At 43.8% G+C, this 72,089-nt stretch overlaps 1 protein-coding gene across 1 annotated transcript; it reads right to left on the bottom strand.

Moving 5' to 3' along the window:
- Positions 1–30,117: 30,117 nt before the first annotated feature.
- On the bottom strand, positions 30,118–70,925 carry PIWIL4 (piwi like RNA-mediated gene silencing 4). Its single transcript, XM_058663741.1, has 20 exons — positions 70,724–70,925; positions 69,753–69,831; positions 67,050–67,166; positions 61,154–61,368; positions 56,619–56,740; positions 54,724–54,804; positions 53,138–53,335; positions 51,748–51,859; positions 47,254–47,377; positions 46,169–46,286; positions 44,799–44,910; positions 41,806–41,990; positions 39,540–39,612; positions 36,501–36,701; positions 35,273–35,376; positions 34,108–34,178; positions 32,661–32,814; positions 31,341–31,460; positions 31,088–31,235; positions 30,118–30,639 (listed from the first exon to the last, which is right to left on the bottom strand). The coding sequence occupies exons 1-20, from the start codon at positions 70,817–70,819 to the stop codon at positions 30,523–30,525; spliced, it is 2,547 nt and encodes an 848-aa protein (XP_058519724.1). The 5' UTR covers positions 70,820–70,925; the 3' UTR covers positions 30,118–30,522.
- Between the last annotated feature and the right edge of the window lie 1,164 nt (positions 70,926–72,089).

Here is a 72,089-nt window from a genome sequence, read left to right as displayed (position 1 = left end):
GTAATAGCTACAGTGGAGACCCAATGAGGAAGGGATTGATTCTGCTTCCATGATCCGTGTGGAAGATGCTTGAATGTATCTTAAGAAATGAGGGAGGGCTGCAGAAAAGACAAGCACCTGGGATCAGAAAACTAAGGGTTAGAGTTGATTGTATATAGATAGTGTGGACAGTACTGCCACTCAAAAGTACAGGTCTGGGCCCGGCAGCGTGGTCTAGCGGCTAAAGTCCTCGCCTTGAAAGCCCCCGGGCCCCATATGGGCGCCGGTTCTAATCCCGGCAGCTCCACTTCCCATCCAGCTCCCTGCTTGTGGCCTGGGAAAGCAGTTGAGGACGGCCCAATGCATTGGGACCCTGCACCCGGTGGGAGACCTGGAAGAGGTTCCTGGTTCCTGGCATCGGATCGGGGCGCACCGGCCCGTTGCAGCTCACTTGGGGAGTGAAACATCGGATGGAGGATCTTCCTCTCTGTCTCTCCTCCTCTCTCTCTCTATGTCCGGGTTTCCAATAATAATAAAAATCTTTTAAAAAAAAGTACAGGTCTAAAACAAAATAAGGAATTTGACTCAGCACTACTTTCCATTAAAACTTCTCCATCAACTAAACTGTGTTGATGACCTTTGGTTTACATTGTTGCAAGGGCTCCGTGGAATCACTAACAAATGGTTTATGGGTGGGCAGCTGGTCTCTATCCATTCATCACGTTACAGTTTACCAAATACATTCACTGACATTCAAGCTCTAGATTTCAGAAAACTTCTGTGAAGACAGGTATTATAATCCTCATTTTATAGGATGGACATTGTAGCTCAGAGTAGTTAGTCTTTGTGTCACCAAGCTGGTAAACTGTGAGGCTCAGATCAAAGTCAGGAGTTTTTTTCCCAGCATATCACCCCTTTTGTGCTTCAAGGGTCTGTGGAGGACTAGGCTGAGTGGGAAAGCACCGTTGTGGGCAACATGTCCCCAGCAACAAATGTCAGGAACGAGTCTTGCATAAGTGGGTCATGTATGTGACCTCCCATGGCATTTCTCATGTTCCATCATGTCAGTCATTATTGTTAGATTATAAATAGAGCCAGGATGACTCTTCATTTCCACTCACACTCTCTGGAGTCACCCCTGCGGCCATCCCAGGAGAGCTCAGCATTCTGCTTGACATTTTACTACATAAAAGGACTTGGCTTTGGCTGTTTCAAGATTATTGCCACAGGCATTCATAGATAAAACTGACATCTACTCAAAATAGGCTTAATTTTCCACAGACGCCAATCTGGGTTGTGTTGATGACACCCTGGCCAGGTGGGTCTGTGATGCTGTGCTGAGCTGTCCATTCGTTTGGAGCACAACGCTCAGGGCATGATGTTTTTACTTTCAGGTGTAGAGACCAAGGGCAAGTGGAGATAGCTATGTGGGAGACTCATGGGGCCTGGGTCTGATTCTCACAGTCATTTGACTGTGGGAACATTCCATGAAACTACAGAGTGGCAGATAGCCAATGACTGTAACACCTGGTCTCCTGGAATGCGGCTATGCTGCCCATCCACAGTGGGGAGGAGGGTGTGGGGAGGAGAATTCTGCTTGGATTTTTGCTCAGGCAGACCCTGCACAACAGCACGCCCTCATTAGGGATGTATTCTGAATCTCCAGCGTTTTAGAAACTGAGTCAGGTAGACTCACCATGCTAGGGAAGGTCTGCAAAACCATTGTGAGATTCTTACCATACAGATCTTTCCCCCATATGGACCTGGGGTTCCTTATTCAGAAAGAGAACCATAATGCAGAAGAGATATGAGCACTGAATTGCAGTTGGGATGGCTATCCAAGCTCTAGTAGGAACTTTCCTTTGACCCAGGGAAAATCCCTTCACCTCTCTAAGCCTCTCTTTCTGCCACATAAAAATGAGGTAGTGTTGAGCTGTCATTACTGTCCCTGAATAGAAGACGATCCCCATTAATGTCCAAGGGCTCTGAGATCGCATCAGACTCCAGTTGACCATGCCCCTGGCTACAATGCCTGCCAAAGTGTTTACTTTTCTGTTGACCTATTAACCTCTATTAGCCCCTTCCTCTCCTTCTTTTCTGGAGAGCAATAAGTGATACCTTTCATTTTTCAGAAATGTCTGTCTCTATCCAACTGTGAGCATCTTGCAGCTGTGTTTTCCTGTTCCCATTCATGTCTATTGAATGAATACTAGCCCCACCTAAACTCCCATGACACTAAAATATTTGCTTTGCACTTCACATATGTTTATATTAAGCTCACTATCAACCAGACATTATTCTAAGCATCCATTTATTTAGCAGGTACTATTGATATGCATGCTTTATGTACTAAAGTCTATGTCTATAATTCCAGTACTTGAATCTCCTATTGGTTTATTTATTTTTCTCTCAGTTTTGATCTTTGGATCTTAATTCCCAGTATGGCTGATGATTTGGGATTGAATGCCAGTACTTGTGTGCGAAAAATGATAACAACATTTCAAGGCTGTGGGTTCCATTATCTTTCCCAAAGTGGGTTTACATCTGTTTCTGAAGACAGTTAGGATAGAAGCAGATCAGGTTAATTGATCCTGGAATTTAGCTGATTCAAAGCAGTACTGCAGTCTGGCCTATTTCTGATTCATCTTTACTTCTGGAGGTTGCCTTTCAATGTGCTTATTCATGTGCCTCCACCCTGTAGGTTTTCGTGCCCATTCTTAACTCCCCATAAATCAGTGACTACTGAATACACTGTTGAGTCTGTTGAGTTTCTCAGCTCCTTAGCCACCGTTTGTTGATTCACTTCTCCTTTTCTTGGCTGCTGCTTCAAAGTCAGAAAATGTCTTCAAGGGCTCCAAATATTGCGGTGATCTATTTTCTTCCTCTTTGGAATTTTTACCACTCAAGCCCTTACCACCTTGTAAATAGACAGGTAATAATATGCACATACATGGTGTTTAAAGGCATATATGTATTTGCTCAGGTGTACACATACACACATACATGGGCACTTCAAAATCTTCATGAACAGAGGCTTAGGGCACAATGGATTAGACTGCTGCCTGTGATACTGGCATCCAAGATGGGTGCCAGTTCTAGTCCCAGCTGCTCCACTTCTGATCTAGATCCCTGTTAATGCATATGGAAAAGAAGTGGAAAGTGGCCAAAGTACTATGGCCTCTGCCACCCATGTGGGGGACCCAGCTGGAGCTCCAAGCTCCAGGCTTTGGCCTGACCCAAAACCAAGGGTTGGTGACCAGTTGGAGAGTGAACTAGTAGATGGAAGATCTTTGTCTCTCTGTCTTTCCTGCTCTCTCTCTCTAACTCTCCCTTTCAAATAAAAAAAGAATCTTTAAAAAGCATTTTTGAAGATGCAATTAAAGGATAAGTTTATTTTGATACAAATGATTTTGAAACCCATGTATATGATTCTCATGTGTATTTCCATGAACGTTTTGAATACTTTGTATGCCTAATTAAAATTTTTCAGCACTAAGGTAAAATTATATTTTAATAACATTTCCAGGAATGTTTAGAGTATGTTATATATGTATATACACTTTTATAATGTTTTTATAGTTCTCAACAGTTATTGTAGTACAAGATAGTCAGCATGAGTCAAATAAAAATAAAATGCTTATTTCTATTTTATAGCTATAGAAACTAAGGTATAGGGATCTTATATAGTTTGACTAGTTATTGTGTTTAGTTTTTAAAAGAATGTATTTATTTGAAAGCACAATGGCAATGGGAAAGCAGTATCTTCCATCCTCTGGTTCACTTTCCAAATGCCTGCAACAGTCCTCAGGGCTAGGCAAAGCCAAAGCCAAAGCTAAGAGTCAAGAATCAAGAATTTCATCTGGTCTCCCATGTGATTGGCAGGACCCAATACTGGAGCCACCAACTGCTTTCTTCTCAGGTGTGCTAAGCAGGAAACTGGATCAGAAGCACAGTAACCATGACACAAACCAGCCCTCCACTGTAGAATCTAGGTATACCCACTACATAGTAATTCCCACCTCAATTACTGTGTTTAAATGAAACATAAACTCATTTATGTATTATTTACTAAGCACCATCTACACATTAGACATTTCCTTGGATATTGTTGACACATGAATTACTAAGCTATCCTTTGTCTTCCAATACCTCAGTGTTCAGTGGAGGCCACGAACAGGTCAGTAGTACTACGCACAATTATTGGAGTCATAAGGTGCTCTAGGTGCTCAGTGGAGCAGATCATCCTGGCTTTGCCACACTGACTTGTGTATTTTTTCCTCTACCGAAATGTCTTTCCTAGGATATAGTCAACTTCTTGAGGTCAGAGTCAGTGATTCAATCACTTGTCTATCCCCAGTGCCAACACAGTGCTTAGAATAAGGCAGGTGCTCCCTAAATGACTACTGAATTGAGTTGAAATAATCCCTAAACAGAAAACAAGAAAATTGGATAGGATTAAGATAATAAGGTGGTGGAGAGCACCTTGGTTGCCACTCACAATGCCTGATGCACCTGCCTTTCCAGTAACCTGCTGAGTGAATGCAGCTCATGACCACACATGTGGGACCTCAGGTGTCTCACCTTTTCTCACCTGCAGGTGGGGCTGGTGTTGAACTGGGTAAAAACTAAGACCCCAAATCAAAGATGGACTCCCAGTGAAACTGTTGGACATATCTAGACAATGGGATGCTGGACTGTCTGACATTGTACCAGCAATTTGGGGGCACAAATAACAGACTAATGGAATCATGACTCCTTATGAAGGATTATACTATTTAATAATATGGGGAAAATCAGTAGGGGGTGGTAATTTGGAAGGGGCGAATTCCAGACCCTATGGAATTGTACCATAAAGTTAAAAAAAAAAATAAGGTCACATCCAACTCCATGTCCCTGTAACTGAGAGTGAGCCCACAGAGGATGAATGACCACAACCCACCCCAGTGTGTCCCCATGTGCTCCTCCAGGCTGCATTCCATATTAGATATCAGCACGGCTCTTTCTAAGCATGCAAAACAATAGGTAAAGAGATTCCCTTGAGCTCACCAGAAGAATGTCAGAAGTGTCTTTGTTGAGGACAAGCCTGCTTGAGTCAGGAGCCCCATAAGGTGCCTCCTCTCCTGAAATTGCCTCCAGCCAGCTTGCTCTGTCTCTCCCTTTTCCTGACAGATTTTTCTTACCTTCTTGATAAAAATCAGATTGTCTGTATGGCAAGCATAATGCCGAGGATGCAAGCAGACTCTCTCTCCTGATTTGGCTCAATGGCATCTCTGCCATTCTTACAATGGCACCCACAGAGTAGACCAAGATTCTATCAAACTGGTTGGTAGAAGAGAGAGGGTACCTGCCTCCAGAGGGCTCTGTGGAATTGGTCATGTTGGCACCAGGACAGCGAGGGGTGACAGAGATCCAGCCACCTCACCCCCTTTTGTGGAAGAGCAACAGGACTCTGAGAGGGCCAAGGGCTCTCCTGAGGACACACAATTAATTTGCAGGACGCAGAATGGAGTTGAAGGTCACAATAAGAAAATTGAGCTGACTCCTTGGGCTGGGAACCTGGCTTGGTTTAATTTTTGAATCACAAAATCCAATTTTCAGTCCCTGTCTCATCCCAGGTTCCACCCAGCACCCAGCATTTCCAGACCCCAGTTCTCAGCTCAAACATTGAAGTCTACTTGGGCAATTGTCTGGGCCATTCATGTATCCCAAACAGCCAACTCCAGAGGTGGCAGGGGGAAGGAGGCTGCCGGAGTTGTTTTTGTGGATTATGTAGTTACTGATCTAAATTTATACTGGGCAGGAAAAAAATAGGAAAAGAAAAAAATTGCCGCAGGTAACACTGACATGTTGGAGAAAGTGCTGAGGAGCTGAAATGCTCAACTGGGGTCTTTGAAATACTGTCTGCTTTAATTGGATGTTTAAACTGGCTGCTAGCAGGCCCACCACTGGTTCCTTTTAATCAGCAGAATTTACATTTTTCCCACTCAGCTGTGCACAGCAGAGAGAGGGGCAGGGGCCAAGGGTGAGAAGATGGGATTCCAATTTGAGATATGGTAATTTGGGAGGAGATTTTTATTGCAGATGGAATTGCCGGGCTCCTTCTGCTTAGTGCCTCAGTGAGATTTTTCTGAAGGAGAAAGGACCTATTCTTTTGGCACAAGCACGCGTGGTAATCTTCTGGCACATTTTCTGTAGAAAGCATGTGGGTGTCACCTTCCAAAGTGCCTCAACTATAGAATTCACTCTTCCCCTGCCCAGGAGAAGAGACAGACAGGAGTTGCATGGGTGTATGTGACCGAGGGCGGGGAGGAAGAGTGGCAGGAGGGACCAGGCATGAGCTGCAGCAGCCGTAGTCCTGGGAGACTGTGCACCAGGGATCAGGCGAGAGAGTCTCTAGGCAGGGTGAGGCTGAGAATCTGCATGCTTCCTCACTCACCCAACAAAGATTTCTTGGGCAAAGTTACTTTCTCTTAAGCACTGGAACTCTGTGTTATAAACTGTAAGGGTTCGATTGCTGGTGATAGTCAGGGATGTCTGTCCAAAGTTCTTCTTGGGAGCACCATCCTGGAGCATTTATAAGCCCTTGGGAAAGTCTCAGGACCAACAGTGCCTGATGCACACAAACATCCCAACCACAGGGTAACATCAAAACCCTAGGGAGCACACTGGGCAGATTCTAGTCTAGACCCACTGTCTCAGTTCACTCAGACCACTCTAACAGGATGACATTGATTTATGGCTATGGTTCTAGCAGTGGGAACTCTGCGGTGAGGGTGCCTGCTTGGTCAGATCCTGGTCAAGACGCCTTTCCAGGTGACAGACTGTTGACTTCTTGCTGTGTCTTCATATGGTGGGAAGCCGTGAAAGAGCTCCCAGGAGCCCATTTATGAGAGCGTCAGCTTCATGACCTAAGCAGCTTTCAAAGGCCTTCCCAACAACTGTAACCACAACAGGGATTAGGATGACCACACAGGAATTTGGGGGAAGGTGGACGTTCAATCTACAGTCCCCACTTCCTGAAGACATCTTCAGAGAATATTGAAATTGATGGGCAGAGGTGGGAGAAGTGAAAAGGGAGAGAACTGGGGGATAGTTTGTTATGCAATGACAAATCTTCACAACAGATGAGAAGCCCAAAGAGCAGGGTGAGTACACTTTTTCTATTAAAAACCAGGTAGTAAAGCTTTGGTATTGCAGACCACACTGTCTCTATGAGAACTCCTCAGTCTGTTACTATGATGCAAAAGCAGCCACAAACAGGAAACAAACAAATGGGCAGGGCTGGGTGCCTGTAAGACATCATTTCCAACCCACCAGTGGTAGCTTGCCAGGCTGCAAGCAAAGATTTTAAGCAGCCATGTCAGGCCCTCATTTAGATCTAGAAAGTTCCTTTGGACGGAAGCTGGTGTGAGGCTGTTATCAGGAGAGCAGCGATAGCTACGTGTGAAGGTTGGGTTCTGACTGCGGCAATGCTGAGGATGGGCTGGGACACAGATCTTTCTAAAGCTCACTTTCCATGTGAATGAAACAGTGCTGGTAACTCCACTGACTGCTGGGAGGACCACATGCGGAGACTCATGTTGAAATGCTCAGCAAAATGCCTTAGAAATGCCAGAGCTTGTCAGGCTGACAATGCCAAGATTAAAAGTTAGCATCCTGACTCTTGTTCTCTCATCATACAACACCCACAACCCCTTTTTCCAGTGGATCTTTGGTGTTGTAATATAATCCCTTAGTACAATCTTTAGAGGTTCTACAGGAATAGGGTCACCCCTGTCCTGTTGGGAAGAAAGCCGTTTGGATTTTTTTGTTATTGTTGCTGTTGTTTCTGTTTTGTTTTGTTTTCACTTCCCCAAGATGCCCAGAAACCAGCTTGAGTATTTACCAAGTGGCTCTCAACATGGCCTCGAAGGAACTGCACTTGGAGTCTTCCTCACCTGAGAGCTTGCTTGCTAATAGTTTCTCCAGCTTCGCTTTCAGAGAACACATTTTCCTTTGAGATGAAGTGACCTTGAACGCTCTGCAGAGCTTTCCATCAAGCTCCCTCCACTTGTTGTATTTCACTCATGGTGTTTCAAAGATCACTGGGAAGGACTGGGTGTGGGTGGCATTACATTTCCATGGCTCATTTTATAGTATGACTCTGCTGCCCACAGAAACAATTTAACCCCTGTCAGTGTTCTATGTTTTAGTAATGCTATAGAGGAACTAGATTCGGGGGGGAGGGATTTGGGGAGGGGATAAGGGAAATGCCAGGAGCCTAAGGAACTGTATCATAAAATGATAATAATAATAATAGTAATAAAATATTTTTTAAAAGTCACAAGGTGGGGCTCGGCAGCGTGGCCTAGTGGCTAAGGTCCTCGCCTTGATCCCATATGGCCGCTGGTTCTGATCCCGGCAGCTCCACTTCCTCTGTATCTCTCCTCCTCTCAGTATATCTGACTTTGTAATAAAAATAAAGTAAATCTTTAAAAAAAAAAGTCACAAGGTGAAAAGAGAGTGATGAGATAAAAAAAACATGAAAATGGGAGTATAAGACCCTCTCATTTCTGTACTTGTAGTTAACTGTGAAAGTCAGCTGTTACGTAAACCGAAGGTATCATCCTGCTCACTCAGGAACAGATATGTGTAGAACACTCTCCTCAGAGTATTCGTTTCAAGGTTATGTTCTTCTGTCAGCCCTGTGGACTCGGGTGCTTCTTGGTCACTCCTCAACAAGCAAGGTGAGGCCTGCCTTATGTGGATCCATGGTATAACTAACTGACTTTATTATGTGCCATGACAGAGTGCCACAAAGTAAGTTTAAATTCGTTCTTACACCACTGGAACTCAGAAATCTAAAACCAAGGTTCTTCTAGGGCTGTACTCTCCATGAAGCCCCCTGAGAGAAATTGCTCCTTGCCAGTCTGTTTCCAGCAACACCTGACACCCCTAGGCTTGTAGATAACCCTCCAATCTCTGCCTCTGTCCTTGATGCCTCTTTGTTTATGTTTATGTCTCTTCCCTTTTTAATAAAGCATCAGTCATGTTGGAGTAGGGCCCACCATATTGAAACTTGATTAGAACGGCAGACTGGGTTTCCTAATTAGGTCACATTCCTAAGTACTGAAGGTTAGCATGTCAAAAGACTTTTAGGGGTAACTTGAATTCAATCCATAACACTTTGAACACATCACAAAATCATCATTCTATTATTGGCTTGAAAATCCAGAGACAAACTTACAAAGCTAAATGTTGAATCACAATTTCAGTTTTTGTAATTGAAATGATGATGAGAAAACAAAGTTGGGGCTGGCACACAGATACAGTGGGTAGTCACTGCCTTCAAAACCATTATCTCATATGGGCACTTGTTTGTATCCCAGTTACTCCACTTGGGATCCAGTTCCCTGTCAATATGCCTAGGGGAACACTGGAAGAGGAGCCAAGTGCTTGGGTCACGCTTGGCCCCCTGCCACTTATGTGGGGAACCTGAAAGAGTGAGCTCCTGGCTTTAGTCTGGATCAACCCTGGACATTGTGACCTTTGGGGGAGTGAACAAATTAATGGAAGACCTCTCTCTAGCCTCCCCTGTGTCTCTGTAACTCAGACTTTCAAACAAATATTTTTAAAGAACTACAAGATATAGTAACAATAATCTTACCTGGTTTAATAAGTGAAAGTTCATGAGGTGAATGGATTATGGGAGCATGATTTTTATTATAGGAGAGTACTTAGATTCATGGAAATGTTTTAGTATTGCGGCCCAGTGCAGTAGCCTAGATGCCATGTTGAATGCCTTCTGCTCAACAGCCCCGCATCTTCTAAGCAATACCTGCCTGTCAGTAGAGACTCCTAACAAGAGTAAAGTTATGAATGCACAGATACTGAAACATCTGAGTGCTGGGTTGTATAGGAACGGTCTTTCAATTTTAGCCAGTTCCTATAGCACAAGTGGGGCAGGCTCCCCAGAACGTTGCGCCTTGGAGTTTGAAAAGCATAATCATCTTGAGATAATTCTGTCCAGCAGAATTCTCAGATAATTCTGCTGCGAAGAGCAGCAGCTTTGGCATGGAGGATGTACCCACTCAAAGGGCATGCCCCACATTCTGGCACCATCTTCTGATCCTAAAAGGAAGCAAAGCTGTTCTTGTCAGGCTTTTCTTGTTGCATCTTCCCCAGCATACCAAAATAATGAGACACTGACCCTGGGTCACCATACAGGTACTTCTCAAAGTTTGTGGAAAATTGAATGAAAAGATATGTATATGTTGGTACAAAAAATTTAAATCCATGCATGCAAGAGGTTTCCAAAAGCACGAATCATGAAAAAAAAAAAAGCTGCGTGAGTTTCAGATCTTTTCATTAAAATGAACTTACCTTTTAATTCTACTTCTCATGAACTTTGGAAATATCCTCTGAAATAATGTTCTTGGAATCTATTGAAGGTTGGTCAGCTCATTTTAACACTCCCATGTTCCTCTTGTCAAATCTCATACTTACACGGATTCAAATGCATGCCCATTTCTAGAGATGCCAACAGCCTGTTTATAGTCTCTTTTTTTTAAAAAAAAGATTTATTTTATTTTTATTACAAAGTCAGATATACAGAAAGGAGGAGAGACAGAGAGGAAGATCTTCCGTCCGGTGATTCACTCCCCAAGTGAGCCGCAACGGCCAGTGCTGCGCCGATCTGAAGCCGGGAACCTGGAACCTCTTCCAGATCTCCCACGCGGGTGCAGGGTTCCAAAGCTTTGGGCCATCCTCGACTGCCTTTCCAGGCCACAAGCAGGGAGCTGGGTGGGAACTGGAGCTGCTAGGATTAGAACCGGCGCCCATATGCGATTCTGGCACGTTCAAGGCGAGGACTTCAGCCGTTAGGCCACGGCGCCAGGCCCTAGTCTCTTTTCTAAGCAGTTCCCTGAAGCTGGCAACATTGCCAACGGCCCCTTCTCAAACGGGGCTAGGCTTGCTGAGACCTGGACTTCCTGAGGCTTCTAGCGCTCAAGAATTTTAGTGTTTGCTTTCCACTGGACATCTTGTGAAGTGCTACCTCGATTACCTGCGTTTTCAGCCCCCAGAACCGTAGATAACAACGTACTGTACTAGGATCCCTGGACTGAGTTCTAGAGGACCTTCTGTTTTTGCTCCTGGGCAGGAAAGAAAAGCACAAAGTGTTTGTCCAGGAACAACAGCACCCAGTAACTGGCAAAACACAAAATGTGTATTTGCATGGCTGGAGAAATGACTTAGAAACACATGGATAACAGAAGCCAGTAATAGAGGCAGGCATGCAATCTCCGGGAACCACAGGAGGGCTGAGAGCACAGTTTGTATGTTCCCAAGTAAGTTTAGCTAAAAGGCTTTTTCTTGGAAAAGGATACTAAATGCAGCCTTTTTCTTTGTCTCAGAAAGCTGTAGCTATGAAGAAGAGATGACAGTTGAAGGTCAACTTCGGGCTAATATTAAGATTAGCTGTTTCATCTCGGTATTTGCCAAAGATGCTTACTAACATAGCTTAGAAAAACAAAATGTAATTGACAATGAAGACAGCAGTCAGCATCATTAAGTACCAACAGATTTAGACATCTTCCAGCATGTAAATGATTCGTAGATGTCCTTATTGTGCAATAGTTTTCAAACTAATGAGTGTGAGGACTCAGGAAGAGGAGCCAGAACAAAATGGAGATCTTAGACAGTCTTGGTCTTTAAATAAATAAAAAAACTTCTCTCAATACAGCACGTCAAATTCATCCTCATTCAAGATAAATGAAGAGCAGCGAGATAAAATATGTATCTGTTTTTGAAAAAGGATCAAAATCAAAGAAGAGCTAAAAGTAGAGTCACAGAATACTGGTGAGGAGGTATTTGGGACAAGGGCTTGTGCTCTGTACGTCAGAAAGCAGGAAGGGTTCTGTACCTGTGAGTGAGTCGAGGCGAGGCCGCTGGGTCCCACCTACTTAGGATGCCGGGGACACTTCACACTCCCATGATTCCCCAGATCTCTGGTGAATCCTGTTTTCCCTTCAAATCTAGTCTAGACATGCCTGTGCTGATCTGCTGGCCTGCTTAACCAGTCAGCCCCCATCTATGTGACCTTGGAACCTGGAGCACCTCTCCACTGCTATACTCCACAGGCTGTTTCACTTATCTGTTCACAGATCCATCCCCTCCACTAGCCTGTGGGACCTTCAATTGCAGCTTTGTAGAGAGTAGATGATCAGAAAATACTGCTGATCTTGACCAGGATTGAAAATTGCTGGGAGCTCTCCAATATCTGAGTGGACTTATTCAGGCTGAGTTTCTCTAGCTGCTGTTGCTAAAGCTCATATTTGTTGTTGAAACACAACGACTCACTTGTTTTAGCTATAAGAGGAGTGGCTCCTGCTTCATAGGTTCAGGTCAGAACAGTTACCTCACATATGTGGAAGGTGCCATATTTAATTTGGGTCCATTTCAAGACAATTCAGTTGCTCTAAAAAAAACAGTTTTTTGTTTTTCTGAACTGGCTTGTAGGGACTGCATTTAGACAAAGGACAAGTGAGTCGATTGTCAAAGCCACTGACCTTGGCCTGCCACCCCTGCCGGCAAGTCTCACACATGAGAGGCACAGCCTCCCTTGCAGCTTAGCTGGCCCCGGTATCGTGGGCTTCCTGCAGAGCTTTTTCCTTTGTCTCTGTCTGTCTGCACATTTGCGTCTGATGCCCTTTTAGGTCTCAAGTTGGAAAGTGAGTTTTTAAATCATTAGTACTAGTACAGAATCAATCATTGTTTCTTGATTTTTTTTTTTGAAAATCAAGATGTTTTTATGAGTTTTCAATTTCAAATGGAAAGGCTCTCCTCCATGACTGCTGATGAGTGGTTACCAGAATAAATGAAGTAGGAGAAGACAGTCTGTGTTTTGGGTATGAGCATACGGAAAATATTGTCAGTCACCTCTAACAGAGCTTTACTCAGGCATTCGGCTGATGTTGAGTGTATTGTGTCAGTTGCATAATAACCTGTGAAATTCAGTTTTGAAAATTAGTTTTGATGGCCATCTGTGATAACAAAAAAGGGCCTGAGATACTCAGTTTGTTGCAGCTAACAAATAAGAAGTAAAGGAGGTGGAACTGGAACCTGGCTCAAGGCGTCCTTCTTGGATCACAGCAAAAAATCTCTAAGTAAAACCTTGAAAAGCATTGCAGTCTGGCCCCTGCCTGCCTCTCTAGCCTCATCTTGCCCACTCTCCCTTTTTTGCCCTACAGCCATATTAACATACTTCTGATTTCCACAAAGGTGCTGAGCTGCACCTTGCATCTGGAATGCACTCTTGCTGCCAACATCCTGCCTGACATCCTGGCTTCTACGCATGTCGTTGGCTCATCACAGACTCTCCCAGCTTTCCAAACCAGTTTAGAGTCTTCTGCTGAGCTCTCCTGGTAACTCGTGCATCTCCCTCAGAGTTACACATTAACCATTTCTGCAGTCATTTCTTACATGCTTCAGGTCCACGCTAGTCCCTGCCGCTGTCACATTCCCTGAACATGGCAAAGCACCTGGTGCTTGGAAAGTCTTGAATGTGCCTTTAGGGAAGGCGTGACTGAACCAAGAAACCTAGTGAGGAATGACCTGGATTGCCACCCTGATTTGGCTGCTTGCTGAGCTGTGCGCTCCTGAGTCAGTTACTCTCAATTTGTACCTGTGTAAAGTAAGGATCATGATGACTGCTTTGATGCAGGGCTGTGGAACGAAGCAGCTGAAAGGGGGAGCCACAGGGTGTTTGGAAGCCTTGGAACCTTGTGCTGAGTTCCTATAGTGTGATTCTTGCATGTTTGGGTTGGTTACTGGAAGACTCACCAGCCCCAGCACTCAACTTTATGCAAGCTAGCCTTTGTGATTTTCTGAGAACATTTTAAAATTATTTTATTTATATGTGAAGGGCAGAGAACATTTCTCCAAATGTGCACAAAGGCTGATGATGTGCCAGGCCAAGGCCAGAAGCCAGGAATTCAGTTCAAGTCTGCCCCAGATGGGCAGCAAGGCCCCAACTACCTGAGTCATTGCTGCTGTCTCTCAGAGTTTGCACTCCCAGGACACTGGAGTCAAGAATCAGTGCCAGGATATCCAGGATCTCTCTCCTATGAGAGATCTGGGCTTGCTAGCCACTAGGTCAAATATTGACTCTTTCAGGGAAGTTCTGAATAGCCAGGGGCCTGTTGATGGCCCTGGCCTACATAGCAAGGAGTTGGATGATTAAATATGGGCAGGCAGGCAGGCTTGTTTAAGTAGTGATTTCTCTGCTTTTATCTCAACTTCCTGCTAATGCACCTGGGAAAGCAGAGAAATCAGTGTCACCCAGATTGGGACTTTTGTCTGAGGCTTGAGGTCTTCTTAATGCTCATATGCCTGCTGCCATAACCTAGGCTGGGCCCAGGCCAAAGCCAGGAGTCCATCTCATTGATGGATGTGGAGATTCAAGTACTTCAGCCATCATCTGCCACCTCCCAGGATGTACATTAGCAGGTGCCTGGAAGCAGAAGTAGAGTAGGGACTCAGGCCCAGGCCCAGGTAGGGTGATTTTCCTGTAAGTAAGCTGATTAGGGACTGCACAATACTTTCACCTTTATTATGCAAAGAAGACTTAAAAAAATTCATGAGAAAGTAGGATTTAAAATATGAGTCCATTCTGGAGCAAAAATAAAAAACATTGAAATCCATGAATAATCTTTTGATAACCTGCATTTTCTACAAACTTTTGGAAGATCTAGGCCACTCCACAACTGAAGGGGGAGGATTTCACAAGGCATAGATACCATGGCTAGAAACCACAAAGGACATTTCAAAATTATAGCACCACACCTTCCGTGTAATGACCCATCTGTGAGTGTGTGTGTGTGAGAGAGAGAGAGAGAGAGAGAGTTTGTGTGTATGTAAAAGACAGAGACAAAGTAACAATGCAGTATGGCTCAAGAAAGGACAGGAGTTGAGGATGTGCAGTGCCCAGGGGAAACAGTCTCTGAGCATTTACTTCAAGATTGTCATTCTGTGTGCCAGCTTCACAATTCATGCTTTATGGCGCCAGTCACATGCAATCCCATCTCTCACCATCTCAGTTGCCACCCTAGTTACATATTCTTGGAGGAATAATCTTGGACAGCCATGCAACCCTAGTGCAGTTATCTGGGAGAGAGTGCACAGGCCATATACTATAAGCCAAGTTTCATGGAATATACCTATGGTGACCATGCAGGAGTTGGAGGGTGAATGTTAGTTCTCAAAGAAAGAGGCTGAGGTTCCAAGAGAGGTGTCAGACATTGTTGACAATAGCTGGCAGGTGCACACTCCACATGGCCTGACATGTGATTTAGCAGGAAAGTCTGCCACTTAGTAGTGAAGGGAACAAATGAGACATGCTTGATGGTGTTCCACAGGTGTTGCATAATCCAGACTAGAAGTGACACCATCAAACGGAGTTGTCATCCGTTGCTGAGAAGAAGGCTGATTCCATAGGAGGAGTTCAATTACTGAGAGAATGTGGATACAGGTGCAGAGGGCCCAATTTAGAAGCTTTCCTAGAAATGGTATTATAGAGCTGCTACAACCACATGCAGAAGCAGAGAGGGAAATCAAAAGCCAGGAGGGGAGAGCGTGAACGGTGCTGCTTATGTCCTAATAAGACCAAAGTGCAGCTCGTAAAGCTCCTCCACACAGGGTCAGGAATTTTAGACATGCTGCAGAAGAACTCTTACCAATCCTGACTTATGGGAAACTGGTATTGGAATGCCTGGTGTCTTATGCAGTTGCTTTGTATGAACATATTCAGTGATATGTGAACTGGGTGTGGTTCCCACTTACAGTGTGTGCAAGTTACCAGCAAATCCTTCTGGGTCTTCATACAGCTCAAAGTTAAAGGATCCAACACTTGCATACTTATGTAAGTATGTAAATCTGTACCAATGTCCTCTGCTGATGATTACAAGGAAGATTTTGATGTTCAGAATGGACCAAGGTTGGCAAATGAATATTCCCTGGCTCTGTAGCCATGGAGACTGAGACATTAATGTCTGGGTGTTCTATATGGTACAAAAAGCTTCTCAGCATGGGGAATTCGACCTGGCTGAGTGAGAATCTCAGAAAGCTGTTGTCCTCTTGTGGCCAGGGGTCATGTTGCAGCCATCTTCCTATCATGGTACTGGGTCATACAGAGTACTCCCAAAAATTCATGGAAAATGAATTACAGGAAAAGTTCATTTTGGTGCAAAAGTATTTTTAGATCTATGGATGGCTTTTCACAAAACAGAATATCAATCAACTTTTAGAAAATTTTGTGTAGGTTCAGATTTCAAAAGGTTTTACACAAAAATAAACTAAGCTTGTAATTCTATTTCTCCATGAGCTTGTTGAAATACCATCAGATTAAACTCCCCCCAAATATTTATTCTATGAGAAAAAAAGATGGCATAACTACCATAATTAACCACTGTGATTATAATTTACTGTCCCTCCCAGTAGATTGTGACCTTCCAAGAAACTACCCACTATGATCATCATTAACCATATGTAGCTTTTTAAATGAAAGTTAATAAATAAAATTTAGAATTCAGGTCTTTTGACCCAACAGTAACAGCTCAAGTTGTGCTCAATTTTCCCACAGCGCAGGGTGCTCTACTGGCTGGTGCTGCTCTGGAGTGCAGGGACTTGGGCAGTTCCTTCCTGGAATCCATGTCAGGCTCAGGTAGCCTTGCATTCAGAGCCACTCAGGGAACCAATGACAATTACACTGCCCTGGTAAACCCAGCTTAGGCTGCATATTCACACAGCAGCCTCCCCTGAGTTCTATCACTGGCCCTGGGATTTGAGCAAAGCTCTCAGCTCCTTCTTCATAATGAAATGACCCATCCTGCCAGGAACCAAAGCCTTGAGATCAGGACGGGTTCTCTTATACCTCTGTACCTCCAGCATCCAGTTCAATGGGTGACAGAGTGGGGGCCCTCAACAAGAGTGGGGGGCGCTTTAGCACATTACCAGGACAAGGTCAGGAATTTGTTACCTAGAGGGAAAGAGAGGGAGAGAAGAGAAAGAGTAGAAATAGAAATTCAGGCTATGCTTTCCCCTTCCACCCATCTCTGGCTCTGTTCTCTGTCAGATGAAAGCAAACAGGAAGCCAGAGGGTGGGGAAGCAGGGCAGATGTGATGGCTTCCTGGGGCACAGAGGACGGAGAGGCTGAAGCACAGATCTGGAGGGTGGCAGAGAATGTGGTAACAGTCTGTTCTTTCTGTTCCTCCCTTCAAAAATAAGCAGAACTTTACAGAGGACATCAGAAGTTGCCTTTGTTCAATGCCACATTCCATATTCCCTCCTCAGTTCCACGAGCTGGGGAGATGACCTCCATGTCTATGTTTTTTTTAATCATTACTTACATATCAATATATACTGATGAACATTTTTTTTTGTTTCTTACAATTTTTAGACACCTTTTTATGCTGTTCATGTGATTCATTTGATGACAAGTTTTGGATGTAAATAAATGTTATTTTAGTTTTGGTAGATCTCATTCCTTTTAACTGTTGCATAACACTCTGTTCTGTTCAGCCATTCTCCTGTTGATGGCATTTATGTTTCTGATAATCACTATTCAAACTGGGCTGTCACGACGGACATTTTCTCCTGGACTGTGGGGTATGAACATTCATTGCACAACACGTGATCTAATCACCCTCCAGACTGGCTGAACTGGCTTACATCCTCACCAGCACCATACGACCATTCCTGTTTCCCCACATTCTCATCAACTCTTGGTGTTCCATGTGTTAATTTTTATGACAAGACAGGTGTGAAATGGTACCCTGCTGGTGGTATAATTTGCATTACCTGGTCACTCATGAAAATGAACATCTTTTTCAGATATCTAGTGCCCACTTGGGTTATTGCTCTGGGAATTGCCTGGCTGTATCCTTAGCAGATGTTTTTGTTGAATCACTTATGTATTCCTTTCTAATTTGTTAGCCTTATCCATTCTTTGTGTGGAATGTGCTTTGTCATCTAAGACTCTGGGAGTTACCTCAGGTTGAGGCTTGACTGGCATCTGTATTGGGACTATGTATCAGGTTTAAACATCTGGAATGAAAGGGAAATGACTTACCAAACACAAGGTGACATTTGTTCACATTTTTTAAAGGAATGTCCCCCTATAATCCTGGAGATTCACAGATAAATCTATAAAATTGAAAGAGAGTTGTTATATTATTAAATTAGGGCATGCTATCTCTTTTCTGTGAAGCTGCTGTCCCCTGGCCCCAAATGAGCGGCATCTTGTGGAATCACTGTCACTCTGTTTTCAGCATCAGCTATTCCACCCTGACCATGTACTGCATGATGGATGGCTGCTGTCAGGGAAGCACATGTGTGCAGCATTCCAAGCCACTGCAGCATGTGAAGTAAACCTTTCAGTTCACCTCTCAGGAACAGCTGTGCAAAGACAGGCTCTTTCTAGAAAAACATAAGTTCTGGTGACAAGTTTCAGTCTTTAGATTGCTACATCTCAGTTTAGAAAATACTTCTATAGGTGCTAGCATTGCGGTGTAGCAGACAAAGCCAACACCAGTGACACTGATATTCCATATGAATGCCAGCTCAAAGCATGGCTGCTCTGTTTCTAATCCAATTCTGTGATAATATGCCCAGAAGGGTTAGGGAGGATTGCCCAAGTCAAGTGCTTAGGCCCCTGCACCCAAGTGGGATGCCCAGAAGAAACTGCTGGCTTGGTCTGGCCTAGCTCTTGCCATTGCAGCTATTTGGACAGCAAAGCAGCAGACGGAAAAATCTCTTTTGTTTTCTCCCTCTCATCATCTTTCTCCTTCTGTAACTCTGCCACTGGGAGGAGACCTTATTGAAGAGCTTGGAAAATTCGTTTCTCAGGATGCAGTCCCTGCAGAGAAGCATAATAACTAAGGCTGGGAGTAGCCCAGACCAGGACAGGTTACAGTACTTGCCAGCATCCATGTGTGTTAGGTCGGGGGTGGGTCAGGCTGAGCCAGTTCATAACACCCACTGGCATGTCTGAGAACCAGGACAGGGTGCAGAATAGGCTGGATCAAGCCACAGCACCAGCCAGTTCACATTAAGGTCAAGACGGGGGCTGGTTGAACCAGACTGGGCAGCAACACCTGGCAGCCCAAGCTGGAACTGGGGGCAGACCAGGCCAGGCCAGGCTATAGTACCTGCTGGCAAATGCTGAGGTGAGATGAGCCATGCCAGACTGGGCTGCAGGACCTGGTAGTGGGGCTGGTAGTGGGGCTGCAGGGACTCCCCTGCTGAGCTACTGCTTCTGCTAGTGACTGTGAGAGCTGGAACTGGGGTTAGATCCGGTTGGGCAGGGCCACATCTATTGGCTTACATGTCAACCAGGTTAGGGAAGAGCCAGGCTGGCTGGTGCAGGCATAAGCCAGAGTAAGGGCAAGCTGGTTGGGCTTTGCCACAGGATCAGCTGGCAAGTGCTAGGACTATGGGCAAGTTCTATTGAGCTTGACTGCAGAACCACCTAGACAGGGCAAGATCCTGGGCAAGGAGTGGGTCCAGTAGAGAAACTGGACAGCACCTCTCTGATGGGTTACAACTCTCACTGGTGAGCATGAGAACCAGGGCTGGGGGCAGACCTGGCTATACAGGAGGTGGCACCCGTCAGCACATGAGTGTAGGCTGTAGGGTGGAGTCAGTTGGGTTGGGCTAGGCTTCAATGCCCATTAATGTGCATGAGACCTGAATGTGATATGGGACAGAGCAGACCAGTCACTGCACATGCTGGCCAGCACAGAAACCAGGGCTGGACACTGGCCCAGTGTAGATTATTGAGGATTGCTCTGACTGGGCTACATCTTTCACTGGTGTGTGTGAGGGCCAAGTGTGTGGTGGGCGGTGTTGGGCTGGGTTGCAGCATCCGTTGGTTTGCGTGAGAGATGGAATTGCAGATAGATCTGAGCTAGCAATTGCAACTATGAGTGTATATGTTGGCTGATGGTCACAGAATGAGCCGGACCCCATACAGGTGAGAGCACACAATAGTCAGATCTGAGTTCACCTTATATGAGATTTCTCTGAGGATGTCCCCAACTAAATTGCTGGACTCAGGACTCCAACCATGGGAAGAGTGGCAGGACCTATGGTCTGACAGTGGAGTACATGTGTCAGAACTGGGCTTCCTCTGTGGCTTAGATGGAGTAGTGGACACTATACCCAGAAGCACATGTAGGATATGGCAGAACATGGAAGGATGCAGAGGACATCTGGTACCATAGCAGAGGAAGGAGATTGGTCACCTACCCCAGTGAAACCTAACAGCAAATTTCTGGCCAGTGGCCTTGGATGGATATCCTCATCCCTGTATCCATGGCATTTCAGAGCTATCGATCCCACTTGAGCAGAACCCTCAGAGCATGCTCCACATTAGGGACCCTGGGATGATATCAGGTGGGCGTTCCCCATGCCCAGGTGCTGAGGTGGTGGGGAGGCTGGGTGTGACTTTTTCCCTTATCTTACTCCTTCCCCCAGATACAGGCAGAGGGAAAAGAAAACATGGAAATGATGGTCTCACCCATTTTCCCTTAATCCTCGACCCATCCCACCCTAAACAACTATGTAAACATTATCAAAAATAAAATAAGACAAAAATTTAAAAAATAAAAATAAATACATAGAAGTGCCAACTAAGGTGCTGTGAAGACTAGTGCACGAAGTGCTGTTGGATCAGAACAGAAGCAATGATCCGGCCAGCTTCTTCCACATTACGCTGTGTGCTTCCCCTCTGTCTTCACCTTCCACATTAGGGTCCCTGTGCCTCTCTGCCTCACAAATTTAAAGCCAGGATTTCTCAACTTCAGCATTAGTGAAGTTTTGGCAAAGAAGGGGCGCTGCCTGTGAATCATAAACATTTAGTAGCACCCCTGTCTTCTAGCCACCACCACTCCTACCATCACACTCATCCCAGTTACAACATCCCCTGACTACAACCAAACATACCTGTAGATTACAAAGGTTCCTGGGACAGTAAAATTATTCTAATCAAGGATCTGCGCTTTCAGTTTGGCAGAGCATAATCTACTTTCTTCATCTCTGAATTCCTGGTGTTCAGGACAAGCCTGGCCCTGCAAACTAAATACAACTTTGTCTGGAAGACTGAGGGAAGATCTTTCCTCTCTAAGAGAGACTATCTAAGAGGAAAGAAGCATAATTGATGTTCACACTTCTGCAAAGCTCTTTGTGATGGTAGAAATACTGTGTCTGAACTTCACAATATAGAAGCCATTACCACTACAGAAATGTGTGACCATGAAACAAGATTTTTTATTTCATTTAGCATCAATCACTTTAAGTTGAATCTGCAAAGGTTAAGTGTGACTACAGTCCACCATTTGATTGCATAGCTTTAAGCACTGAACAGCCTGTAAACCCCACTCATGAAACTGAGTCTGGATGGTTTCCCAGAATATTCAAAAGTGTATGCACATTTCCAGTTCTTTAACTGTAATCCAAGTCTAGACAACATACTTTGGAGTAATTGAGCATCTCCATAGTAAAGAGCTGATGAAGGGGTTGACTCCATTCTGTTCTATCCTAAGGGAATCAGGAATGCCATTATTGAGGACTTCTAAGTTAGATGTTGATTAAATTATTGAAATCACTCAATTGGTCTGTAATGCCAGCTTTGTTCAAGGACAAGTGTACAATTACTTATTTCTGGCATTTCTAATCTATTCAACTGATCTTCTGTTTATGGGGTAACCTAATCCCCAGTTTTACTTAATGGTTTTAATATCTAATAGAATAAGAAATTGTTTCTTATTATTCTTTTTCATACTTGTATCTCAGATTTTTGCACTTTCATTCTGCTACATGAGTTTTAGAATATATTCATACAGTTTTTGGAAGGTTGTATTAGAAACTGAGTTGGACTTACATAGAAGTTACAGATGTATGAGGACAGAATTATCATCTTCACTCACTGTGTTATAAGCACAGCTGGTCTATTTATTAAAGTCTTCTTATTTTATATTCCTCAATAAAGTTTTGAAGTTTTATAATCAAAAACAGTTTATAAACCTTTCATTTACTCATAGGCATATGGCTCTTTTATTACTAAATGAGATCATTTCCATTTCTTTTTGTAAATGCTGGTTTGTAGGAATACTATTGGTTTCTAATGATAGTTTTACGTGGCTTATTTATTGAATACTTTCATTGGTTCTGTAGGATCTGTTGGGTTTTATGAATAAGCAACCATATTAAACTAATGGTAAGGTTGCCTCTTCTTTTCTGATTCAGTGTATCTCCATTGTTTTATTGGTTAGAACTTACAGTACTAATAGTAATAACAGCTGCAACAGTTGATATATATGTCCTGTTCCTGACTTTAATGGGAAAGCTTCTAACCACTTACTTAATGGTTTATGATGAAGTTTATCATGATACAGATTTTTGTTGGATGCTTTTCTTTAAGCCAAAGATGTTCAAGTTTCCTTTCATTTATGCTTTGCTAGACAATGCATTTTATAAGTGAATACTAAATTTCCTTGATTTCTTAGTCTGTACTTGTTTCAATGAGCATAGGAATTATCTCTCACTATGCTATGAAGTCAATTAGATGGATACATTTTCTAAAGTTAAACCTCTACACATTTCTGTAACAAACTATGTTTGGTCTCATTTTAAAAATGCATTCTTCTAGTGCTCATTTAGGTAGCACATATACAAAAATGCACTCTTCTATATTGCTAAATTGCATCTGTTAATGTCTTAGTTTATTTTTTATATTCATGTTTATAAACGAGATTGGTATGCAGTTTTCTTTTTTATACAATCTTTGGCTGATTTTGGAATTACATTGTCTCATAAAGTAAGTTAAATGAGACTGCCTTTGTCTATTATCTGGTACTGTTTGTATAAAATGGGAATTATCTGTTCTTAGACTATATTAAAACTTAGCTGCAAATCTTTCTTGCTCTGTTTCCTTTTCAGGGAGGACATTTTTGGTCACTGATACAACCTGTTATTATTTTTTATTAATGTATTGGCAATAGGAACACACTGTACCAGGCTCTTTCTATTCTAAGCATTTTGTCAACACGGCAGTGTTAAGAGCTAAGTAAGATTGTTACTGTCATTGTACAAAGAAGATGATGTGAAGAGGGACTAGATATATTATTCAATCCCACAGGACGTAGCAGAGCCAAAACTGAACTTTGGGTATCTGGATGCTGATTGTAGAGTCTGTGTTCAATTCGTAATAAATTTCCCTATTGTTTACTTGGATGAACTGTAAGTTACATATTGCTGGAAAATCCTAACTTTGTTTCGAATGTTCAAAATTATTGGCCTAAGGGTATTATGCTTGTCATATGATACACAGTGCACTTTAAAACCCTTAATATTGTTTTTATCTGTGAGTATTTTTATCCAAGAGTAATTTACTCATGAGTATTGCTAAGGCTCTGTTTATTAATTTTTACCTTCCAAATATCAGGTTTTAGCTTTAAGGTGTTATCTTGATACAGGCTCAAATAAGAGATGAAAAAGGAGACATTAAAACTGATACCACAGGAATACAAAAGATCCTAAAAAAAGCACTTTGAACAACTCTATGCTAACAATTTGGAAAACCTCAAAGAAACGGGTGAACTCCTACATATATATGATCTACTGAGGTTAAATCAGTGATACAGAAAACCTAAACAGTCCTATACTAAGTAATGATATTGAAGCAGTGATTGAAAGTCTCCCACTAGACCTGGAAGAGGCTCTGGGCTCCTGGCTTTGAATTGGCACAGCTCTGGCTGTTTGTTTGGGTATCAATATAAGAACTTAAGATGAGATATTTTGGGGGCCAAGCGCGATGGCCTAGTGGCTAAAGTTATCGCCTTGAATGTGCCCCGGGATCCCATATGTGTGCTGGTTCTAATCCCAGCAGCTCCACTTCCCATCCAGCTCCCTGCTTGTGGCCTGGGAAAGCAGTTGAGGACGGCCCAATGCCTTGGGACCCTGCACCCACGTGGGAGACCTGGAGGAAATTCCTGGCTCCTGGCTTTGGATCAGCGCGGCACGGACTGTTGTGGTCACTTGGGGAGTAAATCATTGGACGGAAGCTCCTCCTCCTCTCTGTATATCTGACTTTGTGATAAAAATAAAATAAATCTTTTTTTTTTTTAAAAAGATGAGATATTTTTGGGGAAAAAAGTGATATATAACTTAAAAGTATCATAAAGACATTCTAGGCAGGCAGGCATTTGGTGCAGTGATTAAGATGTCACTTGGGAAGCCTGTGTCTCATACAGCGGTGTCCAGGTTCAAGTCCCTGCTCCACCTGAGGTTGCAGCTTGCTGCTCGCACAGCAGCAGATGGGTCAAGGGCTTGGGCACACGTCACCCTCCTGGAGGACCAGTACTGAATTCTGGGCTACTAACTTCAGCCTGGCACAGTCCACACTGTTGTGGGCATTTTAAGGAGTGAACCACCATATGGAAGGTCTCTGTGTGTCTCTCAAGCAAAATAAACACAAGTTTAACAAACTTTAAAGATCTTGGAAAAGTATTTTTGAACTATCCTAACCTTCGGACTCAGTAATTCACTTTTAGGAAGTTAATCCAAGGAATCCAGCCCTAATAGATAGGAAAAATACATTATGCCATGTTTTCATAGCTGAGCAAACTACACACAAGGGAGAGGAAGAAGGGGTGAGTGGGGATGCCCTCATCGTCATCTCCATCCATGAATGGATTCGGTGAGGGAAGGACAATGGGGAGGAAGAGTTCAGCACCACCATGCAGTTCAGCAGGTGTTCCACAGCACAGCCTACCTGACAATGAGGTTCCATGTCCTGTAGCAGTGGCCCAGATCTACAAGCTCTGGGGTGCTCAGTCAGGGTCTAGCATCAGCCTTGAGAGTAGCGTCTCAAAGTGACCACTGAGTAGGTCCCGAGAGCGTAGCGTTCAGAGGCCATTGGTCAGCTCTGCTCCTTGCAGAAGGTTCTTTCAAAAGCAGCTTCATTGGTACGTCTCCATGGTAGTCACCGAAATGTAGTTAAAATGAGCTCTGCATAGAACAGCATGTAGAAGCCTGGTAATATCCACAAAAATATTAGGGTCAAACATTTATTACATTGCAGAAGCTGGCATCCCACCGATGGAATATGCCAGTTCAAGCCATGATTGCTCTGCTTCCAATGCAGCTTCTTGCTAATGTGCCTGGGAAGCAAGAATGGCCAAAGCACTTGAGTCCCTTCCACTGATGCTGGAAACCAAGATGAAGTTATTGGCTTGTGGCTTTGGCCTGGCCCTGGCTTGGCTGTTGTGGCCATTTAGGGAGCAAATCAATAGATGAGAGATCTCCCTTCTTCCTCTCCTCTCTCCTCCTTTCTTCTGCCTTTCAAATAAATAAATGCTTAAAACACATATGAAACTTCTTATTTGGAAATGTAGAATTCAGAATCTAGCAGAGTATCTTGCAAATACTGTGTACACATGAATATTGACTAAACTGTCATTCTTTTTAAGATTTGTTTTATTTGAAAGTCAGAATTTAAAAAAAGAGAGAGACAGATATCATCCATCTGTCTCAATCCCCCAAATGAATGCAGTGGCCAGGGCTGACCTAGGCCAGCGCTGGGAACCAGGAGCTTCATCCTGGTCTCCTACATGGGTGGCCCACGCACTTGACTATCATCCACTGCTTTTCCAATGCCTGTAGCAGAGAGAAGGATTGGAAGTACAGCAAATATAACTTGAACCAAGGCACAAACTTGGTACCCATATGGGATGCCCAGGTCGCAGGCAGTGACTCTGCCTGTTACCCCATAATAAACAACCCAGTCACTCTTCCTTAAAGCCACATACTTTAGATTCGACATTTGAAATCATTAACAGCAGCTTGACAGTGTTGACATTGTTAGTCTCCTTACAAGATCCAAGATCACACAGCATTGAGGCAGAGCTTGTGGGAGCCAAATCCAGTGCTGCCCAGAAGGCGCCATGTTCTCCTTCTCCATTCTGTCCTTGGGAATAAAAAAACTAAATAACATAGGCAATAACTGTCAATCACATTAGGTGAGACCTGAAACGAATCCTGACACTATGTAGCCCAGTGGTTCTCCACTCTGGCTGAACATCAGACTGCTTGGAAAGTGTTGAAAATATTCATTTGACTAAGCCATGGTGATAGAGTTGCTCCATCTGGAAGTGGGCTCGGGTGTGTGTGTGTGTGCAGGTGTCTGCACAGACATTTCCATGTGGCAGTTCCAATGTTTCTAAGCCTGAATTGTTGGTCTAGTCCAACTCATTTCAGGTAACTTAGTCCCAGAGAGATGAAATTACCACATCCATCATCTAAACATGTTAGAATCAGAGTTTAAATGAAGATTTCTCATTTGATGTTGCTTTCTGAGTTTGTTTGATGTTGATAATTTTTCTACTCTGTTGCACACGGCAGTGGATGATTCGGTTTATGTGGCAGTCCTTGAGTGCCCCCTGGTGGTGCACAATGGTAAGGAATCATTACCTTGGGAAAGTGGTAGAGGGCTCTATAGACTTTTGCATTGACTAACCAAGTGCTGCATGTAGGTTTGTACATTCCAGCTGGTTAGGCAACCAAAAATTTAACATCACCCCCGAACTCTGCAGAAAAAAGAAGCAAAATCATCAGCACAAAAAACAACCACCCTTTCTTCCAAAGACTTGCTGCCTGAGGGGGTCTTCAAACAGTTCAAGTAAATGCATCTCAGCATCATATATATAATACATATCATATCATATATCATATCATACCCTATATCATATCATATATCATCACATCATATCATATCACATCATATCATATATCATATAATATATCATATATATATCATATCATATATCATATCACATCATATCATATATCATATCATATATCATGTCATATCATATATCATATATCATATCACATCATATCATATAATATATCATATCATATATCATATATCATATCATATCATATCATATCATATCATATATATCATATCATATCATATCATATATCATATCATATCATATATCATATATCATATATCATATCATATATATCACATCATATCATATTATATATCATATATCATATCATATGTGCATGTGTGTATAAACATGGATTCCAAAACTGTTTGCTGCACAATAAACTTACCTTTTAATTCCAAATCATATGAAGAGCCTCTCAGAGAAGAACTCTGGGGCAAACTGTCAAACTCAAAGCACCTTGCATTCAGGCAGTAGCATCTTGTATTCATTTCCCAACTTTGCAAAAAATCTGAATATAGATTCTAACTCCGACAGTTTATTAACCTCATAGACTTTGGTAAGCCATGTGGCATCTTTTTAAATTTGTATTTTTTGACAGATACACAAATCTGCACATTTACGGGGTGGCAGGTGATGTTTCTCAATACATGTTTGTACTGTGTAGTATTCAAGTCAACGTAATCCTATCTTTTATCATTTCTTGATATTGAAAACATTCAACCCCGTTTCTGGGGCCTTAAGACAAATACACCTTGTGTTACCACCTGTAGCCACCCTTAAGGCACCAGGACTCGCTTCTCTATCCATAGCTTAGAGGCAACTCTCCTCAGCCTCTGGTAGCCTCTGGTAGCCCACTCTACTCTCAACTTTTACTACCTTTTTTATATTCCACATGAGCGAGATTGTACAACACTTAATTCACTTGAAAATGACTTCCAGTTCTATCCATATTATGGCAAACGACAGTTGTAATCCTTTGTATGGCTGAATAGCATTTCATTGTATCAGTATGCCACCTTTTCTTAACCCATCCCACCTGATTCACACTTGCACGGTCTTCATTTCTTGGCTTTTGTGAGTAGTGTTGCAATAAACACGGGAGTGCAGATATCTCTGTGACAGACTGATTTCATTTCTCCTGGCCAGGCAGCCTGGGGTGGGCTGCTCACCCATACGGTAGTTTTGTTTTTAATATTTTTTAATATTTTGAGGAGCCTCCACAGATCATTATTTTGAAAGTTGGGGTTATATAGAGGGGAGACACAGATACACAGATACACACACACACACAAACAGAAGACAGACAATCGTTCATCTGCTAGGGTTATTCCCCACATAACTCCAACTGTCAGGGCTGGAGTAGCCAAAGCCAAGAGCAGAGTTTCACTTAGGTCTCTCACATGGGTGTCAGGGCCCCAACTATGTGGCCCGTCTTCTTCTGCTTTTCCCAGGCCATTAGAGGCAGCTCAGTCAGACACAGAGTAGCTGGGACACAAACCAGCACCCATTAGGGTATGGCAAAGGTGTAGGCAGCAGCTTAACCAGCTATGCCACAAACACAGCCACAACTGCTCATTTATCATTGGATTACCATTTTTTTTCTCTTATTTGAGTTCTTCATAAATTCTATGTATCAACCCATTTTTGGATATGTAACTTGCAAGTATTTTTTCCCATCTATAGTTTGTGTCGTTATTCAAATGTTTATTTCTTCCTTTGCTATTCAGTTCTTCAGCTTGAAGAAATTCCATTTGTCTGTTTCTGCTTTTATTTTCTGTGGCATTAAACTTGATTAGTTTTAATCAACTCCCCCTTTCCAGCATCCTGAAATCTCTCATCTTTTTAGTTAATCGTCCTTTCACCAATGCATATTCATAACACTTAAGTCAATGGTGTCTACTGCATTCTGGTAGTGTATGTTTCCTTAAATGATCTATGTGTTTGCTTTTATGCCAATACTATATTGTTTCAATTACTAAAGCTTCATAGTGTATTTTAAAGCTAGATAATGTATTTGACACGGCAGCAGTAATCCTGTTTTATCTGTAAAGTGCTCACCATCACCTCCCATAGTTACTGTGAAAATCAGATACACACGTAAAAAGCTTAATGTTATGTATGTTAAGGGTTCTCACGACTGCAGGAATGGACTCCGGCTGGGTGCATTTCCATCACATCTGGACAAAATTCTCAAACTGGAAACAAGTGTTTTCAGGGCACTCTTTGTACATTCTTCATCTGTTGGCTCACTTCCTAAATGACTATAACAGCCTGAGCTGTGTTGATCCAAGGCCAGGAGCCAGGAGCTTCTTCTAGGCCTCCTACATTGGTATAGGGGTCCAAGGGCTTGAATCACATTCCACTGTTTCCCCAGGTCACAAACAGCGAGCTCGATGAGAAGTGAAGCAGTCCTGGCATTAGCAGGTGGAAGATTAGCCTGTTGAGCCACAGCACCAGCCCCCCTTTCAGTGCATTTTACTCTCACCTGTCACCTCTGTTAGCCCCTCCTGCGTCTGCTTCTCCTCGTCCCTCAGCACCTACTGCTCTCCCCAATACACTTCACTGCAGCCTTCCACAGAACCTTTCCCTTTCAAGTAGGATTTAGAACTCTGAACTCTTTGCATCAAAACACTCTTTACATATGTCTGTACTCTCATTCCTGGGACAGTCCAATGTGGAAAAGGAGGCTGGGAATGAGTGACCAACACCATAGGAGAGAAACTAGGAGAATGTGTTATCCCAGAGGTCAAATAAATGGCATCCAAGGTGGAGAAAGATGGCAAAATGGTCAAACACTGTGCTTAGGACGAGAAGCGAGAGTTGCCTACTGGAATCAGCAAAGCCGAGGTGATTGGTGCTTCCGAGTGAAGCAGTTTCAGTGTTGTGGTTGAGGTCAAACTCTACTTAGAAGACATCAAGCACAGACTCATCTTTGGAGATGTTTTTTCTGGAAGAAGAACAAATACATGGCGCTGATGCCAGAGAGGGACTCAGCAGATGCAACGGGAACCTGTGCAGGTTCATCCCTGACGGCTTCAGCTTCTCAGCGAGAAGCAAGCATGGTTACCACTGAGAGTCAGGCCAACAGAACAAGGTGCTATGGACAGTTTCAGAAATTAGAACATGCTTCCAACAGTTCTTAAGAATTAGAAGTAAAATATGTGTTTTTATGCCAAGAAATGCTGCAATCCATGCGTAACTTTCTCATGGTTCATTTTTCACGAACCTTTTGAAGATCTGACTCGTGTACCTCAAAGACTGGTGGTGATGTGTGACTTGGTGAGTCTATGTTGAAAACAACATTGTTCACACTTAATATGAATGTAAAATGCAAATAATACAAATGTGGTACTTTGATTTTTTTTATTTTCCAACAATTAAACTATTTTACAAAATGCACTATCACACTCTTTAAGCAAAGCTCTTCAATAGGGTGGGAATTAAATTTTGTTTATCTTTCATCTAAACAGTGGGCATTCATTTTCCTAAAAGATACTCAACATTACAGAATACTTTATAGGTGGCGGTAAAGTTTAATCCCATCTACCTAAAAGGAGAATTTACTTCAACCATGCAACTACTTATCATATGTATCTGCTCACTTTGGCAGCACACACACTAAAATAACATTCATTTCTTATGCTCCGTTTCAAGTTGAGCTTTTTGGACAACTCACTGCCTCTGCCCAGGTACAGCCCCGGGTTTACAGCAAAGCACACAGATCCACCCCTCGGATTCTCCATCAAATGATGCCCCCGGTTCACATCATCACAGGTAGAAGAGAGAACTGGCTAATTCCAAATTGGGCTCTTTGTGAATGCTTTGTGCCACCAGGAAGGTAAGTTTGTGTGCATACTGGCATGGTGCTGGGATGCTGATTACACCCTGAGGAGGAAGAAGTAATAATTGGTAATAATTATTGATAATACTTAAGAGGAAAATTTGCTCTTCAAAATGATTTTATACTGAGCTTTTTTGACTGGTTACATGGGCAACAGAATGGTTTTAAGTAAATAAAAAACTAAAGCCAATCAGCAAAGACACTCCTCATTTAATGGGAACTCACTGGGCAGGATGGGGTGATGGTTAATTTCGCTCTAATTTTCTCCCAAGGTTCCCTAAAATAATGTATAGAATGAAGTCCTGCAGGAACTACAAAAATTGTCTATTATATTCATTACTGTTACTCTGTTTCTGTGTCAGAGTTCCTCCCACTGTGGAATTAGGGAGTCAGGCATTGTGCTTTGCCTAAGGCTACAAACTGAATTAGGTGACAACTCCCAGGTAGCAATCTTGAATATCATACTTGCATAAGTAAACAGCTTTGACTCACCTGCCAGTTGTAGTAGAGGTGGCACAATTTGAATGTCAGTCTCTGCATGTGGTCAGGCTTCAAGCCGTTGTCATCATAGATGACATTGTAGTACGTGGGGTTAACAGTTCCTCGCCAGGCAGTCTGGCTGATCAAGTAAAAGTCATACCTGAGGGGGAAGTGGAATGAATGTGGCAGGGAAGGCCAACACAGTTAAACCCAAACCTAAACGGAGCACAGCGACTGCAGGTCAGAATGGATTTCCAGTACTTGCCATTCAGGATGTGTTGCTTCTGAGTCCACAACAGTGCCCAGCGGGGGGTTCTGCAGAGTGCGGTTCATTTCCGTGAAGAAGCGTGGCATGCACCTCTTCCTGACCACAATCACCGACAGCCTGCAGCATTGGGCCAGAGCAACACATGCTAAGGAGGGAACTACACCCGACCCAGGCCGCTCTGTAGTTGTTTATTTCTGATGATTTTTAAAAAGAAATATTAACAGCCCATATTTTTTTTAATTGTGAAAGATTAAAAATCACTGACAATTTCACCTTTGCTACTTTTTTAAAGTCAGTGACTGTCTTCACACGTTGCAAAACTGTGTGAGGCCAAGTCCTCTGTTTAGCTTTTATCATGTAAAGGGAACAGAAGGAAATGGTTAATAGACAATTAACTTCACTTCATACTTCCGAGGGATGAGTTTTCAAAGTAACCCATAAAGACATGTGTTTTTGTGTTTGGTTGGTTGGTTGGTTGATTTTTTACCAGTAGGAAAAATCATACTATTTTTCAGCTTCATTCTTCCTCTGGAAATTATTTCTGTGTAGCAAAAAAAAAACCCATAAGTTCCTCTGACCTCTCAAATGATTTAAATTGGGAGAATCTAATACCTGCGCGGGTGGGCTGGTGGATGGACAGCAGGATGAATGGACACATGGACAGATGGCTGGATCTAACACACTCTGGCCAAAGTGGTGAATGACCAAGTGGTAACACAATGGTTGACTAGGAGAACGACCATGTAACTCTACAGAGCTCTGTACTCTCAGAAATAAGATGTTTCCAAATATTTCAGGAAGCTAATTTAAGATTATTGTCCTCTCCTTTTTTTCATACCTGCTTCTTTGCACAATCACTGGAGAAAATTTTGTACCAAAACACCAGAATCTAAAAATCTAGCAGTTTGCGTGGGACTTCCCATGATCTGTTTTCCAGTAGCAGCTCAGCTGTCAGGGTGCTCAGCTGCCTTTCGGCATCTCCTGCAGTCCCTCCAACTGACAGGCAACAGCACTGTGTGTCTGAGACCCCAACTGGAAGCCAGAGCCAGCTTTCTCATGGACTGGTAATATGTATACAGCATCTTCATTTGCCAGCACTCCTACAGACTTTCTGCTCAATGTCAGCTGCTCTGCAGGTTACCTGACTTCATCTGTGTCCCCACCCAGGGTCCTCAGCACTGCCAGCTCCCAAGCTATTATGTTAGGCATTCTAACTACCTTCCGGTACAAAACTTAGCTGCATACAAACTAGGCATTACAATTACAGGTAAATGTATCATTACTGGGTGAGCAGCAGATAGAACTGTAATTTAATACCTGGCGTTTGAGTTGGATTCTGTCAGAGTACTCAGCAGCTGTGGAACTTCATAGCCACTAACGACTTTGAGCTGGCCATCTCCTACACCATCACGGTACACAATTACCCGTGCTGGCAAGCTGTGGTTGCACTTGTACCACTTGTTGAGAGCGCCTGTAAAATGTTGTGTTAGTAAGAAAAGAGCAACTTGCTCAATGCCAACAGAAAACGACATTCCCATAGGTGCCAGTGCCTAGATAATACTGCTATTTCAGGCCATGGTAACACAGAGTGATTCCTAATTTGGGTCATATTTGGTTCATATTCTGGGAACATTCCTTCATCATTGCTATTTAAGAACTCATAAAGGTTCCTGTGACATAAAATATTCATTTACTTTACCTCTCCAAGTATAATTTAATATTCAAAAAATAAATTAAAATTTAATTTCAAGAACAAACACAAAACGCCTGAAATCAGATTATACTAATTTACTTTCCTCAAGTCTTTAAATGCTCTCTAAATATAGTTTAGATAAACTTATGTCACTTTCTTCTCTAATGAAAATAAATACAAAAGCAAGAAAACAAGTTGGCTGTTTCTCTGCAAACATTCCTTGATCCTTATTCATCCATTTAGGCTCTAATTCCCCCCTGGCAACGTCAAGTCTGAAAACATTTCCACCCACTCCAACCAAAACTGTCTGGGAGCAGAGACCACACAGCAACGCCCACCCGGCAGAGCCTTCTAATAACAACTGCTGCAAAAATGACAGGTTTTGCAGAGAAGGGAATCAGTAGGACACAAAAAAACCTATCTATTGCACAACTGCATTAGAAAAGTTGAATGTTGAGAAAATTCATTTGTTTGATAAAAGATAATCATACCTGTAAGACTATTACCAAAACATCTCACTTCATTCACTCTTTTAGAAAGTAAAAATTACAACCTCCCAAAGTGTACAGACATAAAATTATTTAACAGGAGATGGAGGAATTCATTGAAGCCACACTGCTAGAAAAGAGTAAAGCCAGACCCGGGCCAGAGCAGGTGAGGGGGTGGACACTCTGGCTCCATCTTCCCATTGCATTTGTCTCCCACATCTTCTCTCTCTGTCTCACATTCTCCATTCCAAAGTCTTTCTCTCATGCTAAGACTTGACATGGCTTTGTTACAACCCAGTTCCTCCAGGGTTGGTTTCTTGGTGCTTTCAAAGTGCTTGTCAGGACCACCAACTGTCGACTCTCTCCTCTTCCCTTTCTGTTTAACCCTCACAGACGAATTAAATATCACATAGCCCGTTCTCCTGAGCCAACACACAACACTGTGAATTTCCAACTGGGGGGTAGAGTGGACGCAGGCATGCTCAGGAAGTTTGCTTCCACCTATCTGGACTATGACAAGCATGGGAACTTAAGTACAAAGGAACGTCCTTGGAGCCCACCCACAGCGCTTTATTTTTAGTACCAGTCATGAAAACTTTTAAGCAATCTGCAACATCCGCTGTTGTTCTCTGAAGGATGCAGCGCGAAAACCACCTAAAATAAGCAAAGGACAAAAGTAATCAAAAGCAGTATGATGTCATTGATACGTGGAATCTAACAATACGAGAACTCAACAGAAATCGAGTAGAAGGGTGGCTTCAGGGATCAGAGGATAGGGAAACGAGACTCTAGCACACATTTCCAGTTGTAACAGAATAAATTCTGAACAGCTGATGTATGGTACATGTTGGCTATAATCAATTACGATGTATTGTAAATTTCAAATTTGCTAAGAGATCAGATTTTTAAGCATTGTCACCACAAAAATCCTGTGTGAGTTCATGCATATGTGTATCAAAACATCATGTTGCAAACGTTAAATATACAATTTTTGTCATTTACACTTCCATATTGCTAGAGAAAAAAATTGGGAATTCCCCCTAAATGGCAATCATTTGGGAAAATTCTAAGACACATATCTACTCTCATTTCTCATATAAAAATAAATTCTAGATACATAAATGGTGGATGGGGCAGTCCTTTATCAGGTTGACTAATGAACTGACACACACAGCAGGAATTTCATACAACCTGGGAGAAGCTATAGGCATGCAAATCCAATACCACCTGTCCTGTCTCCCACACTCCCACACTCCCTCATGGCTGCCTGACCACAAATGTACCTGAGGACATCAAATAGCTTAAGCGAGCAGTTCCTACAGCTTCAAACCCCATCAGTTTGTTACAAATGCTAAAACAATTCTAAGCTACAATTTAAAGAAAATTGTCAGCCAATAAAGTATTATTCTTGAATAACAATTACATCACTTGACTGCAAGTATTAATAACAATAAGAAGCACGTATCAAGCATTTATTTGTATCAAATGTGTCAAAAGTTCATTTAGGGAATATGTCTGAATTCATAAGAAATATCTTGCCCTAGCAAATTTTTAAAAATAAATATTTTTAATGATGCTACATATTGCCTCAATTTCTCCAATCACCTTTTCAACTAGCAGTGTAATTTGTGATCAAACTTTGGGTGTTTAAAGTGAGTGAATAACATAGAATTATTCCTTGCTGTTAGATCTTTTAGCCAAACATAAAAACCTAACTACAGACTAGGAGGGGGTAGTTCTGACAGTACCTGGTAATCTGAGGGTTAACACTGGCCACAAATCCAACCACGGCCATGTTCTTGCTGAACGCATCTTTACAGACATCAATACCGACCACCATCAAGGACTTCAACTACAAAATGAAACGTGCGTGGCTTAATGATATGAAGAATCACTTCCCCCAAACAATCATTAATATGTTTTTGCAAAACTGCCTCCAGTTCCTAAATTAGTTAAACTGTGTGCCACGGAGATCAAGATCCATCTGAGGCTGATTACAAAATCAGAGATGAGGGAGAGAGACACTTAAGAGATGGAGGAATACAGCTCCTCCTGTGCTTCAAGACACTTGTCTTCCCTCAAGAACTCTTGTTCACCACAGCATTCACCCTACATGGGTGAGCAAGGGGCACCCGAGGCTAAAGGCATCCCAGGGCAGCGGCCATCATGCACCCGTGTCTTGAGCGATCTGCAGAGGAGTTCCATTCCAGGCTCGTCCCGTCCCCAAGGAAGGCTCCCTTGGCACGTCCAGAGGGCACAGCAGGGTAGCCATGCTCATCTTGGATACAGAAAGGTGAGGAAATGGCAGCCTTTCCTCGTTCCTGGTTCTCCTCACTGCCTTTCCTAGTCCCACCATTCAGGAAACGGAGAGGATTTGCTCAGCTCCCTCTAGGGTTCTGACTTGAATTTCACCAGTTCCGGCTCTGATGGGACCCCAGCCAAGGGAGGCGGCTCTGAGAGGGAAGCAAGTTAATGTAGAAGCCAAGGAACACAGATCTTAAAACATTTGCTGGGTTGGGGGTGGGGAACCAGTCTTGGGATAAAGCCGCAGACTGGATACCCACATCTCCCACACGAGCACCAGTTTGAGTCCTGGCTGCTCCACTTCTGATCCTGTTTCCTATGAAGGCACCTAGGAGAGCAGCAGCAGATGATCAAGTACTGTGAGCCAGCAGACGAAGAGCTCCCTGCCGCTCTGCTTTTCAAATAACTCTGTGTGTGTGTGTCTGTGTGTGTGTGTGTGTGTATAGTAATACAGTAGCTGGAGCATCCATGGCTAATCAGACTGTCATGAAATGCCGGCAACCTAACTGAAGGCCTTGGAGGAGGCCATGACTCCCCTCCTCTGAACACCCTCACGGCAGCTTGTGCAATGCCGTCCCAGGCCACAGAATGCTGGGATCATCTGATACTATCCCCTATTCTAACTTCACAACCTGATTGATTACTCAAAGGAGAAAGAACTGGCGCTCTCACAGGTATCTCCACGGCCCACAGCTCCCCTCCGAGTTTACAGGTCATTTGCAGGGCAATCTTGGTGGCGATACTCATCATCATCCCTTGCTTATTCAAGGTCCGAACAAGCACACATTGGCTTGGGACAGGACAGTCTGTGTTCAAATATTTTTTAATGGAATCATAAAAGTTCTTCTGATTTGAAGGCAGGATGCACATTACCTAAGAGAAAAAAAAATCAGAGGATAGAAGCTCACTTCTAATGCTTAGAAGTGGCCTTTTGAAAATCACAAGTACACAGATTCTCCAGATTTCTTCTGCCCTAATGTTTCCAAGAAGTAAATATTACCCTGAGTACAGTCCTCTGAAATGGCCTCCACACTCCTGGCAAATTCATGAGCATCATTTCTCTAGCCACTCTGCAAAGCCTCCCTCCAATCACACGTGCCTCCCTTGCCTTCTGCTTCTGGGAACCAGGTCACCCAATTTCCTTCTGTAAACGCCCTCACCAACCCCTTCCTGTCCTCCCCACCACTCACAAATTACCTAAGCGGAGAATTACCTTAAGCTGCTATGCTTGTTTCAGCAGACACTATGATCATCAAAATGAAAGAAACTAACAAAACTGTTTTGTCTTTTACTGGTAGTTAAGATAAGGGATACAGGAGAAGGAAAAATAAGAATAAAGAAGGTCTGAGTCCTCTGCCACTTGCCCTACTTCTTGTCAAGTGTATCTCTTACCAAAGGGCTTCTCCTGGCTTCCCTCCCATCTCCTTCTTATATTTTAGCCTGTATCTTCAAACCCCCAAATCACAGAAACGGCAGGCACTGTCCTGATTAGAAGAAAATCAGGTTTTCACCTCTAAAACTGTTTAGAATCCTAACGTCAAAGACTGAAATTATTTACAATTAATAATATAAGATGGAAAATAATTTTAAATTGTCAGCAAAATTCTTACAGGTCTCCTTCCCTCTCTTCCTCCTTCCTCCCCCTTTCCCTCTCTCCTTCCTTCCTTCCTTCCTTCCTTTCTTCCTGTTTGGGTCTAAACAAAGAAGGTGGTAGAACAGGGCATGGCCTGGGGAGATGGGATTTACAGATGATGAGCGCCAATCTGGCTGGTTATATGCCAGGGAATGGAAAAGCAGGCAAGTGAATGAAAAATCCCAAAGGCATGTTTCTCACTACCAGACAAGGAAGATATAAATAGAGAAGGAAAAAAATGCTCTTCTACAGTGATGGATCAAACATCTGTGTGTATACACATTGAGATATATATATATATATATATATATATATATATATATATATATATATATACAGTTCACGTATGTGTACATAGATAAAACACACACCACACCTCACATATGTGTTTCCTGCCTTTGTGCGTGGGAAAACCCAAGAACAGCAACATCCATAGCAGCACACAGGAACACCCAGGGCCCCAGTGTTGGTTTCTAAACTCTACCTGCTACCCAAAGGAAACAAGGCTTCTTGGAGAAATAACTGATTTCAGGGATGGAAACTACAAGATGAGACCATCTGAAGAAGACACAAAGCCAGCCAGAATGGACTCTAACTGGCAAAAAGGAAAGAAAAAGAGGGAGAAGAGAAAGTCTTCCTATGGTCCCTAACAAATGAAGAAGGAATGACAGAATCAGGGGACCTCCTCTTGGCAACCACCACTGCAATGGGTTGGAGATGCTTGGCCTGGGAGAACATGAAAAATTAGAGGGAACACAAATAGTTGAGAGATTTTTAAAAATTTTTTCAGAACGGGGATATCTCTTACGTTGTAATGTGATATAACATGCCTCGCCTCCAAGTGGTCTGCAAAATCATACATACATACATGCACACACATACATGCACACTGAAACACGCACACACCATGAAACTGCGAACCGGGGGCAGTGAAGCATAGGAAGAAAGAGTGCTGATAAGGAATGAAACCCACATAAGGTGGGAAGAAGTCAGAGGAAGCAAGAACTGTGGCTATGGGTGACTGGCCAAAACCTGAGCCCTCTGAGAAGCTGCCGAAATGCCAGGAGAGGCAGTGTGTGACCCAATGCTTACGGGACGAGAGGAGAGTCCATTTTCCTAAATTTTAAGTCAGAGATGATCCCAAAGAAGTTTGAAAACATGTAAACATCTTAGTTATCTCAATTGAGGGTAAAAACAAGTATTCTAGAAAACAATGTTAGCAATATGAAAGGCAAAACAATGATTTAAAATCTGAGATTTGCATGGGTACATAGCAATCTACAAGCATAACATGGGACAGCTTGTTCAGGTCCCTTCTTTTAAGACTGTAGCAGATGGGCCCGGCGGCGTGGCCCAGCGGCTAAAGTTATCGCCTCGAACGCCCCGGGATCCCATATGGGCGCCGGTTCTAATCCCGGCAGCTCCACTTCCCATCCAGCTCCCTGCTTGTGGCCTGGGAAAGCAGTCGAGGACGGCCCAATGCATTGGGACCCTGCACCCGCGTGAGAGACCCGGAAGAGGTTCCTGGTTCCCGGCTTCGGATCGGTGCAGCACCGACCGTTGTGGCGCTCTTGGGGAGTGAACCATCGGACGGAAGATCTTCCTCTCTGTCTCTCCTCCTCTCTGTATATCTGACTTTGTAATAAAAAATAAATAAATCTTTAAAAAAAAAAAGACTGTAGGAGACACAAAGTTGAAGTAAGAGTTACACATCAAGGCCTGGCGTGGTGGCCTAGCGGCCAAAGTCCTCGCCTTGCATGCACTGGGATCCCATTTGGGTGACGGTTCGTGTCCCACTTCCCACCAGGCTCCCTGCTTGTGGCCTGGGAAAGTAGTGGAGGATGGCCCAAAGCCTTGGGACCCTGCACCCACATGGGAGACCTGGAGGAAACTCTGGGCTCCTGGCCTCGGATCGGCTCAGCTCCAGCAGTTGCGGTCACTTGGGGAGTGAATCATTGGACATAAGATCTTCTCTGTCTCTCCTCCTCTCTTTTATATCTGACTTTCCAATAAAAATAAAATAAGTCCTTTAAAAAAAGAGAATTACACATCAAATAAACAAAGTATTCCATACTTACCAGCTGAATATCAGGACCCATGTGTTGTTGTATCGCTCGCAGGAATGCAGCTGGGTTTTCTTGTAGTTTTAGGCTGCATTAAAAAAAAAAAAAACATAAATTTGGAAGCTTTCTTAGCGGCACATAATCAAGCCTTGTTATAGATACTAAAAGTTGATTTTAAGAGACAAGTCCTTTTAGGAAAAAATCTTGAAGTAAAAACCTCTGAGTCTAACACTGCTTCTCCTATTATAACACAAGTCAGCAAAAAATTCAATAATCGTATTTACTACTGTAACAGGTAGAAGGGTAGCAGGGCAAAGTTTCTCATTGTGCAGAAATCTCTAAAGTTAATAACTCTGCTATTCAAAAAGGTCTTGACAAAGAACTTTGGAACTGCAAATCATATAGTATCTGGTCTGAAACAGGTTTCAAGATAAACTAGGTCTGAGATTTATTGAATATTTAATCTCTTTGGAGATTTTAAAACAGACGTTTCAGGAATTAGGTTAATGAGACTGAGACAGTCAATTAGTCCTCATGATTCAGACAAAAGGTTTATGCTTTCCTTAGTGCGTTGGCATGTTCAGCATCTGGGATACCCATCCTTCATTCATCTGTCATTAATCAATCATTTGATCTACATTTATATTATGCTAGGGACCAGAGGCTGCAGAAGTAGCTTCTACACCCAAGAGTTTATAAGTAGTTTCTTTATCTAGAACTAGCCTTCTTTTACGTGTATTCCAAAGCTCAGCTGCCTTTAAAAATGTGCCCAGCAGGTGGCAGAACCACTAACAGCTGTAACTGCATGGAGTTACCTACCAGTACAAATTTTTGCATGTGGACTCAAGCGCTCTAACTATCCATTTTTTCTAAGATCATCAGGCAATGTTTCAAATGAAAGAGGTTATGCACATTAATCTAATAAGTAAATAGATGCTTCACAGAAAATAAAAAGGATGGAATAAAACATAGGTTTTCTAATGAGGCCAAGGGTAGAACACGGCACAGACTTTTTCAAAATATTCATGTTGTACAAAGCCTGAGACTTCCTACCCAAGGTCTGAGAAAAGTGGCTTCTTTCATAATCTTTTCTTGCTTCCTTTGCTTATGGATTAAGAGGTTAGAGCAGATGAAACTCAAGTCTGCTAACAGGTTTGATCAGCTAACAAATTTGAAAAAGATAAAATGAGACTCTGGGAAGAACCATGGTTCTCAACAATGATTATGCTGCAGATACAATTAATTAGTAACTATGTGTTTAAAGAATAACTTCTCACCTTCTCGATTAGGACATTTACACCTCCAACATAACAAAGAATACATGTCTCTTCCTCTTTTCTACTCAAAGCAAGTTCAATAAATAAAGCATGCCTAAATTCATGATTTTTCTAAAGCAAAATAGTGTTTAACTTTAAATGTGATTTCTAATGCTTCCAGCCACAGCACTGGTATAGTATCTAACACACAGTAGGCAACAAGTGTTCAAAGAACAAGCAAATGTTCTTAGTGTGATCAATTTTGTTCTGCAGTAATGGAATCAGAAAAGCTGATTCTAGATTTGATTTTAAAATGTAAAATCTGTCAAATATCTCAGAGAATAAAATTTTTCTCTGCTTTCTCTTTTCTGCTTTTAAGTTTTATGTTAACTATGCGAGAGGAGGGAGGGGAGGTTGAGAAGGCAGTAATGCACTCACTGACTTGCACCCCAACTAGTGAGACTACTAAGAAAGACTGTGAAGACAGTTACAAAGACCTGCACAAAATAGGCTTTAATTTTACAAAAAAATCTAGTCATTAGAAAACCTATCTGTTTGTTTTTGTAATATTTATTTTCTTTTTATCGGAAAGTCAGACATGCAGAGAGGAGGAGCGACAGAGAGGAAGATCTTCTGTCTGTTGTTTCACTCCCCACTCAGCTGCATTGGCCAGAGCTGAGCCCATCTGAAGCCGGGAGCCAGGAGCTTCTTCTGGGTCTGCCATGCAGGTGCAAGATCCTAAGGCTTTGTGCTGTCTCTGCATTCCCAGGCCACAAGCAGCGAGCTGGATGGGAAGTAGGGTCGTTGGGATTAGAACCAGTGCCCATATGAGATCCCAGTGCATGCAAGGCTAGGGTACTGCACCGGGCCCAAACACCTATTGCTTTGTACAGCAACTATTTTCTTCGCACTTTACATTAGGAAACAGTACTCAGATAAAGCAGCTATTGCCATTCTACCAGCCATTACTTCCCAGCTTGAACTAAAGTACATTAACACATCCTTAACAATCTGTGTGCTCTTACATTTTGGGGTAGCCCACATTGAATCCCATGGAACCTCCTACTCTTCTCAAGCAGCCCAGGAAGCTCTCCACCAGGTGCTCTGCCCTGCTGCCACACAAAAGCAGCCACCTCTCCAAGGACTGTGCACTCAGAAGCTTACAGGTCCGTATATCCTTGGACCAATCGGCAGCAGACATGGGTTGACACTGGAAAATACAATCGTGAAAGGATGAACCAATTTATTCCGACAGCAATTAAACAGAGACAGTGTGAGAAAGTCAATATTTGTCACACAGGACTTAATACAGGTTGTTGTTCCCAGTCTCCCAGCACACAGGCACTGCTCAGATCACCAGAATCCACACGTTGTCTAGGAGCTGCGGCCCCTGAGCACCACCCAGGTCTGCCAGGCACCGGCTGCATAACCCCAGGTAAGACCTCATAACCTCCTCTGTGTGCAGAATGGTACCTGATTCAAGGACTGCTTGGGTTTCCTTCTATCCCTAAGCAATGTGTAACTTTTATTAAGAATGGCTCAGCTGAGCAAGCTGTCCGATTTGATCTATTCATTTCAGGCATCTAAGAGATGTCAAACAGGAAATGATCAATGATACTCTAGGTCATCACATAAAACCAGACAGAGCTTCCAGGGTATGGGGACTAGTTGTTATGCTAGCACTGTCTAGGAGTAAAGATGAGGCCAGGATATAGAAGCCAAACTCCCAACCCAAATTAACAAGGGGAAGCTTCAGATTTCTCCCCCAGCCTTCTGCTTATTTCTGATTAGAATGAAATGTCTTTGGTGCAGGGGCCAGGAAGATCTGCTGCTAGGGTTGTGAAGGGACAACAATGCAATCTAACGTCTCTTGCTTCTCAAATTGCTGTTTTGTAGGCCAACAGCAGGGCCATCTCTGGAGAGCCTGTTAGAAATGTAGAATCTGGAGTACACATACTGAGCCAGGATCTGCAAGTTAGGAAGGTCCCCAGGCAATTGCTATGCACATCATTGCTAAGCATCCCTATTCCCTTGTTTCACTGATGTGAAAGCTGTGGTTGACAGAAGTCCATGGGCCACGTGGTGGTGATGACAGGTTTACAGGGCTAATCTCCCAACACCATTCCGCCCGGGCTCCTTTCTGCCATGCCCTCTGACTTGGGGTCCCGGTCATCTCCAGAACACTTGAAGTAGTCAGGCAAGTTTTGGCTCCAGCAGTGACCTTAGCCTGGGAGTGAAGCGGATGGCTGGCCCTCTGTACATGGTTCTATCTGAAAGCAAGGCTCGCTCATGTGTCCTTTTCAGCCAGCAGGAACAGTCCCCATCCACTCTCACAGAACATTTTTATCTGCTATCATCTCACAGGAAGAAAGGAGAGAGGGGCAGTGTACCCAGGAACATCCATGGCCTGTAAATACACTTCATTCTAGAACTCAGTTTCCAAAGGATAAAACTGACCAAGAAGTCCATGACTTCCTACCACCCTCCAGGGGACAAATTTCTCCCATTTCTCACTTTAATATTCCTTCTCCTATTGAGATTATGCCCCACCCAAAAAAAGGAAATAAAATTTTACTTATAAAGTATGAGATAGATAATTTTAGTGGGTTTTGGAGGGGGGGCATTCCAGTTCACGTGTGGATCTAAAACCGATCTTTCGAAATTTTTGTTTTGTTTAAAACATACTTTTCCCTCAGCTTCACCAATAAAGGTTTTATAATTTGGATAAATTGTCAGAAATAAATGAGAGGGGCAGTTGTTGTGACACACGCTTAGTACAGCCTCTTCCTGTATCAGGAGTGCCTGGAATCAGGTCCCGCTTCCACTTCCAATCTAACTTTCCCCTAATGCACACCTTGACAAGCAACGGGTGACTGCATAAGAGCTGGAGTCCTTGCTGCCTACATGGAAGACCCAGAAGGGTTCTGGGCTCTTGACTCAGCCTGATCCAGTCCCCGCTGCTGCAGGCTTTTGGAGAATAAACCAATGAATGGAAGATCACTGTGTTTCCATCTCTGTGTGCATGTTTTGCACTGTGTATCTATCTGTCTCTCCAATAAAAATAAATAATTTTAAAAGATTTATTTATTTTTAGTGGAAATTCAGATATACAGAAAACAGGAGAGAGAGAGAGAGGAAGATCTTCTGTCCGCTGATTCACTCCCCAAGTGGCCGAAACGGCCAGAGCTGAGCTGAACTGAACCCAGGAGCCAGGAGCTTCTTCTGGGTCTCCCACGTGGGTGCAGGGTCCCAAGGCTTTGGGCCATCCTCGACTACTTTCCCAGGCCACAGCAGGGAGCTGGAAAGGAAGTGGGCCACCAGGACACAAACTAGTGCCTGTGTAGGATCCCGATGTGTGCAAGGAGAAGATTTTACCCACTAGGCTACTGTGCTGGGCCCCCAAATAAGTAATTTCTAAACAGGCAAGCTGAAGTGACAAGTATAAAGATGTTGCACAGTTTTTGCATCTAGCAGGTTCATTTTTTCTGAAGCTCAGAAGTGAAAGTGATTTGCTGCTCCAGGCCTCAGATTGCCTCTCTCCCGGGTGCCACATCTGGAAATGGGTTCCGGGTGAATTGCTTCATCCTTCTGCCGACTCACCAGCATTTTACCATGAAAGAGTAATAGACACAGCTGACAACTCTATGTCAGAAACAGTTCATTAGGTTCAACCTTCACCAGCTAGAACAACTTCCTCATGTAACTGTTTTTGTTTCTGCCTTAAGCTACATCATGAGTAGCACAACAGCTAGTAACAGGTGGGTATGTTTGATTGCAATGGTTTGAAATAGTTTTCTAAATAACCAAAATCATGTTTCTGAGTGCCACTCGGTTCACACAGTAAATCCAGATTGAACAGAAAATCAGAAGTGAACTAAAGTCCTGGGAGCAAGAAAACACAGAGACACGATCACAGAGAAACCAAATAAATATTGCAAAACCATCAGTCACTCTGGCAAATGATCAGACTTACACAAAAGCAAGTAAAGACTTTTTGAAGTAAAACCACAGCACTTACTATGTTGTCTTGTAGTAGTATTTTTTCTGAAGGTACAACTCGGCCAGTCAGGGACACCTGCCCTCCAAAATGCAGCCCCCAGGTCTCGAGCTCAAAACGCGCATCCTTGTTTCTGTGGACAGAGTTGTTTTAAATCGTTAAGGTGCTTGTTTTCTAAATAACCAGTCATTTAAGATACAGCTTAATAAATTATTCATGAGTTGATTTTTAGTCTATTGCAAATTCTTGGCTTCTACTTCTGTTTGCTTTGCTGTTCAAAGGAATTGGGAAACAATGATGCCCATTTGGGATATGCAGAGTTGGAAACGGTTTCCAGTGGGACACACTGATTAGAACCAGGAAGACTGTGGGATTAACTCCAAGTTCCGTATAACCTTGAACAAAGATTAAACAAATCCTTAAAAGTGCTGGCTTCCTCAAAGGCAAAACGCAGGAAAATGGTATTTATTGCTAAGACAGATACAAAAATTACATGTAGGACCTGGTGCAGTGGCCTTGCATGCGACAGTATCCCATGTGGGCGACAGTTCATGTACCGGCGGTCTAGCTACCCATCTAGCTCCCTGCTTGTGGCCTGGGAAAGCAGTCGAAGACGGCCCAAAGCCTTGGGACCCTGCACCCATGTGGGAGACCCAGAAGAAGCTCCGGGCTCCTAGCTTTGGATTGGCTCAGCCCCAGCCGTTGCGGTCACTTGGGGAGTGAATCAGCGGACAGAAGATCTTCCTCTCAGTCTCTCGTCCTCTCTGTCTAGCTGACTTCCAATAAAAAACAAATAATTATTACAAAGAAAAGAATCATCCCAGTATTTGTCACTGGGTGTACTTTAAAAGCCCAGTAGGCCATAACTTAGATCAGCAGGGAGATCCAGGACAAAGCTCAATTTCTGCAGTGTATGATACAGCAAACTGCAAGGGAAGACAAAAAAAGCAGTCTGGGGTCATGCTGATGCACAGCACACAAAGGTATTGCATGTTGAAAGAACAGAGGGCCAAGACTTCCTTGAGCTCAGACTGCAGAGCCCACTGTAATAAGATCCAAGCATTGTGTACCCCAATTACCAGGGGCCTGGAATACAGTGGATGAGTGGGTGGTTGGCTTGAGTGGTTTTTTGTTTGGTTGGTTGGTTTTTAATCAAGCCCTTCTCTTGCATTCAAAATACAAGCACAACTGACTTATTCCTATCAGCATGGCTATCCCTGACATCCCCCTCCACCAGCTCCAGACAGCACAATTCAAGAATGGTGCATTCAAAATAAACAAGAATGCAACATCTCTTCATTCAGGCAAAAGGTGCTATAGAACCACCCACCCAATTCTGCACCGCCTGCCTCAGGCGAGGCACAGCTGGCTTCAGGAAGCCGGCCCAGTACCTCTGTATGTCGTCTGCGAGTCTGGCCAGGCGCTGCTGCCGGCTCAGAGGACTGAGGCGTGTCTCCTCGGCCACAGCCTTCATCAGGTGGAAGTCAGAGGTTGCTTGGTCACTCAGGCCTAGGAAACAAAAACAACGCAGGTAAAAGAACACGAGCGATGGAATCCCTGGCCCAGGTGCAGGTCAAGTGTTCTCATGTCAATGAATCAGCTTCACCATCTGGATAGTCCAAGAAAAATGGAAGTAATGGTATCGTTTTAGGTTTTCAATTTTCTCATGGCTATGCTAAAAAAATATAGATTAAATTATTTTGAATAGTATAAATTGTCTAATACAATACATCTAACATATAATCAATATAAAATTAATCAGGTAGTTTCTTGTTTTTAATGCTAAGCTTCTGGGATCAGGTATTTCTATGATCCTTCCAGCACACTCTGTTCTGCCTCTTAGTCAGGCTAGTCACGTGGCAAATATCCGACAGATTCATCTTCTCACAGCTGCCATACTGGACTAGGTAGGGCTATGATATCAGACATCACCAGGAACGGGCATCTGTCCCTTCCAGGATCATCTCCTACTAATTTTTCTAATGACCAAAATAAATATGCACATAATACCTATGAGTGTGTAAGGTGTAGAATCTCCTCTTGTTAGCCTATCCCTGACAGTCAAATGACATTACTAACGGCACTCAAGACAATTATTCAGATGCTATTATATAGCAAGGGTGATAAGCTGGAAGCTCCTCCGTAAAGAATCTATGGATCAGCTGGCATAATTTTTAATAATATACTTGACAAAAATTATGTTTTGTCAAATTATGTTGCTTCCAGTACTAGTGAAATAAAAAAAAATGTATCAGTTAGATTTAGGAAAATATATAGTGACCTATTTTACATCAAACCAACGAATGAACTATACAAGAAAAATAAGTACCCCAAGGTCATCTACACTCTCAGTTGTTTCTATATCACTGAATCAATGTCCTACTGGGCCCCTAGACGCCCTGGGAGAGCCTTGGCCTCACCATTCCATAGTGTGCCTGTGAGCAGAAGGCTGATATCCAAGAGATATAAACATTACCTGTCAGAAAGCAGAGCTCCGGGAGCAGGTGGGCAACCCGAGCCTCGGCACTGTCATTTCTCTTGCTTTTCAGCAGGCTAACAAGCATCGGCTGATTTAGGTCAGATAAAGTAATATCATATTGCTTTAAAATGAAAGATTAACAGTGGAAAAGTTAATGTGGAAACACTGCAAGATAAACATTCTGGCTTAGAAGGGAATCCTAAAACGATTATATCAATAAACCTTCTCAATAGACTAAAAAAGAAAAAACTACCCAAGTTGTCTATTCGTTTTTACTTTCTTCCCAGAATCATATAAATCTGAGGGCTAGTTTTATTATTTTGGGTAAGCTTTTTATCTTTTATAATGTAATATCATTTGATTCCTGCCCTCCCCCACATCCCCCCAAAAAGTCTCTGCCCCCTGGGTTTCATCGATCTCCAGTTGGTTCTGCACACAGCTCAGCCACCCCACAGGGGCTGACTCAGAGCAGGCATTCCCACTGCTGAGGACTGAAGCAGGCTGTCTCATGCTTAACTAGGTCTAAATATCTGCTTTCATTTAAAATACCTATCCACCCAGGCAGGAGGCGAGACTCAGCTGCAGAATTCCCAACGGAAGACATGGATGGTACTAGAGGGAAGCATCTTGGAAGTCTAATAAACGTGATTTGACTCTCAGCTCTTCTGTCTGGACTATGATATCCTCCAAGAAATGAGGATATCAGGAACACAGCGGTATACCACATAAACCTCCAACATGGTGTCTATCTTCCACGGAGGCCTAGTTAACTGTTAATTCATGCTCCACTTCTCTTCCTAAACTTGAATTTCAACATAGTCTCCTTGCCAAAAGTTCATTGCCAAAGACAAAATCTCCAGTTATCACTCCTGACTAGAATAATATATTCAACATCAATGACACAGCCACTAGAATTATGATTTATAGAATTCCTGGGTATCATGTGATGTTATCTTCAACAATTAAAGAACATAAAATGTGACCATTCCTCCATTTCAACAAGGATGTTTAGTCATTAAAAAAAAACCACTTTTAAATGGTGGGTGTCACTACCGCTACAGTTGAAAAGCTGTGAAGGTGGTTATTTTGACTCATAACTTCATTAATTCACTACCTATGGAGTGCTAACCACATCCTATAAACTGCAATGGATAAAGAAGACGAACAGGCTAAGTACATCCCTTTATTCACAAGTTAAAGAAGAAAAACATAAATCATGACCCACCACTCACTGATCTTCCCAGTCTTCCAACAACAAACGTAGATACACACACCATCATCACTCCTTTCTTAGGAGGGAGAATTGTGGGAAAATAAACTCTCCCAAGAAATGAGCACAGCCAGATTCAATCCTTCAGGAAAGTTTGCTTGCTGCACTACTCAGCCCTGGGTTCCTGGGCTGGTAAATCAGAGCAGGCTTCATGAAGGAGCCAACGTCCAAGAAAGGGCTTGAAAGAAAACAGGAAACAGCTCAGGCAAGCTGGCCAGAATGGAACATGGACAAGACCTCTACCCACGCAGTGCCTGCCATGAGGTGAATTCTGGATCTCCCTTGCCCCAAATACCGTAGCATTCGACACAGATTTCACGATAAAATAAAACAGAAAAATACAAAGGTCCATAGGAGGTGTCTTCCACTTTTGAAACTGGCAACAAAATCATTTAATGTTTCTTTGCTAGGACAGAGGCAAGAATATCTAAAAGTGGAAAGCATGTTCTTTCTCCCTAATTACAGCATACACAAGAAGAAACCACAACTCACTACTAAAATTGGACTGGGATTTTTAACCACGATTCCCTTTTCAGAAAATCTCAAGTCTTAAAACACATCTGCTCAAATAAGAGCAAATTTAAACATGCAGGCGACAGTAATTCTAAATGTTTAACTGAGGATTTCCTAAACACATACAAGAGCACCTGTTACACACAAGCTGCTTTGTGAGAAGAGGACGTCGTGCCTGCTCTACAAGGAACACATGTTCTGGAAACAGTGCGGTACATGGCACATGTGCTCAGAGAACAGCCAGCTCTTGCGCATGGAGGACAGAAAGGACTTCACACAGGAACTGACACGACCCAGAAGCTAGGATCCAACAGGGTGGTGGGTGAGATCCGTGCAGTGTGGCTCCGAGCACAAGTCTAGGGAACACACACGGAGACTGAGCAATGTTTTAGTGGCAAGCAACTGTGTGGGCGTAATAATTGCTTGGGATGCATGGGTGAAGAGGCAGAGGAATCGGAGGCTAAAAGGTGGGATGAAGTCAAACCGTGGGTTTCACAGCAGACTAAAAGAAGGGACAGGTCTCACCACGTGTAGACACCGAATGAACGGCTGTAGTGTTTCTGCTGCTTACCCCACACGGTGAGGGTGGGCCCACTGGGAAGGTGGGCTGACACGTTTCCTTTGCAGCAGACACTCATTCAATGGTTTGCTGAGCTGCTCCAGCTGCATCCAGGAGCTGCTGACTCCAGAGCTCACGCTCTTCACCATGTTTCTGGCCGGTGCTTCGAGAAGCTGTCTGCTGGTTTAGGATGAGGACTGACAGGGAGGGGGGAGCTGGGCAAGAACCCCATAAAGGAGACTGCCCTGCCGCAGAGAGGCATCCCTGAGGAGTCCTGCAGGACTTGCAGGGAGAAGAGGAGGAGGAGCAGAAAGGGATGAGTCCCAGCAAGAAGTCAAGGACAAAGGGGCAGAAGGTATCCTGAGGACAACCGGAGGAGGAAGTAAGGTGAAGAAGAGGAAGACAGCAAAGCAGAGGGGCAGAGCTCCCAGGGAGACACTGGGTCGGGAAACACAAGGAACTCAGTTTGGATAAAGTCAGTGCAAAATGCATGAAGGATACTCATGCAAATATGTTCTGAAGGTGAAAGTGAATATGTAATTTGGGAACATGGCCAAGGCAAAAAATACATAAACCAACACCAAAATACAAAGATCCCAGAGGAAGGAACCATGGTGAGGAATAGCCCCTTTTGCAGGAGGAGACAAACAACCTGAAACCCTTCTACCAAAGGAAGCTGTTACATGCACCCGGAAATAGAGCAGAGGCCACAAGGACAGGACCCAGGAGTCAAGAAAGGAAGAAGGCCATTCTGGAAGGTGTGCTCGGTCAGTGTCCAGTGCCACCCAAGGAGAGGAGCCCATTCTGTTACCCAGAGTCAGCGTGTGGTGCAAAGGAAGGTAGGAACGCCACCTCCTGTCTGCCCCTGACCGCAGCTATCAGCCAACCCCCCCTGGCCTGGCCTCAGGGGGCCACTGTGCTTCTCTCCACTGTCACCAGCTCAGCTTCTTGCAATCCCACATGTGAGTGGGACCACAGACCACAGGCCAGCTGTCTTTCTGTGCTTGGCTGATTTCACGTAACATTATGACTCCCAGGGCACAATGTACAAATAAACAAAGCATCACACCATATCCCAAAAAGTAGCAAAAATTATCATCTGCCAATAAAAACAATAATTATTGGAAAGGCGAGGACGGAATGCCACCAAAAACTCCTTCAGGAACAGGAACTCAGTTTGACCTTTCTGGAGCTGTTTCTGTAACAGCAGCAGGTCCCAGACCACTGCAGTTTCAAGAAGAAGGAAGTGAAAAAGTGACTGGAGCTGCGGTATCTAACTTTCCAGTTAGCTAATGAAGAAGAGGTAGCTTTCCTGAGATCAAGAAAATGTTTTTGTTGGTTCTTTCTTAAAACATCTATTGATATTGATAATTATCTGTTAAGAAAAGCTCCTCTGGAAGGACCTGAACATGCGGGGGGGGGGGGGGGGGAAGGCGGTGATTCTTTTTTTGAAATTAGAACTGAACTTCCAGAGAAAGCAGGAGATTTCATCAAAAGTGTTTCATGAACATTACTTGCACAAAAGAAAAAAAAAACTGTGCTGACTCTGGAACCCAGAAGTAAAGCACTCAAGGCATACCTAGCTCCAAGAAGGTGTCAGTTCACTGTGTCCTTCCCTACCCCTGATGCAGTCAGGACTGGGGCAGGGAAGTCCTGGAAGAGCCACAGGACCCCGTGAGGGCTGCAGGCTGAGATGGGAAGGCTGGGGAGGTGTATGCGCGAGGAGGAAGCAACATATGTGAAAATGCATGAGGGGAAACTGAGTCAAGGAGGCACAAATGCAAGGAGGGAAACAGGAGTAGTGAGAGGTGCAGCTCGAAGGACAGGGAGTGGCCAGCCCAAAAGGGCCTGGCAAATGGGAAACTACTCAGGGCTTGTTCCATCTACTCCTAAGGCAACAAGGAACTGTGGATATGTTCTAAACCTGCAAGTGCCTGACCGGAAATATTTTTAAGGAACATGATTCAAATTACAACAAAAGAGTAAGAGGAGACAGGATGATGGGCGGTGGAGACTGAGGCAAAAGGAGACTCAGAGACCCATGTGGGAAGACAACTCAGCAGGAGGACTGCGGACCCGCTGGACTGGAAGGGAACAGGAAGACTTCTCTGAGCTGGGAACAGGTGCTAAGGATGAAAACAAATCCCACCTCCTTGTAGTAATCAACGTAGGTGATCTCAGTGCCGTCCCGCTTCTGAAAGGTGTGTGTGGCCTTCACTGACCAGTCAATGTCATCAATGCGGTAAGTTTTGTTATTGTATCTGGTAAATGCAAGAGAGAAATCCAAATTGTCTCCTAGAAGAAACAACCTCATCCCATTTTCAAAGTATGAGATGCACTCCAGAACATCAGAAATTACGACAGCTAGGACGGTCACCTTTAAGAAACGATCAGCTTTCATGTTAGCCAAGCTATCACAGTAAAGTCCCTGGCCCACAGCCTGCGTCACTCCCTGATGGACAGGCACTCTAACTTTGGCCAAATCACCCTTGAACATTCAAATGTCAATGCATGGCTCCAACTTCCCCATCAGTTCCCGGTATTCAGATGCTTTGAACTCCTAGGAAGTTTTTCTGATGAGATATACCTGGAAATGCTCATCCATCTGTCAACTGTGGTTTGCTGCTCAACTTCCAATGCAGGGCGAACTTTGTACAAAGCTGCAGAATAGGCCAGCTGAGATCACGCCAAGTTCCTCCTCCCCTCCTGCTCCAGCTTGTCTGAGGGGTCCTCTTCTGTGAGGTCCCCCAAGCGTGAAAGGGCCAACCCATTGAGAAAAGAGTTAATCCACAGAGATCTTACAGAGATCTCACAAAGGAAGCCTTCATTATGTGGAACTCAACATTCCCACCTGTCTACTGCCTAACTCAGACACACAGATGGATGCAAAAACCCCAAACGAGACCAGGAGAAGGTTAGCATGTCATCAGCAACAGATGGTGAGCTTCCTGGTACTCGGAAGTCATCTCTCCTCCGCCTGCGCTTACTTCAGTTCACTGTGCATGGCAGGCAAATTACACACCAATACAAACACATATAAAGAGGGCCTCAGTGGAAGAGACCACAGAGTCTTTTAAGGTGAGGAGGCATGGACCTTACTTCCGGTCCTGTAATACAGTACTGCAAAATAAAATGGCTATAGAGAGGTAGTTTTAGGAATGTTTAGGTAGTTTTAGGTGCTAAGGAATCAGCCCCAGGTAGAAAAGTAATTCCAATTCTGCTGGGAAAGCAGAGGCAGCAGAAAATCAGTATCAGCAGAGCTGGGCCTTGCAAAGGTGAAAGTTGAAAAGGCAGACACGGGGGTGGGGAATTTAGGCACAAGAACTCGAAGCAGCACATCGAGTGCCAGGAGTGAGGAGGGCAGGGGGACAGTAAGACTTCACTCAGGACTATGTTGGCTGTGGCCTTTCCAGAAGCCCACGGGAGGATGTCCAGCAGCTGAGGACAGCCAGACATTCTGCCCAGCCCCAGCCCTAACCCACGGCCCAGATGCTTCCAGAGACCATCAGTAGTCCATTCGCTAGAGAGCTGGCTTTTACCTTGTGAGGACAATGAGCCCAATCAGCTGTTTCTCACACATCTGGGTGAAGCCAGCTGCCCCAGCTTTGTGACAGAGGTCGGACATGAATTCCAGAACAGTCTCATTCCGGAGGACTTTGAAACTCACATCAGCATTAAACAGGAGCCTGTTCTCAAAGTGTGACACAGACACGGCAAACCCAGGCCAGAGGGTCAGTCTGTAAACACAGATGAAAAATAACCATGAAAAATTAATACGTAAAATGCCATAACAGAAAAACGATGGACATCTTGAAATGAGTCTTCCTTCTAGAGTCTTTAAGCTTTGTTTTAAAGAATTTTTCCCATTAGTCTGATTTCTTCTAGTTGCTGGCTCAAAAGTTGAGTTAGAGGAGTATCTTAAATATGTTGGACTAGGTATATTTCTATCGACATTTTGGACTGAGGAATTCTGTTCCGGGGGCTGTCTGGAGCACTGTGGGATATTAAGAAGCACCCTTGCCCTCTACCCATTAGGTGCCAACAGCAGCCTTCCAGGAGCAACAATCACAAACGGCTTCAGGAAATGCCAGTATCCCCTGGTGGGGGTGGGAGGGAGACAAAAATACCCATGGATGAGAACCATGGCTCAGCAAGAAATACCCTCACAGCATGATCTGTCTCAACACGAAAACATCTGGATTAGTAAAAGCACACCAACTCAAAGGTGAAGGCTGCAAGTAGGACAGAGTGCAGAAAGAACACCAAATACAGACACACAGCTTCAGCTCTTCTCCAACTAGCCTAAAAAGTCTTCAATAACACATTGTTACGGAAGTGACACAACAGATGAGTATTTTTTAAAAAATCATTCCAGTTTTCATTGTGTAGACTTAATTTACTGCACTTCTAAGCCACCCTTCCGTCACTTTGCCCAATACCGGACCCATGGGAATTTCTAATCCGGGAGGGGAGATACATGAGAGACAAACAGGATGCTTTGCAGAGACAACCGACGCATTAAGTCAATATGTGGAAACCCAGCCGTGCTTCTTCCAACCTGGCAGGAGCCCCAACACGCCACCCTTGCTCTCTTTCATGCGCATCTCCCTTTGTCTCAGGCTACACTGCCTGTCTTCAGCTCAACCGCAGGATTCTGGAGAAGTGAATACCAACCAGCTCAGACAAAGCTGGCAGCTCTTCCCACAGCTTAGGTGAAAACTGTACAAGTGTTCAGAATGATTAGGTCTTTCACTTGGGTAGTTTGTTCAGTGATTCTGACCTCTGCTGACTCCACGGTTCATCAACCACATTGTTTGGGTTAACCTGCTTTCCCCAAGAACGCAAAACTCCAGCGTATCCTGCTTTCATTACTACCTGTTATACACGGAAAAGTTAGCTTCCCAATTCCTTCTGGCACTTAATAATGACCTAGGACAATAATATAAGATCACACGCATCTAAATTCACATTCACACTTACCATTCTACTTTTTAAAACTCCAAGTTCTAAAACTGCATTACATTTCATATCACAGAGTCTCTCACAAGAGGTGTAATATTACATCATAAATTGTATTTCTCGTGTTGTGACACTTTCAGAGATACAGAAATATAAATGAACATACTTGTGCTGGGGAATTTCCAGTGGCTCAGAAGGCTTATAGAAGTTCCGTCCGATTTGGTACATAGATAACTTTTTTAAGATCCTGCAAATATATTTTTTGAATTGTTGGTAAATATTAGTAAGAAAATAATTCTAAGTTTTTACCCATGTGGAACATAATAACAAAAACGAAAGTACAGAATTCTCCTTCGTTTGGCACTGGGAGGTTTAGATGCTAAGTATAGATATGAACATATAGTTAAGAACTACCACTTCCGCACGGTGAGGGTCAGTGGGGTGAAGCAAGCCGTGTCTGAAGGCTCCTTCTATCTCTTCTCTATGTTGAGCTAAGGAGGTTGCTTCTAATGACACTGCTAAGGTCCCAGGTTCTGCCAAATAACCACAAATGCCTCTTCAGGAACACAGCCTGATCACCTTGGAAATCTGAGACATTGCTGGCATGGGGAGAATACAGAGTGTTTTCCAGTCAGTAAATGGGATTCAACTTTGATTCTGGCCCCCACTGTCACTGAGCCCCAGTCCCCACTGTGAAGTGGGGAAGTTAATGTAACTGCCTTATGGTGCTTCTGTGAGGCTCACGCAAGTCAGTCAAAACCCAACAGAATGAGCTCAGCCACGGAAGCACCTTGCAAACAGCCTAGGTGCACTGGGGCATTAAGCAATGCAATACTGGATGAGACTGCTGACTCTAGTTAGAAACCAGTGTATCTGCTGAAACGAAGTTCCTCTACGTGCCCCCCCCCCCCCCGAGACCTCTAGAGACTACTGCTGAGCGTAGGGCAAGCAGCAGAGCATTTCAATTTTAAAAGATTTATTTATATATTTTCAAAGTCAGAGTGAGAATCAGAGTAAGAATGACAGTAAGAGGAACAGAGAGAGTAAGAGAGTAAGAATGAGAGTAAGAGAGACAGGGAGAATAAGAGAGAGATCAAGATCCATCTTTCATTGCCTGATTCACTCCCCAGATGACTGCTAATTGCCAGCACTGCGCCAGGCTGAAGCCAAAAGCCAAGAGTTTGACCTAGTTCTCCCATGTGGTATGGCAAGGGCCCAAACATTAGGGTCACCTTCTGCTACTTTTCTCAGGCTCACTAGCAGGGAGCTGGACAGGGAGTAGTTGATACTGGTGTCCATAGGGGATGAAGGCAGCAACTTTAAATGCTATGCCTAAACACCAGCCCTGGCATCTAAGGCTTTAGAGCAAAGCATTGTTATGACCACAGCATAGCATGCAAAGCTGATTCTCAAGCTTTGGTGTGCCCATGCATTACCTGAGATGCTGTCCAAAGCAGTGCATTTTCAGGCCCACCCAAGCAACTGTTTACTGGGCTTGAAAAGAGTCAGAGAATCTGCATGGGATCATGCTCCATTCTACCCACAAGGCAACTCTGAAAATGGGGTCCTTGGATTGGGTCTGAAGAAGTCTGAAAGCCTTTGCTGTCACCTTGCTTCGGCCCCACATACATTCACGGCGTCAGAAAGGGACCTGAGGGCTGCAGCCAGGCAAGAAAGCAGACAGTGCCAGCCTTTTAGACACACAATCATCTGGGAGATAAACAAAGTCTTCTGTTTACTAAGTCAAACACAGTGAATTCTCAGTAGGGGCTGAGAGGGGAAGGAAAAGGAGAAATAGAAAAGGAGCACGCTGAGCACAGCCAGTGATTCTGTCAATGACCTTGGCTTTCTGGTCTGAACTTGGTAATCCTGGCTGACAATGGCTTGTGCCAGTAAGAGTCTGAAAAAATCGTGTTGCACATTATCACAAGAGAGCACATGAAAAACTGTCCCCCAAGTAGCACATTTGCTGACACACAACCTACAACAGGTCTGACTGTGTTCACACCCAGGTTTTGTGCATCGTCAGCCCACATCACATTTGCATTCAAGGCATCTTACTTTTTGAAGATGATATTGAAGACCTGAATGCTCACAGGGGAGCTTGGTGGCAGCTTCCTGGTCAGAATGATAGTCATCTTCACAGTCTCGCCTCTTTGAGTTTCACTCGTTAATTCTGTGACCTGGGAAAATGAGCACTGAATATATACACTCTCCGACTTAGCCCTGAGTATGCAAAATTTTAACTGTTCTAAAGTCATCATAATTTATTGTGCATTAACACAAATAAAATTGCAGCTATTAGTATATGAATAATAATCGAATCAGCACGTTTTGAGTATCGTTCCCCTGCCCCCAACCCCTGCAGCTTGCTAATCCTAAACAGGCAACATACCTCTTTAAATTCTTATACGAGAAACAGATCTAACTCATGGTTCAAAAATCTGACCCCAAAAGAAATTCAGGGCAGTGGCTTCTAATTTTTGTTATTTTTTGTTTTTTGACATGAGCAAGAAATAGGAGGAAGATGGTTCACAAATTACCTTGAAAGGTTAACAGAAATTAAAGATAGTCTCACAAGAAAACTTCACATGTGTGGGCCACAGCCCAGTGCAGTGCAGCAATTTTCAGAAGGTTCATAGTGTTCCTGAAGCTGGCTAGTGAAGTCTTCTGCCCTACTCAAGTTCATATCCCAGGACAAAGTCTGTTAAAAGTTTATTCCAAAAGCACAAAAATGGAGAACAGAAGAAGAAAGACACACGGACAGCTACAAGGGACAGATACAAGGGCAAAGAAACACCAGGGAAGAAGGTAGGATGTGGTGGAAGTGAGAAACAAGAAACATGTTTGCGAGGTCTAGAGACATCTGTAGGAATCTAGCGCCCATCACGAGGGTCTGGCTGGAATGTTTCCGCTATAGCTCCCCTACATTTAAAAGCTTCTCGGACCAGACAGGATTCAGGACAGGTTTCTGAAGTTAAAGCATGTACAAAATCAGTCAATAAGGACCGATCAATGATCCAGGGTCTTCCAAAAGGGAAAAGAATTTTAAAAGCCAATTCACTAGCAAGCATTTATATACCTCAGACGTTACATGGAAACGCTGAGAAAGTGGGCCTTTCACAGGACATGGAAACATTCACTGAAATTGCTTCTTGCTGCAGATACAACAGTACACAAGCCAGAGGCAGTGGCCAGGTTAGGGCCCATCAACATGGAGCAAGCCTGGCAGGCAGGAGGGGTGCACAGCTCTCAAACTGCTACAGGGATTCAGGACAATGTATTGAACTCAGACGGGTGACAGTGGATGGGCTCAGGAAGTGCATTTCCAACAGTCACTCAGCTGGCCCCTCACGGTCCCACCAACACTAGCTCCTTAGTTGTTTCCCACCATCTGCTCTCGGACAGTCCCTTCCCCTTCCAGGACCCAGGCTCCTAAGTCACAGTCAGCTTTCACTCCTACCCTTCATTGCATCATCTAACGTGCTGGCAAGTGTTGGTCCTGCTACCCCATGCAGTGTCTCTAATCTGTTTCAATTGTTCCAGTATTAGTTACCACAGGGCTTAAGAGTAAAGGATGTGGAACTGGGCAGACTGGCCCTTTGTGTCTTCCCAGAGTCCAAGCTAGGAACCAAGTATTAAGATTTTCTGCTGTCTTGACAGTGGAAGTAAGCCCAGTTTAAGTCAAGAGTTGTGAAGATCAAATGAGATAATGCATTAATCATATCCTCATTTACAGTACATGCTCTAAGGAAAGTTTAAGGAACAGTGGCACTTCTGTGTCTCTGTTCAAGGCCATCTGACATCCTACCCAGGTTATTCACATGGCATTATATTCATTTTCCCACATCTTTGGGCAAACCACTTAGCAAGACATGATCAAAGTAACTGTAATTCAACACGGCTCTGCGGAAACTCACTGGTAAGTCTACAGTGGTCTACAGAGGACAAGCTCTGTTCTTCAGCAGGGCATTTAATGTTCTGCCTATCACTGGGGCCACAATTTCCATAGCTTCCTGGATGAATCTGAACAACTAAATTTTCCAAAATATATCCCATGCTTCCAGTCACTTTATCTTTCCTCCTTCTGCTCAGAAACTCCCAATTCTCCATTGTCCATTTCACTGATTCAAATTCCACTCAAAAAGCTAATTATCAGTCTCCCAGAAAGTGTCTTGCTATCTTAATTGTCTTTTACCAAGATCTGCATGATGACTTGGAGCAGGGTCTTTAGCCTCTCAAAAGTTCCATGGATGGTGGGAGGATTCAGTGAAGTCATGCTATAAAGAGCGTATCAGAGGGGCTGGTGTGACAGCTTTCAGGCTAATCCTCTGCCTACAGCATCAGCACCCCACTGGGTGCTGGTCTGTGTTCCAGCTGTTCCATTTCCCATTCAGCTTTCTGTCTATGACCTGGAAAAGCAGCAGAGGATGTCCAAGTCCTTGGGCCCCTGTCCCCAAATAGGAGACCCAGAAGAAACTCCTGGCTCCCAGCTTTGGATCATCCCAGCCCTGGCCATTACAGCCATTTGGGAGGTGAACCAGAGGATGGAAGACTTCTTTCTAGCTCTTTCTCTATATACAATCTGACTTTCAAATTAAAATAAATAATCTGTTTTTCAAAAAAGATCCTAGCAGTAAGAGATTGATAACGGTAATCTAACAGGCATCATCATAGCATAGTACCAGTTGCTAATCTGAAGGGCAGGTGCTAGGGCTAACCAGAGAAAATAACCCAAGCACTGTATTTAACACCCAGTGAGTACTCAGTATTTTCTGGCATAATGAAAACACTACTGGTTACTAAGACATTTACTCATTCTAACTTAAACTGTGCATATTTGTAAATAATTTTGGTACAAAATGAAAACTTTCTTCAGAAGAGACCTCTTTTATTTCTCTGTATTTCCTCCATGATGGCAACACCCCACTGAGTATGCACAGGGTTCTTTATAGCATGACAATGTAAACAGACGTGAACAGGGCTAGCAACTGCAGGTGCACAGATGGGGGTCTGGAAATTAGTGGAAGGCTGAGAAGTAACTGAATAGAACTTCTAGAAGCAAACCATTGGGGAGTGCAATGGATGAATTAGTGGAGGAGCTCTTTCAATCAGAATAAGTTCTGTGGGACTGACAAGGTGAGGCTCAAGCCTTGGTATCTGTTGAGAACCACATCAAAAGATGAGAACAGCAGGTCAGTCTGTTTCTCACTGTAACTGGATGGCAGGTTACCTGTTGATAAGGAACAAAACAATACTCCTCTGTTTAAGCCTAGCACGAAATCAACTAACCTGATTTACCCCACAATGGTTTCTACAGAGTATTTTCTCACTAGTCTCCTTGTAAGATTCTGCTCTCAGCAACAAAAAGGTGTTTGACACATATTACATGCTCATTTTGAAAGAGGAATGAATAGTATTAGCTTGTCCTACCATCTGTAGAGTAAAATTTCTCATTTGGTTAAGCACAACTGAAGTAACCTGAACCATTCAAGGATGACGTAAAATAATTTTTAGCACATCCAAGCTTCTAAACTATCAGTACAGATGGATCTACATAAACAAGATGATCTTTGATGCTAACTGTATACCTAAGACACACCATTTAAGAGTGAGGATGCTACATTGGCGTGCAATCAAAACCTGCCTCCCAGACAAAGTACTGAAGGAACACAGATGCATATTTTCTAAACCATTCCACTGCGCCACGAGGTATAATTTTAAAGTTCTATATCCAGATAAAATAATCACTTAAGTAGCTTTTATAAACCTCAAGGATCATAAAAGAATAAAAACCCTAAGAGAGCTTAGAAATGCATTTCTTAAGAAAACTGAGTTACCTGTAGTCTAGAAATTTGAATCTATGCTACTGGCATCACACAGTCTGAAAGGCTAAAGTAAGAATTAAACTTTCTGTGGGGGAAGCCAAACATTTTAATCCAACAATCTAATTCAATTTTCTTACCTGTTTTGCATGTAATAATTTTTATACTGTTTTAGAATGAAGCATATGACAAAAACATCAAAACCAGAACCTTCATTTAAGGACTGAAAATATTTAAAGTGTAAAACTATGGTTAAAGACATATAAGACATTCAATTTGCATTTCCAATCACTAGATTTTTAAAATGCCCTTAAAACAGATCTTAGTAACTCCAATTTCATATGATGTCATGAAATTAATGACAGTTTCAGAACCAAAGATTAGTGTGTCACCATTGGGATGCACTGGAACAATTAATGCAGAAGCAAATGAAGCAGAAAGTTAAAGTTCTGAAGCCACAGACCACATGGTGCTTTCTAGTCTTGCCTATTTGGGGAGAAGTTTTAAAAAGACGCTTGTGTAAAGACCACTTCAGCTCTTATTTTTAAATGTCAGACTCTTCGGTTCTTAATTAAGAAGTCAACTACAGGTGAAGCCTACATTAGGATGTCTTTTAGCTCCTAAGCATGGAACAGGAAAGAGGAATCCCAAGTGAAGTACTTCTTCCACTTATCAGAAAAATAATCTCATGTTTTAAAATTTTATGTAAATGTGGGTATGCACATATATTTGCACAACACATATATAAATAGAACGTCAGCTACACTCTACCTTTTCTTGTAGCCTTTGTGACAAAAAAAGAATAGTGCCATCAAATGCTTTCGCTTTCTTGGAAAGCTCATGATGACCATAAAGCAGAGCAATTCTCAGCCTTCTAGATGCTAACTCTGGAGTATATGTCACATGGTACTGGTATAGCTGCCAGTCCTGGGGCAAATCTAAACCAAAGAGATTTGTAACCAGTTTCACAGGAATTCCACTGGAACCTGAAGAAGACACATAAAAAAAATATTATTTTCAGGAAAAAAATAAGAATGTGTCAATATTAGTCACATCACTTCAACTCTATCTGCATATGCACCGTTGTGTATAAAACAAAGAGTTTTGTTTCAGATTAACAGGGAGTTAGATAACACTGATGGGAGTTGAAATGGATCCATGTTTAAAGCTGTCCTCACAGGAGAAATAAAAACCAATAGCATCATTCTTGCCACTGGGAGAAGAGGAGCATCTGAACTTAACTCCCCTTCCAAGCCTGCCTTTTAGCTTCCATTCTCTGCAGTTCAAATCCACTCAAGTAATGTTTGCAGTTACTGCTCTGAAACTACACTGCTCTCAGTTTATCAAGGAACTGTCCAGTTGTTAGGTGAATGCAGCCCCAAGCTTTTGAAGACTCAGATAACCAAGAATTAACCATGTTGTCAAAAATCTGAAAATGACTAAGCAGTGGCTGGACCGCAAACATGGAGGGGAGGGCTGCAGGGAGAGGCAGGAAGGGCATTTTTCCTGTGTGAAAATAGGCTTCCGGGCTTCTAGTTTGTGACAGCACATGGAGGCCCCAGGTGCTTCCAGGAGTTCCTCTTTTCCACAGAAACTTATTCACATCTTCAAAGTCTTCAGGAAAAAAATCAGAGAGAGCCATGACATAGTAGGTCAGAGCCCAGGATAACATGAGGCCCCCCCAGGACAGAAGCACAGGGTATGGAGGGAGAGGGAAGGAAGACAGGTGGATGTTTCCAGCCCTCCTGACATAGAATCGTCCAAGTTTTGGCTTACAGAAAAGAATATGAAATAGATTTTATTTCACTTGCATTACGGATGACATGGGGACATGTGTCCCTAAGGCAGAGGGGAAGAAAACCTATATGTAAACATTCACCTTGTCAGCTCCACCCTGTGCTATTTAAAGAAAAGCTTTCTTTGTTCTCCCAAATGCTGAGGAAATGGCAACATATTTTAGTTGCTCATCTAAATGGACAGAGGGTTGAAGTTAGAATGTCAGAGGTGGCAAGACCCTCTGAGGTCACCTGTGCAGCAACAGGCCCCTTGGTATGGCAAGGGAAAGCAAGTGAGGTGAATGAAAGGATGTTTAATGAAAGGATCAGGAACAAGACAAAGTGTGGCTGGCTAAGACTAGCACAAAGCATTGTTCCAGGAACTTCTTGAAACCCCACTTCCCTGCCCCCAAATACCTATTTTTAACTTTACTGCCAGATTAAAAGAAAAAGTTAAAAGCAATGGTGTGGGGCTGGTTTGTGGTATAGAGGCTGAGTTGCCATCCACAACACCAGCATCCAACAGGAGTGTCAATCTGAGTCATGGCTTCTCGACATCTGATCCAGCTCCCTATTCATGAGCCTAAGAAAACAGAAGATGGCCTGGTGCTTGGTACCCTGTCACCCCCATGGGATAACCAGATGGAGTAACAGGATGCTGGCTTTGGCCTGGTCCAGACCCAACTGTTGCAGCCATGTGTGGAATGGAGTGGCAAATGGAAGATCTCTCATCTCTCCCTCTCTTGCAAGGAAAGGAGGGACGGAGAAAAAGCAAGACACCAATATAATTCAGTGAATCTTAATTTTGGGGAGGGAGCCAAATGGCATCTTGGGAATCCAGTGGAAACTACACCTGCTTCTCACAAAATATGGGTCCCCACAATAGGCCACATCTTTCTTTGTACAGCTGAAAGTCCAGGAAGTTTGCTGCTCTTGATAAAAGATGAAAGTTCGGAAAAACAAGCACCATCATTTAGCCTCCTCCCCAAAGTGTATAAAGAAAATCTTTTCTGGCACTTTGCTGCAGCACCAAGTCAGGTGCCTTTGCGCTGGTGGGCCTGCAGGGAGCCTGGGGGATGACGCAGGCAGGGGTATGTGGGAACCTAGGGATTCACATCCAGGCAGGCAGAACCAGCCTGGTGATTTTCCCATGTGTTTAGTCCCAGGCTGGGTAGGGGAAGGAGAAGGGAGAGTCCTAGGTTAGCATGTTGGTCTAGGGTGCTGGTGGACTGGGCTTGGGGAACTTTGAATAGGCTTGGATCCTAGGAGAGCAGATGGGTAAGGTCTCAGGTCAGCACATGTGCCAGGAGCTTGGGACCCTAGTAGGAGGGCAGAGCTCCTGGGCAGCACACCACACTACCAGAAGACTGGGCTTAGGAAGGCTGGGCTGAGGAACTCATTCACTCTTGGATGCAGAGACTGTGGATTGGTCAGGGAAATGGGTAAGAGGATGTGTGGGAAGAAAGACCACTGAGGGAATATATTGTAGGTAAGGAACAACTTTTGAGGGACTCCATTGACAAGGCCACTGTACCTGTAAGTAAGCAAGGGAACTGAAACCCAGCAATTTAGAGGGAGGAACCTGGAAGACATATATGGATCAGACCGATGCACCAGCCCACGTGGGAGACCTGAGCTGGGCTAGTTAGCATGGATCACTGCTGACTACCACACATGGACACACACTATAGCTAGGGCTGGGGATCTACCTGACAGGGCTTAATCACAGTACCTGCCAATGACAGTCCGAACAGGGGACTGGTTAATGTTAGGCTGGGACATGACACTAACCAGCACACAAGAGAATCAGGACTGGGGCAGATTCTGAGGGGGATATGTGGGCCCACATATATGGAACTGCAATTTTTCCTGGTTTATTTATGAGTTGGGGGTGGTAACATGCTAAGCAAGGCATGACCATGGAATTGTCTGACACTCATGGGTACTGGGGTTGGGAACAGGCCTGGCTGGTCCAGGCTTCAGTACCTGCAGGTGCACCCAAGAATGGGGTGTGGGACAGGCTGGGCTGCAACATTCATCAGCTCATACAAAGGCATGGTAGGGGACAGACTATGCCAGGTAAAGGCTTAGCACCCGCTGGCACATGTGAGATCTGGGAGTGGGCCTAGTGGGGGAGCTTAGAAAACTCCCCTGCTGGGCTGTAGCTCCCACTGCTAAGCGTGTGATTCAGGCCAGAGTGTTGGGCAGGCCAGGCAAGGTAGCTCCACCAGTCATTAAGTGTGTGGGTTGGTTCTGCAGTGGGGCTGACCAGGCAGGAATGAGGCAACCTTAACCCACTGGCATGTGAGGGAGCCAGGCTGGAGTGTAGGTCATGTGTGGCTAGGCTATCACACCTATCAATTAGAATGAGCTAGAGATGAGAGCAGACTGGGCAGGGTTGTGCTACAGCACCTGTCAGCAACAGTTGGGACCAATCACAGGTCAGGCCAGGCATCAGTATCTGATGGCAAAGGCCAAGACTAGGGATGGGTTATGCCAAGCTGGGCCAGAGGAACTACTGGCATGCACAAGACCTATGGCTGGGAACAGGCCTGGATAGGGAGCTAAGGGGATGTCACAGCTAGGTTGTGGTTCCCAACGATGTGCATGAGAGCAATAAGAGCAATCCAGGCTGGATACGGCTGCAGTGTCCCTCAGCATGGGTGTAGACTGGATCTGGGGTCTGCTGGACTGCGACAGACTCCAGCACCCACTGGTGATTATGAGAGCCAGGTAGGGTGTAAAATAGGCTGGGATAGGCCTTGGGATCCACTAAGTCATGTGAGAGCTGTGTCTAGGTATGTACCAGGTATGACTGGGCTGTAGTACGCAACAGTAAGAACGGGAATGTGGGCTGGTTGGGTAAAGTCACTGTTCCTGCCAGGACATGAGGTGGATTAAGGACCCATTGGTGTACATGAGATCTGCCACTGGGAGGAGACCTGACAGTAGAGCCTATGGAATTGCTTTGTTTGGTCGGACACAGCCCCTACAGGTGAATGCAAGAACCAAGGAAAAGAACAGCCCAGACCAGACCAGGTTATGGTACCTGCTAACATGCATTTGAATTAGATCTGGGAGCAGACCAGGCTGGATCAATTCATAACACCCACTGGCAGATCTGAGAATCAGGACAAGGTGCAGGACAGGGTTAGTCAGGCCACAACACCAGCCATTTCACATAAAGGCTGGAAGTGGGGGCTGGCTGGCCCTGGTTGGGCAGCTGCACCCACCAGCACGAGCTGGAACAGGGTGCAGACTGGATCGAGCCAGACTATAGCACTTGGCCGGCAAATGCCGAGTTGAAAGAGGCTATGCCAGACTTGCTTCAGCACCCCCAGCACATGTGAGACCTGGTGTGGGGAAGTGCAAACCCAGTAGGGGCACCACAGGGGTGCTCTCCTCCTGGGGCACCACTCCTACTGGTGAGTGTGCGAACTGGAACTGGGGGTAGACCAGGCTGTGCAGGGCTACAATGTAATCTTCTGACTTACATGTGAGCTGGGTTAGCGGCAGAGCAAGGCTGGGTTGACCAACTGTATCCACTGAGCAGGCATGAGCCAGAATAAGTGCAGACTGGTTGAGCTTTGCCTCAGCATCAGCTGGCAAGCATTGGGAACCAGGGGCAAGCCCTGTCAAGCTAGACTGCAGAACCACCTGGATTGTGTAAGCTCCAGTACAGGGAGTGGGCCCACTAGGGAAACTGTGGGCACCTCTCTGATGGGTTACAACTCCCACTAATGAGCATGAGAACCAGGGCTGGGGGAGGGCCTGGCTAGACAGGTGCTGTCACCTGCCAGCACGTGTGTGGGCTGGATAGTGGGGTTGATTGGGTTGAGCTAGGCTTCAGTACACATTGATGTTGCTAGAATAGGATGTGGGACAAATTGTGTCAGTTGGTTGCACATACTTGCAAGCACAGGAACCAGGGCTTGGGGCGGGCCTAGTGGGGGCTAATATGGGTTGCTCTGCTGGGCTGTAGCTCCTGCTGATGTATGTGAGGGCTGAGTTGTAGTGGACAGGATGGCAAGCACCACACAAGAGTCAGGTCTGGGAACACCTCAGAAGAGGTATCTTTGGGGATCATTCCAACTAAAGCTATGGACTCAGAACTCCAACCATGGGGAGAATTGTAGGATCTGTGGTCTAACTATGGAGTGTGTATGTCAGAACTGGGCTTCCTCAGTGGCTAAGATGGAGCAGTGGGCAGCATGCCCAGATGCACAAAAAGAATATAGCCACCCATTGGGGCCTGCAGAGGACATCTGGTATCATAGCAGAGGAAGGAGGACAGAACAAATTGGTCAACCAACCCAGTAAAGTTTAACAGCAAATTTCTCGGTGAATGGAGATTCTAAGGTGTACTATGTCAGCCAATGGATCTTGGAAGGATTTTCTCATGGGCGAGATGGATAGCATTTCAGAACTATCGAAACCGCTTGAGCAGAATCTTGGAGCATGCTCCACATCAGGGATCCTGGGATGACATCAGGTGGCCAGTCTCCAAGCCCCAGTACTGAAGTGGTTGGGAGGCTGGGTGCAGCTTCTTCCCTTATCTCTCCTCTTATCCCAGATACAGGAAAAAGTAAAAGAATATGTGCAAACAATGATCACCCCCAGTTACCCCTAGTCCTGGACTTATCCCATTCTAATCAACTACGTGAACATCATCCAAAACAATTTTTTTAAATCTCTTCTACAACTGAGTTGTGGGGAATATGTATTGCTTCTACTAATAAAAGAGGGAATCAGGGATAACAAGAACAGTATCTGCACAGTGTGCTGAACACAGATGTTCTGTACACAGCTGCTAAACATGGGACCCAAAAAACGAAATCTCTTAAACAAAGTCTGGTTACATCATAAAAAAGTAAGGAACCTGAAGTTGGTACCTGTTTTACACTCTCGCACGTGTGCCAATTTTTCTCTGGTACAGATTTCCAAATCCACAAAGTCCCGTCTGATCCTCACACTCCTTTCCACATCCCCAGAAGGAGTAGCTCCGGTATCTGCCAAAGTGTGAGGAGAACACAATAATGCCTCAGACTTCATTCCAGTGATGCTGTTTATAACTAGTGTCCCCCAAACACACCTACAGCCAACAGCGGGGTTCTTGTGGTATTTAATCAAACATACCCACGCTGCCCAAAATACCCATGGCTGCACTGAAGTCTTCAATCTAGAAACAGAAAACTGTGTGGAAAACACAGAATGTTTGGCTGGAAGTTAACAGACCTGGAGGGAGACCTGGTTCTTCCCAGTCCACATGTGTGACTGAGGCAGCTCTCGCTCCTTTAGCTCTAGGGTGACACCGGAAGTTAGACGAGGACTGTGCACACCAGCTTCTGCACTGAGGGGGCCGAGTCTCTCACCTTTCCCAGTGAAAAGGGAAGCTGCCCCTAACATGGCCATGAGTTTGAATGCCAGATCATTTCCCACGAGAACAAATGCTGGTATCTCACCGTGAAGCCTATTGTTTACCGCTAGTTCACAGAAAACACGTACATTGAAATTTGTTTCCAAATTAGTATTTTCTGTTTAAAAACAAACAGAAAACACTGGCTTCTTGGGATGCAACTTTGACACCTTGAAAATAACTTTAAAATATAAAAATATGGACTACGACTGCAAAGCAAAATGACTAATAGTGTTATGGCTCTTGGACTCTGATTTCTCCACCGAGCTTTACTCAGTCACAATATGAAACTGTCCCAAACGGCATTGCCACCTCTCAAAACTGTTATCTACATACCTGATACTAAAATCTGGATCTTCCAGGAAAACTCACAAAAGTTTTTTGTTTGTTTGTCTGTTTTTTACTTCAAAACATTCTGTTACTCTCACTTTACTGTCCATATCTTTGTAGCTTGAAAAAAACCATCATCTTTGGTTTCAAAAACATTGAGCAATTTCTAAAACTTCAAGCTACCATAGAACAGTGGCTTCCAGTGACTTGGTGGGAAGAAGTATTTTTTCACTAATACAGGGTTATTCACAAGTTAATAAAAAAAATGTGGAGATGGATGGGGATGACAGCTGTCCAACAATATTAATATACTCAGGCTATCTATACCTTCAAAATTGTCAAATTACATATTTATGTATATATTTTACCACAATCTAAATAAGTAAACATTCAATCTTCCCTAAAGGGTGAGGTGGTTTTCATCATTTGCTACTCGCAAAACTGTGCAGCAGACCTGGAAAGACATTCCTTAAACTGGAATAATGCTTGAATGATGGTGACAGAGCTGGCCTGGACTCCACTGCTTCTTAGAACTGAGCTCCTGTGCTGACACACAGCACATGCATTTGCACGAATTCAAACTACAGGGGCTACGTGGACAGGGCTAGGAAGCCAATGCAAGGAACATGTGGCAGAATCTAAGTGCTTATCCCTACAAATTCATCAAAAATCAATCAGTTCATCTCATGGTCAGGACAAAATGATGCTAACGGGTTTCATCTTGGGTCAGGAGCAGCCCCGGGCCCCTCCAGAATTCTTCTATTAAAATTTTATTAACATCCAATACTTCAGAATGTGGCTGTACCTGAAGGCAGAGTCCTTCAAGAGGTGACTAAGCTAAAGTGGCCTCACGAAGGTGGTCCAACATGACTGACGTCACAGAAACACACTGAAGACGAATCAGGTTAACGCAAGGAGAAGACAGTCATCTACACGCCAGGAGTAGCTCTAGAAGAAACCAACCCTGCCATCATGTTCATCTCAGACTGCGAGCCCTCAGAACTCTGAGACGAGCCAGCTCATCTGTGTCCGTCATAGTGCTATGGCAACCTGAATAAACTAAGACAGCTCTCAGGATCCCAAGGGTTCTACATTCAGGGACTCAACCAACTGCAGCCCTGGAGGGCAAATACTTGGGAGGAAAAAAAACTATGCCCTTACTAAACATGGATTTGCTTTTTGTTCTTGTTATCATTCCTAAACACAGTACATACAACTATTTACATACCATTTACTCAGTATTAGGTAAGGTATGTATTCCAGAGATGATGTGCCGCATGACTCCCACACACATGCTCCACCATACGATGCAAGGGACGTGAACATTTCCAGATGTGAGCACCCCTTGGGAGTCCTGGAGCCATGTAGCTCAATGAGCAATGAGAGACAAATGTACATGGAGTGGAAGTGCCAACTGAAACTGCACACCAGTGGCTACTGGGAACAGTGCGTACGAGTACCCCTGTCCGGGTAGGGAAGACAGCTACCAGCAAATCATGATGATGTCTACCCCAGGAGAGGAAAGACCATGAGAACCCTAGTGCATGGTGTCTGTTTGCTCCCATTCTGATAAGGGAATGGCACTGCATTTGTATACAATGAGGATCTCTGAAATATTTTAAATTTTTCCCAAGGGATGGAAACAATCAGAAAACCCGGCTTTCTGATGACTGTGGATTCCCATCCACCAAGCAGCTTACTGGACTTAGACAGTCCTAGAGGAACACAACAAAGAAAGATCCTACAGAAAAGGAAATACAGTCGCCAAGGCAGTGAGCTGGCTCCTGCGGGGTCCCAGAACATCACTCCCATTCCCATCACTAAATGAAATAGCCAGAGCTACACTTACAGTGCTGTGAAACCTGGCTTGTTCCCACAGGGCTGCTGCTGGAGGGTGCTTCATTCTCACTAAGATCAACAGCTGGAGGCTAAAGTGAACAAAAAAGTTCAAGATATTAAGTCACACATCAAAAAGTTCTCAGCAGGTAACAACTGTATCTTGACTTTAGATAGTTACCAGCTAGGAAAAGCAAGTGCTGATGGGCAAAACCCTTGGGCAATGGTTTTCCTCACTCATCTCACTTGGACTTCAGTAGTGAGCTCAGATGTGGCATTAAACTTGAAGTACGAAAAGGCATAGACTGGTCCCTGTGCCCAGAGGCCAACAAACGAGACACAGCAAAGATGATTTTATGGCCATTGAAATATACCAAGCTGCCAGCTCAGAGGACGACACTCCCTGGATGTTCTGGACCAGGATTGGTCACATCACCGCTGGAGGGAACAAGTAATTAAGTGTTCTCTCCTTCCACGGTAACTACTTTCCTTTGTCCAAGAATTTAACTATGTTCACCTGCCAAGCCATGAACCAAATCAAGACCGCTTCAATTGAATAAAGGCACACTACCTGCCTGCTACTATTTATTTGAGGGATTTCTGGCCTAAGGGCTTGCTCCAAATTCTCAGAGTACATATCTGTAACATCACTCAAACAATTGCTTGTTTGGGTCGATTTCACCCAGCAGCCTAAATCCAGCAAGAAGCCCTACTGGTAATGGTAGCTCCTTACACACAGAATTAACAAGCCCAGTGGCTATTAGACAAGCAATGTAGACACAACCAACTGTTCTAGACAATTTAAAATCAAATCAAGAAAGTAGGAGGAAATAACACATAGGGCTCCCCATCTTTCTGTCTTCGCTGGCTAGTTCGCTGGATTCTCTTTCTCAACTAAGATAGCAGAGGGGAGAAGTGAGAACACTTCAGGCCTAGCCCAGGGGCAGGAGGGAATGAAACAGGGGCAGGGAGCTCTCCACCTACCTGCAGCAAGGCCTGCATGCGCCCCACTCCCGCGGCATCGGGGCTGCGGGCGACGCCTCGTGCCCTCACGCGGGCCCGTCCGCGCACGTTCTCCATGGGCCCGGAGTGACCTGCTGGACTGCGAACTCCGGGTGCCCTTCTCTCGTCGTGCAGATGGCGAAGTGGCCTCTCCCGTGTGTGGAGGGGCCGGAAGCGCAGCTGCGCCAGAGACGCACACGTGCACGATGCGCGGAGGGGCGGTGCCAGGCCCCAGATAGGGGGATGCTCAAGCACGTGGTCCAGGTGGAGGCGGGGCCACACAAACCTCCCCCCATTTTCTGCCCAAATTTAGCATGTTCCGGCTTGCAGAGTTTTGCCAGTCTTGCATGTCAGGGAGCGTCACAGTTCGAATTTGCTGCTGGCTCAAGTGAGAAAGCACTCCTTCATAAGGGGTAATTTTGAGTTTTCCATTCTATGAATACCTGTTTCGTATTGATAAGATCGGGTTTCTCATCTTTTAATTTGTGCTTTTGAAGATACCTTACACTTCTTGACTACTGAAGCTGTCCGCTTACAATCTCTCATCAATTTTAAAAATAAGAGGCTCAAAACAGGGCCAAAAGTCTGAATTTGAACATAGAAACAACATTTTTTTCTTATTTTATGTTATGCTCAATGGGTCTTTTTTACAAGGAAATATTTCCTGCTGTAAGTTTCCAAGGACCTTAAGTGACAGTTTCTTGGTTACTTTTGTAAGTTGGGTGTTGCCGATAAATAATCTTGTGTCCTGTAGGAATTTACATGAAAACAGAAATGTGTCTGCAGTCAGTGTGAGGGAGGAATCAAATTTTTCCCTGTATGGGAATTTTTCTTATCTCTCAAATATTCTATACTTTCTCTAATGATTTGTGGAGCCAGTGCCACCCAATGACTAATTATTTCAGATATGTAGGTTTGACCTCTGCTTTCCGTTTCTATTTTACTTACATTTGTTTATTCTGTATCAGAGTTTCACAGCTTTCTATTCAATTCTTTGTCTTGGTCATAAAATGTAGTAGGACAAGTCTTGGATCTTTTGTCTTTTTTGCTGTTTATTTACTCACAAACCATATTCTTCAATATAAATATTGAGATAGTCTGTCAGATTTCTGTAAAAATTCAGCACTCATTACTTGACTAAATATTTGTTAAATGCCTGAGGATAAATGAAGGCGATGAGAAAACTCCCTTAACTTTCTGGTTTGTGTTTTCCTATCTATGTCTCCCATTGAAGCCTTTATTCCTGCTCTCTAATCATGTATTCCAAATGATATAATAGTTTTCGGAATTATACGAGCAAAATACTAGTGAGAATAGTATAGATTTTAGTGCAACTTGCTTATTGCCC

Source organism: Ochotona princeps, chromosome 4, assembly GCF_030435755.1.
Source record: "Ochotona princeps isolate mOchPri1 chromosome 4, mOchPri1.hap1, whole genome shotgun sequence".
Classification (NCBI taxonomy): domain Eukaryota; kingdom Metazoa; phylum Chordata; class Mammalia; order Lagomorpha; family Ochotonidae; genus Ochotona; species Ochotona princeps.
Note: the sequence above shows the minus strand (reverse complement) of the source record. Positions and strands in the feature narration are given on the sequence as shown.

Excerpts from the sequence above, each read along its gene's own strand:
- PIWIL4 (XM_058663741.1), bottom strand. The coding sequence starts at position 70,819 with ATGGAGAACGTGCGCGGACGGGCCCGCGTGAGGGCACGAGGCGTCGCC. Across the intron at positions 67,167-69,752 it reads AAGCCAGGTTTCACAGCACT|ATACCGGAGCTACTCCTTCT; the intron begins GTAAGTGTAGCT and ends ACACTTTGGCAG. Across the intron at positions 32,815-34,107 it reads CTTAAAAGTTTTCATGACTG|GCGCTCTCAACAAGTGGTAC; the intron begins GTACTAAAAATA and ends AACATTTTACAG.